Here is a 70,855-nt window from a genome sequence, read left to right as displayed (position 1 = left end):
CAGGGCTATGTCGTGTAGATGATGATCTAACAGGAGGCTTTAAAATTATCTTTCTAGTGTCCTTCGTTTGGGAGAAAAATGCAATGGTACAAGACAGCTTTTCCTTGCCAATATCTCTCTTTTGCAAAGAGCTGCGCATTGGAAAATTCAGGGCTAGGTCGTGTAGATGATGGCCTAACAGGAGGCTTTAACATTTTCTTTCTAGTGTCCTTCGTTTGGGAGAAAAATGCAAAGGTACAAGACAGCTTTTCCTTGCCAATATCTCTCTTTTGCAAAGAGCTGCGCATTGGAAAATTCATGGCTATGCCGTGTAGATGATGGTCTAACAGGAGGCTTTAAAATTTTAATTCTAGTGTCCTTCGTTTGGGAGAAAAATGCAATGGTACAAGAAAGCTTTTCCTTGCCAATATCTCTCTTTTGCAAAGAGCTGCGCATTGGAAAATTCAGGGCTATGTCGTGTAGATGATGGCCTAACAGGAGGCTTTAAAATTTTCTTTCTAGTGTCCTTCGTTTGGGAGAAAAATGCAAAGGTACAAGACAGCTTTTCCTTGCCAATAACTCTCTTTTGCAAAGAGCTACGCATTGGAAAATTCAGGGCTATGTCGTGTAGATGATGGCCTAACAGGAGGCTTTAACATTTTCTTTCTAGTGACCTTCGTTTGGGAGAAAAATGCAAAGGTACAAGACAGCTTTTCCTTGCCAATATCTCTCTTTTGCAAAGAGCTGCGCATTGGAAAATTCAGGGCTATGTCGTGTAGATGATGGCCTAACAGGAGGCTTTAAAATTTTAATTCTAGTGTCCTTCGTTTGGGAGAAAAATGCAATGGTACAAGACAGCTTTTCCTTGCCAATATCTCTCTTTTGCAAAGAGCTGCGCATTGGAAAATTCAGGGCTATGTCGTGTAGATGATGGTCAAACAGGAGGCTTTAAAATTTTCTTTCTAGTGTCCTTCGTTTGGGAGAAAAATGCAATGGTACAAGACAGCTTTTCCTTGCCAATATCTCTCTTTTGCAAAGAGCTGCGCATTGGAAAATTCAGGGCTAGGTCGTGTAGATGATGGCCTAACAGGAGGCTTTAACATTTTCTTTCTAGTGTCCTTCGTTTGGGAGAAAAATGCAATGGTACAAGACAGCTTTTCCTTGCCAATATCTCTCTTTTGCAAAGAGCTGCGCATTGGAAAATTCAGGGCTATGTCGTGTAGATGATGGTCTAACAGGAGGCTTTAAAATTTTCTTTCTAGTGTCCTTCGTTTGGGAGAAAAATGCAATGGTACAAGACAGCTTTTCCTTGCCAATATCTGTCTTTTGCAAAGAGCTGCGCATTGGAAAATTCAGGGCTATGTCGTGTAGATGATGGCCTAACAGGAGGCTTTAAAATTTTCTTTCTAGTGTCCTTCGTTTGGGAGAAAAATGCAAAGGTACAAGACAGCTTTTCCTTGCCAATATCTCTCGTTTGCAAAGAGCTGCGCATTGGAAAATTCAGGGCTATATCGTGTAGATGATGGTCTAACAGGAGGCTTTAAAATTTTAATTCTAGTGTCCTTCGTTTGGGAGAAAAATGCAAAGGTACAAGACAGCTTTTCCTTGCCAATATCTCTCTTTTGCAAAGAGCTGCGCATTGGAAAATTCATGGCTATGCCGTGTAGATGATGGTCTAACAGGAGGCTTTAAAATTTTAATTCTAGTGTCCTTCGTTTGGGAGAAAAATGCAATGGTACAAGACAGCTTTTCCTTGCCAATATCTCTCTTTTGCAAAGAGCTGCGCATTGGGAAATTCAGGGCTATGTCGTGTAGATGATGGCCTAACAGGAGGCTTTAAAATTTTCTTTCTAGTGTCCTTCGTTTGGGAGAAAAATGCAAAGGTACAAGACAGCTTTTCCTTGCCAATATCTCTCTTTTGCAAAGAGCTACGCATTGGAAAATTCAGGGCTATGTCGTGTAGATGATGGTCTAACAGGAGGCTTTAAAATTTTAATTCTAGTGTCCTTCGTTTGGGAGAAAAATGCAATGGTACAAGACAGCTTTTCCTTGCCAATATCTCTCTTTTGCAAAGAGCTGCGCATTGGAAAATTCAGGGCTATGTCGTGTAGATGATGGTCTAACAGGAGGCTTTAAAATTTTCTTTCTAGTGTCCTTCGTTTGGGAGAAAAATGCAATGGTACAAGACAGCTTTTCCTTGCCAATATCTCTCTTTTGCAAAGAGCTGCGCATTGGAAAATTCAGGGCTATGTCGTGTAGATGATGGTCTAACAGGAGGCTTTAAAATTTTCTTTCTAGTGTCCTTCGTTTGGGAGAAAAATGCAATGGTACAAGACAGCTTTTCCTTGCCAATATCTCTCTTTTGCAAAGAGCTGCGCATTGGGAAATTCAGGGCTATGTCGTGTAGATGATGGCCTAACAGGAGGCTTTAAAATTTTCTTTCTAGTGTCCTTCGTTTGGGAGAAAAATGCAAAGGTACAAGACAGCTTTTCCTTGCCAATATCTCTCGTTTGCAAAGAGCTGCGCATTGGAAAATTCAGGGCTATATCGTGTAGATGATGGCCTAACAGGAGGCTTTAAAATTTTAATTCTAGTGTCCTTCGTTTGGGAGAAAAATGCAATGGTACAAGACAGCTTTTCCTTGCCAATATCTCTCTTTTGCAAAGAGCTGCGCATTGGAAAATTCAGGGCTATGTCGTGTAGATGATGGTCTAACAGGAGGCTTTAAAATTTTCTTTCTAGTGTCCTTCGTTTGGGAGAAAAATGCAATGGTACAAGACAGCTTTTCCTTGCCAATATCTCTCTTTTGCAAAGAGCTGCGCATTGGAAAATTCAGGGCTAGGTCGTGTAGATGATGGCCTAACAGGAGGCTTTAACATTTTCTTTCTAGTGTCCTTCGTTTGGGAGAAAAATGCAAAGGTACAAGACAGCTTTTCCTTGCCAATATCTCTCTTTTGCAAAGAGCTGCGCATTGGAAAATTCATGGCTATGCCGTGTAGATGATGGTCTAACAGGAGGCTTTAAAATTTTAATTCTAGTGTCCTTCGTTTGGGAGAAAAATGCAATGGTACAAGAAAGCTTTTCCTTGCCAATATCTCTCTTTTGCAAAGAGCTGCGCATTGGAAAATTCAGGGCTATGTCGTGTAGATGATGGCCTAAAAGGAGGCTTTAAAATTTTCTTTCTAGTGTCCTTCGTTTGGGAGAAAAATGCAAAGGTACAAGACAGCTTTTCCTTGCCAATATCTCTCTTTTGCAAAGAGCTACGCATTGGAAAATTCAGGGCTATGTCGTGTAGATGATGGTCTAACAGGAGGCTTTAAAATTTTCTTTCTAGTGTCCTTCGTTTGGGAGAAAAAATGCAATGGTACAAGAAAGCTTTTCCTTGCCAATATCTCTCTTTTGCAAAGAGCTGCGCATTGGAAAATTCAGGGCTATGTCGTGTAGATGATGGCCTAACAGGAGGCTTTAAAATTTTCTTTCTAGTGTCCTTCGTTTGGGAGAAAAATGCAAAGGTACAAGACAGCTTTTCCTTGCCAATATCTCTCTTTTGCAAAGAGCTGCGCATTGGAAAATTCAGGGCTATATCGTGTAGATGATGGCCTAACAGGAGGCTTTAAAATTTTAATTCTAGTTTCCTTCGTTTGGGAGAAAAATGCAATGGTACAAGAAAGCTTTTCCTTGCCAATATCTCTCTTTTGCAAAGAGCTGCGCATTGGAAAATTCAGGGCTATGTCGTGTAGATGATGGCCTAACAGGAGGCTTTAAAATTTTCTTTCTAGTGTCCTTCGTTTGGGAGAAAAATGCAAAGGTACAAGACAGCTTTTCCTTGCCAATATCTCTCTTTTGCAAAGAGCTACGCATTGGAAAATTCAGGGCTATGTCGTGTAGATGATGGTCTAACAGGAGGCTTTAAAATTTTCTTTCTAGTGTCCTTCGTTTGGGAGAAAAATGCAATGGTACAAGACAGCTTTTCCTTGCCAATATCTCTCTTTTGCAAAGAGCTGCGCATTGGGAAATTCAGGGCTATGTCGTGTAGATGATGGCCTAACAGGAGGCTTTAAAATTTTCTTTCTAGTGTCCTTCGTTTGGGAGAAAAATGCAAAGGTACAAGACAGCTTTTCCTTGCCAATATCTCTCTTTTGCAAAGAGCTGCGCATTGGAAAATTCAGGGCTATGTCGTGTAGATGATGGCCTAACAGGAGGCTTTAACATTTTCTTTCTAGTGTCCTTCGTTTGGGAGAAAAATGCAAAGGTACAAGACAGCTTTTCCTTGCAAATATCTCTCGTTTGCAAAGAGCTGCGCATTGGAAAATTCAGGGCTATATCGTGTAGATGATGGCCTAACAGGAGGCTTTAAAATTTTAATTCTAGTGTCCTTCGTTTGGGAGAAAAATGCAATGGTACAAGACAGCTTTTCCTTGCCAATATCTCTCTTTTGCAAAGAGCTGCGCATTGGAAAATTCAGGGCTATGTCGTGTAGATGATGGTCTAACAGGAGGCTTTAAAATTTTCTTTCTAGTGTCCTTCGTTTGGGAGAAAAATGCAATGGTACAAGACAGCTTTTCCTTGCCAATATCTCTCTTTTGCAAAGAGCTGCGCATTGGAAAATTCAGGGCTATGTCGTGTAGATGATGGTCTAACAGGAGGCTTTAAAATTTTCTTTCTAGTGTCCTTCGTTTGGGAGAAAAATGCAATGGTACAAGACAGCTTTTCCTTGCCAATATCTCTCTTTTGCAAAGAGCTGCGCATTGGGAAATTCAGGGCTATGTCGTGTAGATGATGGCCTAACAGGAGGCTTTAAAATTTTCTTTCTAGTGTCCTTCGTTTGGGAGAAAAATGCAAAGGTACAAGACAGCTTTTCCTTGCCAATATCTCTCGTTTGCAAAGAGCTGCGCATTGGAAAATTCAGGGCTATATCGTGTAGATGATGGCCTAACAGGAGGCTTTAAAATTTTAATTCTAGTGTCCTTCGTTTGGGAGAAAAATGCAATGGTACAAGACAGCTTTTCCTTGCCAATATCTCTCTTTTGCAAAGAGTTGCGCATTGGAAAATTCAGGGCTATGTCGTGTAGATGATGGTCTAACAGGAGGCTTTAAAATTTTCTTTCTAGTGTCCTTCGTTTGGGAGAAAAATGCAATGGTACAAGACAGCTTTTCCTTGCCAATATCTCTCTTTTGCAAAGAGCTGCGCATTGGAAAATTCAGGGCTAGGTCGTGTAGATGATGGCCTAACAGGAGGCTTTAACATTTTCTTTCTAGTGTCCTTCGTTTGGGAGAAAAATGCAAAGGTACAAGACAGCTTTTCCTTGCCAATATCTCTCTTTTGCAAAGAGCTGCGCATTGGAAAATTCATGGCTATGCCGTGTAGATGATGGTCTAACAGGAGGCTTTAAAATTTTAATTCTAGTGTCCTTCGTTTGGGAGAAAAATGCAATGGTACAAGAAAGCTTTTCCTTGCCAATATCTCTCTTTTGCAAAGAGCTGCGCATTGGAAAATTCAGGGCTATGTCGTGTAGATGATGGCCTAACAGGAGGCTTTAAAATTTTCTTTCTAGTGTCCTTCGTTTGGGAGAAAAATGCAAAGGTACAAGACAGCTTTTCCTTGCCAATATCTCTCTTTTGCAAAGAGCTACGCATTGGAAAATTCAGGGCTATGTCGTGTAGATGATGGTCTAACAGGAGGCTTTAAAATTTTCTTTCTAGTGTCCTTCGTTTGGGAGAAAAAATGCAATGGTACAAGAAAGCTTTTCCTTGCCAATATCTCTCTTTTGCAAAGAGCTGCGCATTGGAAAATTCAGGGCTATGTCGTGTAGATGATGGCCTAACAGGAGGCTTTAAAATTTTCTTTCTAGTGTCCTTCGTTTGGGAGAAAAATGCAAAGGTACAAGACAGCTTTTCCTTGCCAATATCTCTCTTTTGCAAAGAGCTGCGCATTGGAAAATTCAGGGCTATGTCGTGTAGATGATGGCCTAACAGGAGGCTTTAACATTTTCTTTCTAGTGTCCTTCGTTTGGGAGAAAAATGCAAAGGTACAAGACAGCTTTTCCTTGCAAATATCTCTCGTTTGCAAAGAGCTGCGCATTGGAAAATTCAGGGCTATATCGTGTAGATGATGGCCTAACAGGAGGCTTTAAAATTTTAATTCTAGTGTCCTTCGTTTGGGAGAAAAATGCAATGGTACAAGACAGCTTTTCCTTGCCAATATCTCTCTTTTGCAAAGAGCTGCGCATTGGAAAATTCAGGGCTATGTCGTGTAGATGATGGTCTAACAGGAGGCTTTAAAATTTTCTTTCTAGTGTCCTTCGTTTGGGAGAAAAATGCAATGGTACAAGACAGCTTTTCCTTGCCAATATCTCTCTTTTGCAAAGAGCTGCGCATTGGAAAATTCAGGGCTATGTCGTGTAGATGATGGTCTAACAGGAGGCTTTAAAATTTTCTTTCTAGTGTCCTTCGTTTGGGAGAAAAATGCAATGGTACAAGACAGCTTTTCCTTGCCAATATCTCTCTTTTGCAAAGAGCTGCGCATTGGGAAATTCAGGGCTATGTCGTGTAGATGATGGCCTAACAGGAGGCTTTAAAATTTTCTTTCTAGTGTCCTTCGTTTGGGAGAAAAATGCAAAGGTACAAGACAGCTTTTCCTTGCCAATATCTCTCGTTTGCAAAGAGCTGCGCATTGGAAAATTCAGGGCTATATCGTGTAGATGATGGCCTAACAGGAGGCTTTACAATTTTAATTCTAGTGTCCTTCGTTATGGAGAAAAATGCAATGGTACAAGACAGCTTTTCCTTGCCAATATCTCTCTTTTGCAAAGAGCTGCGCATTGGAAAATTCAGGGCTATGTCGTGTAGATGATGGTCTAACAGGAGGCTTTAAAATTTTCTTTCTAGTGTCCTTCGTTTGGGAGAAAAATGCAAAGGTACAAGACAGCTTTTCCTTGCCAATATCTCTCTTTTGCAAAGAGCTGCGCATTGGAAAATTCAGGGCTATGTCGTGTAGATGATGGCCTAACAGGAGGCTTTAACATTTTCTTTCTAGTGTCCTTCGTTCGGGAGAAAAATGCAAAGGTACAAGACAGCTTTTCCTTGCAAATATCTCTCGTTTGCAAAGAGCTGCGCATTGGAAAATTCAGGGCTATATCGTGTAGATGATGGCCTAACAGGAGGCTTTAAAATTTTAATTCTAGTGTCCTTCGTTTGGGAGAAAAATGCAATGGTACAAGACAGCTTTTCCTTGCCAATATCTCTCTTTTGCAAAGAGCTGCGCATTGGAAAATTCAGGGCTATGTCGTGTAGATGATGGTCTAAAAGGAGGCTTTAAAATTTTCTTTCTAGTGTCCTTCGTTTGGGAGAAAAATGCAATGGTACAAGACAGCTTTTCCTTGCCAATATCTCTCTTTTGCAAAGAGCTGCGCATTGGAAAATTCAGGGCTATGTCGTGTAGATGATGGTCTAACAGGAGGCTTTAAAATTTTCTTTCTAGTGTCCTTCGTTTGGGAGAAAAATGCAATGGTACAAGACAGCTTTTCCTTGCCAATATCTCTCTTTTGCAAAGAGCTGCGCATTGGGAAATTCAGGGCTATGTCGTGTAGATGATGGCCTAACAGGAGGCTTTAAAATTTTCTTTCTAGTGTCCTTCGTTTGGGAGAAAAATGCAAAGGTACAAGACAGCTTTTCCTTGCCAATATCTCTCGTTTGCAAAGAGCTGCGCATTGGAAAATTCAGGGCTATATCGTGTAGATGATGGCCTAACAGGAGGCTTTAAAATTTTAATTCTAGTGTCCTTCGTTTGGGAGAAAAATGCAATGGTACAAGACAGCTTTTCCTTGCCAATATCTCTCTTTTGCAAAGAGTTGCGCATTGGAAAATTCAGGGCTATGTCGTGTAGATGATGGTCTAACAGGAGGCTTTAAAATTTTCTTTCTAGTGTCCTTCGTTTGGGAGAAAAATGCAATGGTACAAGACAGCTTTTCCTTGCCAATATCTCTCTTTTGCAAAGAGCTGCGCATTGGAAAATTCAGGGCTAGGTCGTGTAGATGATGGCCTAACAGGAGGCTTTAACATTTTCTTTCTAGTGTCCTTCGTTTGGGAGAAAAATGCAAAGGTACAAGACAGCTTTTCCTTGCCAATATCTCTCTTTTGCAAAGAGCTGCGCATTGGAAAATTCATGGCTATGCCGTGTAGATGATGGTCTAACAGGAGGCTTTAAAATTTTAATTCTAGTGTCCTTCGTTTGGGAGAAAAATGCAATGGTACAAGAAAGCTTTTCCTTGCCAATATCTCTCTTTTGCAAAGAGCTGCGCATTGGAAAATTCAGGGCTATGTCGTGTAGATGATGGCCTAACAGGAGGCTTTAAAATTTTCTTTCTAGTGTCCTTCGTTTGGGAGAAAAATGCAAAGGTACAAGACAGCTTTTCCTTGCCAATATCTCTCTTTTGCAAAGAGCTACGCATTGGAAAATTCAGGGCTATGTCGTGTAGATGATGGTCTAACAGGAGGCTTTAAAATTTTCTTTCTAGTGTCCTTCGTTTGGGAGAAAAAATGCAATGGTACAAGAAAGCTTTTCCTTGCCAATATCTCTCTTTTGCAAAGAGCTGCGCATTGGAAAATTCAGGGCTATGTCGTGTAGATGATGGCCTAACAGGAGGCTTTAAAATTTTCTTTCTAGTGTCCTTCGTTTGGGAGAAAAATGCAAAGGTACAAGACAGCTTTTCCTTGCCAATATCTCTCTTTTGCAAAGAGCTGCGCATTGGAAAATTCAGGGCTATGTCGTGTAGATGATGGCCTAACAGGAGGCTTTAACATTTTCTTTCTAGTGTCCTTCGTTTGGGAGAAAAATGCAAAGGTACAAGACAGCTTTTCCTTGCAAATATCTCTCGTTTGCAAAGAGCTGCGCATTGGAAAATTCAGGGCTATATCGTGTAGATGATGGCCTAACAGGAGGCTTTAAAATTTTAATTCTAGTGTCCTTCGTTTGGGAGAAAAATGCAATGGTACAAGACAGCTTTTCCTTGCCAATATCTCTCTTTTGCAAAGAGCTGCGCATTGGAAAATTCAGGGCTATGTCGTGTAGATGATGGTCTAACAGGAGGCTTTAAAATTTTCTTTCTAGTGTCCTTCGTTTGGGAGAAAAATGCAATGGTACAAGACAGCTTTTCCTTGCCAATATCTCTCTTTTGCAAAGAGCTGCGCATTGGAAAATTCAGGGCTATGTCGTGTAGATGATGGTCTAACAGGAGGCTTTAAAATTTTCTTTCTAGTGTCCTTCGTTTGGGAGAAAAATGCAATGGTACAAGACAGCTTTTCCTTGCCAATATCTCTCTTTTGCAAAGAGCTGCGCATTGGGAAATTCAGGGCTATGTCGTGTAGATGATGGCCTAACAGGAGGCTTTAAAATTTTCTTTCTAGTGTCCTTCGTTTGGGAGAAAAATGCAAAGGTACAAGACAGCTTTTCCTTGCCAATATCTCTCGTTTGCAAAGAGCTGCGCATTGGAAAATTCAGGGCTATATCGTGTAGATGATGGCCTAACAGGAGGCTTTAAAATTTTAATTCTAGTGTCCTTCGTTTGGGAGAAAAATGCAATGGTACAAGACAGCTTTTCCTTGCCAATATCTCTCTTTTGCAAAGAGCTGCGCATTGGAAAATTCAGGGCTATGTCGTGTAGATGATGGTCTAACAGGAGGCTTTAAAATTTTCTTTCTAGTGTCCTTCGTTTGGGAGAAAAATGCAAAGGTACAAGACAGCTTTTCCTTGCCAATATCTCTCTTTTGCAAAGAGCTGCGCATTGGAAAATTCAGGGCTATGTCGTGTAGATGATGGCCTAACAGGAGGCTTTAACATTTTCTTTCTAGTGTCCTTCGTTTGGGAGAAAAATGCAAAGGTACAAGACAGCTTTTCCTTGCAAATATCTCTCGTTTGCAAAGAGCTGCGCATTGGAAAATTCAGGGCTATATCGTGTAGATGATGGCCTAACAGGAGGCTTTAAAATTTTAATTCTAGTGTCCTTCGTTTGGGAGAAAAATGCAATGGTACAAGACAGCTTTTCCTTGCCAATATCTCTCTTTTGCAAAGAGCTGCGCATTGGAAAATTCAGGGCTATGTCGTGTAGATGATGGTCTAAAAGGAGGCTTTAAAATTTTCTTTCTAGTGTCCTTCGTTTGGGAGAAAAATGCAATGGTACAAGACAGCTTTTCCTTGCCAATATCTCTCTTTTGCAAAGAGCTGCGCATTGGAAAATTCAGGGCTATGTCGTGTAGATGATGGTCTAACAGGAGGCTTTAAAATTTTCTTTCTAGTGTCCTTCGTTTGGGAGAAAAATGCAATGGTACAAGACAGCTTTTCCTTGCCAATATCTCTCTTTTGCAAAGAGCTGCGCATTGGGAAATTCAGGGCTATGTCGTGTAGATGATGGCCTAACAGGAGGCTTTAAAATTTTCTTTCTAGTGTCCTTCGTTTGGGAGAAAAATGCAAAGGTACAAGACAGCTTTTCCTTGCCAATATCTCTCGTTTGCAAAGAGCTGCGCATTGGAAAATTCAGGGCTATATCGTGTAGATGATGGCCTAACAGGAGGCTTTAAAATTTTAATTCTAGTGTCCTTCGTTTGGGAGAAAAATGCAATGGTACAAGACAGCTTTTCCTTGCCAATATCTCTCTTTTGCAAAGAGCTGCGCATTGGAAAATTCAGGGCTATGTCGTGTAGATGATGGTCTAACAGGAGGCTTTAAAATTTTCTTTCTAGTGTCCTTCGTTTGGGAGAAAAATGCAATGGTACAAGACAGCTTTTCCTTGCCAATATCTCTCTTTTGCAAAGAGCTGCGCATTGGAAAATTCAGGGCTAGGTCGTGTAGATGATGGCCTAACAGGAGGCTTTAACATTTTCTTTCTAGTGTCCTTCGTTTGGGAGAAAAATGCAAAGGTACAAGACAGCTTTTCCTTGCAAATATCTCTCGTTTGCAAAGAGCTGCGCATTGGAAAATTCAGGGCTATATCGTGTAGATGATGGCCTAACAGGAGGCTTTAAAATTTTAATTCTAGTGTCCTTCGTTTGGGAGAAAAATGCAATGGTACAAGAAAGCTTTTCCTTGCCAATATCTCTCTTTTGCAAAGAGCTGCGCATTGGAAAATTCAGGGCTATGTCGTGTAGATGATGGCCTAACAGGAGGCTTTAAAATTTTCTTTCTAGTGTCCTTCGTTTGGGAGAAAAATGCAAAGGTACAAGACAGCTTTTCCTTGCCAATATCTCTCTTTTGCAAAGAGCTACGCATTGGAAAATTCAGGGCTATGTCGTGTAGATGATGGTCTAACAGGAGGCTTTAAAATTTTCTTTCTAGTGTCCTTCGTTTGGGAGAAAAAATGCAATGGTACAAGAAAGCTTTTCCTTGCCAATATCTCTCTTTTGCAAAGAGCTGCGCATTGGAAAATTCAGGGCTATGTCGTGTAGATGATGGCCTAACAGGAGGCTTTAAAATTTTCTTTCTAGTGTCCTTCGTTTGGGAGAAAAATGCAAAGGTACAAGACAGCTTTTCCTTGCCAATATCTCTCTTTTGCAAAGAGCTGCGCATTGGAAAATTCAGGGCTATATCGTGTAGATGATGGCCTAACAGGAGGCTTTAAAATTTTAATTCTAGTTTCCTTCGTTTGGGAGAAAAATGCAATGGTACAAGAAAGCTTTTCCTTGCCAATATCTCTCTTTTGCAAAGAGCTGCGCATTGGAAAATTCAGGGCTATGTCGTGTAGATGATGGCCTAACAGGAGGCTTTAAAATTTTCTTTCTAGTGTCCTTCGTTTGGGAGAAAAATGCAAAGGTACAAGACAGCTTTTCCTTGCCAATATCTCTCTTTTGCAAAGAGCTACGCATTGGAAAATTCAGGGCTATGTCGTGTAGATGATGGTCTAACAGGAGGCTTTAAAATTTTCTTTCTAGTGTCCTTCGTTTGGGAGAAAAATGCAATGGTACAAGACAGCTTTTCCTTGCCAATATCTCTCTTTTGCAAAGAGCTGCGCATTGGAAAATTCAGGGCTATGTCGTGTAGATGATGGCCTAACAGGAGGCTTTAAAATTTTCTTTCTAGTGTCCTTCGTTTGGGAGAAAAATGCAAAGGTACAAGACAGCTTTTCCTTGCCAATATCTCTCGTTTGCAAAGAGCTGCGCATTGGAAAATTCAGGGCTATATCGTGTAGATGATGGCCTAACAGGAGGCTTTAAAATTTTAATTCTAGTGTCCTTCGTTTGGGAGAAAAATGCAATGGTACAAGACAGCTTTTCCTTGCCAATATCTCTCTTTTGCAAAGAGCTGCGCATTGGAAAATTCAGGGCTATGTCGTGTAGATGATGGCCTAACAGGAGGCTTTAAAATTTTCTTTCTATTGTCCTTCGTTTGGGAGAAAAATGCAAAGGTACAAGACAGCTTTTCCTTGCCAATATCTCTCTTTTGCAAAGCGCTGCGCATTGGAAAATTCATGGCTATGCCGTGTAGATGATGGTCTAACAGGAGGCTTTAAAATGTTCTTTCTAGTGTCCTTCGTTTGGGAGAAAAATGCAAAGGTACAAGACAGCTTTTCCTTGCCAATATCTCTCGTTTGCAAAGAGCTGCGCATTGGAAAATTCAGGGCTATATCGTGTAGATGATGGCCAAACAGGAGGCTTTAAAATTTTAATTCTAGTGTCCTTCGTTTGGGAGAAAAATGCAATGGTACAATACAGCTTTTCCTTGCCAATATCTCTCTTTTGCAAAGAGCTGCGCATTGGAAAATTCAGGGCTATGTCGTGTAGATGATGGTCTAACAGGAGGCTTTAAAATTTTATTTCTAGTGTCCTTCGTTTGGGAGAAAAATGCAATGGTACAAGACAGCTTTTCCTTGCCAATATCTCTCTTTTGCAAAGAGCTGCGCATTGGAAAATTCAGGGCTATGTCGTGTAGATGATGGCCTAACAGGAGGCTTTAAAATTTTCTTTCTTGTGTCCTTCGTTTGGGAGAAAAATGCAAAGGTACAAGACAGCTTTTCCTTGCCAATATCTCGCGTTTGCAAAGAGCTGCGCATTGGAAAATTCAGGGCTATATCGTGTAGATGATGGCCTAACAGGAGGCTTTAAAATTTAAATTCTAGTGTCCTTCGTTTGGGAGAAAAATGCAATGGTAGAAGACAGCTTTTCCTTGCCAATATCTCTCTTTTGCAAAGAGCTGCGCATTGGAGAATTCAGGGCTATGTCGTGTAGATGATGGCCTAACAGGAGGCTTTAAAATTTTCTTTCTAGTTTCCTTCGTTTGGGAGAAAAATGCAATGGTACAAGAAAGCTTTTCCTTGCCAATATCTCTCTTTTGCAAAGAGCTGCGCATTGGAAAATTCAGGGCTATGTCGTGTAGATGATGGCCTAACAGGAGGCTTTAAAATTTTAATTCTAGTTTCCTTCGTTTGGGAGAAAAATGCAATGGTACAAGAAAGCTTTTCCTTGCCAATATCTCTCTTTTGCAAAGAGCTGCGCATTGGAAAATTCAGGGCTATGTCGTGTAGATGATGGCCTAACAGGAGGCTTTAAAATTTTCTTTCTAGTGTCCTTCGTTTGGGAGAAAAATGCAAAGGTACAAGACAGCTTTTCCTTGCCAATATCTCTCTTTTGCAAAGAGCTACGCATTTGAAAATTCAGGGCTATGTCGTGTAGATGATGGTCTAACAGGAGGCTTTAAAATTTTCTTTCTAGTGTCCTTCGTTTGGGAGAAAAATGCAATGGTACAAGACAGCTTTTCCTTGCCAATATCTCTCTTTTGCAAAGAGCTGCGCATTGGAAAATTCAGGGCTATGTCGTGTAGATGATGGCCTAACAGGAGGCTTTAAAATTTTCTTTCTAGTGTCCTTCGTTTGGGAGAAAAATGCAAAGGTACAAGACAGCTTTTCCTTGCCAATATCTCTCGTTTGCAAAGAGCTGCGCATTGGAAAATTCAGGGCTATATCGTGTAGATGATGGCCTAACAGGAGGCTTTAAAATTTTAATTCTAGTGTCCTTCGTTTGGGAGAAAAATGCAATGGTACAAGACAGCTTTTCCTTGCCAATATCTCTCTTTTGCAAAGAGCTGCGCATTGGAAAATTCAGGGCTATGTCGTGTAGATGATGGCCTAACAGGAGGCTTTAAAATTTTCTTTCTAGTGTCCTTCGTTTGGGAGAAAAATGCAAAGGTACAAGACAGCTTTTCCTTGCCAATATCTCTCTTTTGCAAAGAGCTGCGCATTGGAAAATTCATGGCTATGCCGTGTAGATGATGGTCTAACAGGAGGCTTTAAAATGTTCTTTCTAGTGTCCTTCGTTTGGGAGAAAAATGCAAAGGTACAAGACAGCTTTTCCTTGCCAATATCTCTCGTTTGCAAAGAGCTGCGCATTGGAAAATTCAGGGCTATATCGTGTAGATGATGGCCTAACAGGAGGCTTTAAAATTTTAATTCTAGTGTCCTTCGTTTGGGAGAAAAATGCAATGGTACAAGACAGCTTTTCCTTGCCAATATCTCTCGTTTGCAAAGAGCTGCGCATTGGAAAATTCAGGGCTATGTCGTGTAGATGATGGTCTAACAGGAGGCTTTAAAATTTTATTTCTAGTGTCCTTCGTTTGGGAGAAAAATGCAATGGTACAAGACAGCTTTTCCTTGCCAATATCTCTCTTTTGCAAAGAGCTGCGCATTGGAAAATTCAGGGCTATGTCGTGTAGATGATGGCCTAACAGGAGGCTTTAAAATTTTCTTTCTAGTGTCCTTTGTTTGGGAGAAAAATGCAAAGGTACAAGACAGCTTTTCCTTGCCAATATCTCTCGTTTGCAAAGAGCTGCGCATTGGAAAATTCAGGGCTATATCGTGTAGATGATGGCCTAACAGGAGGCTTTAAAATTTTAATTCTAGTGTCCTTCGTTTGGGAGAAAAATGCAATGGTACAAGACAGCTTTTCCTTGCCAATATCTCTCTTTTGCAAAGAGCTGCGCATTGGAAAATTCAGGGCTATGTCGTGTAGATGATGCCCTAACAGGAGGCTTTAAAATTTTCTTTCTAGTGTCCTTCGTTTGGGAGAAAAATGCAAAGGTACAAGACAGCTTTTCCTTGCCAATATCTCTCTTTTGCAAAGAGCTACGCATTGGAAAATTCAGGGCTATGTCGTGTAGATGATGGTCTAACAGGAGGCTTTAAAATTTTCTTTCTAGTGTCCTTCGTTTGGGAGAAAAATGCAATGGTACAAGACAGCTTTTCCTTGCCAATATCTCTCTTTTGCAAAGAGCTGCGCATTGGAAAATTCAGGGCTATGTCGTGTAGATGATGGCCTAACAGGAGGCTTTAAAATTTTCTTTCTAGTGTCCTTCGTTTGGGAGAAAAATGCAAAGGTACAAGACAGCTTTTCCTTGCCAATATCTCTCTTTTGCAAAGAGCTGCGCATTGGAAAATTCAGGGCTATGTCGTGTAGATGATGGTCTAACAGGAGGCTTTAAAATTTTCTTTCTAGTGTCCTTCGTTTGGGAGAAAAATGCAATGGTACAAGACAGCTTTTCCTTGCCAATATCTCTCTTTTGCAAAGAGCTGCGCATTGGAAAATTCAGGGCTATGTCGTGTAGATGATGGCCTAACAGGAGGCTTTAAAATTTTCTTTCTAGTGTCCTTCGTTTGGGAGAAAAATGCAAAGGTACAAGACAGCTTTTCCTTGCCAATATCTCTCTTTTGCAAAGAGCTGCGCATTGGAAAATTCAGGGCTATGTCGTGTAGATGATGGTCTAACAGGAGGCTTTAAAATTTTCTTTCTAGTGTCCTTCGTTTGGGAGAAAAATGCAATGGTACAAGACAGCTTTTCCTTGCCAATATCTCTCTTTTGCAAAGAGCTGCGCATTGGAAAATTCAGGGCTATGTCGTGTAGATGATGGCCTAACAGGAGGCTTTAAAATTTTCTTTCTAGTGTCCTTCGTTTGGGAGAAAAATGCAAAGGTACAAGACAGCTTTTCCTTGCCAATATCTCTCGTTTGCAAAGAGCTGCGCATTGGAAAATTCAGGGCTATATCGTGTAGATGATGGCCTAACAGGAGGCTTTAAAATTTTAATTCTAGTGTCCTTCGTTTGGGAGAAAAATGCAATGGTACAAGACAGCTTTTCCTTGCCAATATCTCTCTTTTGCAAAGAGCTGCGCATTGGAAAATTCAGGGCTATGTCGTGTAGATGATGGCCTAACAGGAGGCTTTAAAATTTTCTTTCTAGTGTCCTTCGTTTGGGAGAAAAATGCAAAGGTACAAGACAGCTTTTCCTTGCCAATATCTCTCTTTTGCAAAGCGCTGCGCATTGGAAAATTCATGGCTATGCCGTGTAGATGATGGTCTAACAGGAGGCTTTAAAATGTTCTTTCTAGTGTCCTTCGTTTGGGAGAAAAATGCAAAGGTACAAGACAGCTTTTCCTTGCCAATATCTCTCGTTTGCAAAGAGCTGCGCATTGGAAAATTCAGGGCTATATCGTGTAGATGATGGCCTAACAGGAGGCTTTAAAATTTTAATTCTAGTGTCCTTCGTTTGGGAGAAAAATGCAATGGTACAATACAGCTTTTCCTTGCCAATATCTCTCTTTTGCAAAGAGCTGCGCATTGGAAAATTCAGGGCTATGTCGTGTAGATGATGGCCTAACAGGAGGCTTTAAAATTTTAATTCTAGTTTCCTTCGTTTGGGAGAAAAATGCAATGGTACAAGAAAGCTTTTCCTTGCCAATATCTCTCTTTTGCAAAGAGCTGCGCATTGGAAAATTCAGGGCTATGTCGTGTAGATGATGGCCTAACAGGAGGCTTTAAAATTTTCTTTCTAGTGTCCTTCGTTTGGGAGAAAAATGCAAAGGTACAAGACAGCTTTTCCTTGCCAATATCTCTCGTTTGCAAAGAGCTGCGCATTGGAAAATTCAGGGCTATATCGTGTAGATGATGGCCTAACAGGAGGCTTTAAAATTTTAATTCTAGTGTCCTTCGTTTGGGAGAAAAATGCAATGGTACAAGACAGCTTTTCCTTGCCAATATCTCTCTTTTGCAAAGAGCTGCGCATTGGAAAATTCAGGGCTATGTCGTGTAGATGATGGCCTAACAGGAGGCTTTAAAATTTTCTTTCTAGTGTCCTTCGTTTGGGAGAAAAATGCAAAGGTACAAGACAGCTTTTCCTTGCCAATATCTCTCTTTTGCAAAGAGCTGCGCATTGGAAAATTCATGGCTATGCCGTGTAGATGATGGTCTAACAGGAGGCTTTAAAATGTTCTTTCTAGTGTCCTTCGTTTGGGAGAAAAATGCAAAGGTACAAGACAGCTTTTCCTTGCCAATATCTCTCGTTTGCAAAGAGCTGCGCATTGGAAAATTCAGGGCTATATCGTGTAGATGATGGCCTAACAGGAGGCTTTAAAATTTTAATTCTAGTGTCCTTCGTTTGGGAGAAAAATGCAATGGTACAAGACAGCTTTTCCTTGCCAATATCTCTCGTTTGCAAAGAGCTGCGCATTGGAAAATTCAGGGCTATGTCGTGTAGATGATGGTCTAACAGGAGGCTTTAAAATTTTATTTCTAGTGTCCTTCGTTTGGGAGAAAAATGCAATGGTACAAGACAGCTTTTCCTTGCCAATATCTCTCTTTTGCAAAGAGCTGCGCATTGGAAAATTCAGGGCTATGTCGTGTAGATGATGGCCTAACAGGAGGCTTTAAAATTTTCTTTCTTGTGTCCTTCGTTTGGGAGAAAAATGCAAAGGTACAAGACAGCTTTTCCTTGCCAATATCTCTCGTTTGCAAAGAGCTGCGCATTGGAAAATTCAGGGCTATATCGTGTAGATGATGGCCTAACAGGAGGCTTTAAAATTTTAATTCTAGTGTCCTTCGTTTGGGAGAAAAATGCAATGGTACAAGACAGCTTTTCCTTGCCAATATCTCTCTTTTGCAAAGAGCTGCGCATTGGAGAATTCAGGGCTATGTCGTGTAGATGATGGCCTAACAGGAGGCTTTAAAATTTTCTTTCTAGTGTCCTTCGTTTGGGAGAAAAATGCAAAGGTACAAGACAGCTTTTCCTTGCCAATATCTCTCTTTTGCAAAGAGCTACGCATTGGAAAATTCAGGGCTATGTCGTGTAGATGATGGCCTAACAGGAGGCTTTAACATTTTCTTTCTAGTGTCCTTCGTTTGGGAGAAAAATGCAATGGTACAAGACAGCTTTTCCTTGCCAATATCTCTCTTTTGCAAAGAGCTGCGCATTGGAAATTTCAGGGCTATGTCGTGTAGATGATGGTCTAACAGGAGGCTTTAAAATTTTATTTCTAGTGTCCTTCGTTTGGGAGAAAAATGCAATGGTACAAGACAGCTTTTCCTTGCCAATATCTCTCTTTTGCAAAGAGCTGCGCATTGGAAAATTCAGGGCTATGTCGTGTAGATAATGGCCTAACAGGAGGCTTAAAAATTTTCTTTCTAGTGTCCTTCGATTGGGAGAAAAATGCAAAGGTACAAGACAGCTTTTCCTTGCCAATATCTCTCGTTTGCAAAGAGCTGCGCATTGGAAAATTCAGGGCTATGTCGTGTAGATGATGGCCTAACAGGAGGCTTTAAAATTTTAATTCTAGTGTCCTTCGTTTGGGAGAAAAATGCAATGGTACAAGACAGCTTTTCCTTGCCAATATCTCTCTTTTGCAAAGAGCTGCGCATTGGAAAATTCAGGGCTATGTCGTGTAGATGATGGTCTAACAGGAGGCTTTAAAATTTTCTTTCTAGTGTCCTTCGTTTGGGAGAAAAATGCAATGGTACAAGACAGCTTTTCCTTGCCAATATCTCTCTTTTGCAAAGAGCTGCGCATTGGAAAATTCAGGGCTATGTCGTGTAGATGATGGCCTAACAGGAGGCTTTAACATTTTCTTTCTAGTGTCCTTCGTTTGGGAGAAAAATGCAATGGTACAAGACAGCTTTTCCTTGCCAATATCTCTCTTTTGCAAAGAGCTGCGCATTGGAAAATTTAGGGCTATGTCGTGTAGATGATGGTCTAACAGGAGGCTTTAAAATTTTCTTTCTAGTGTCCTTCGTTTGGGAGAAAAATGCAATGGTACAAGACAGCTTTTCCTTGCCAATATCTCTCTTTTGCAAAGAGCTGCGCATTGGAAAATTCAGGGCTATGTCGTGTAGATGATGGCCTAACAGGAGGCTTTAACATTTTCTTTCTAGTGTCCTTCGTTTGGGAGAAAAATGCAATGGTACAAGACAGCTTTTCCTTGCCAATATCTCTCTTTTGCAAAGAGCTGCGCATTGGAAAATTCAGGGCTATGTCGTGTAGATGATGGTCTAACAGGAGGCTTTAAAATTTTATTTCTAGTGTCCTTCGTTTGGGAGAAAAATGCAATGGTACAAGACAGCTTTTCCTTGCCAATATCTCTCTTTTGCAAAGAGCTGCGCATTGGAAAATTCAGGGCTATGTCGTGTAGATAATGGCCTAACAGGAGGCTTAAAAATTTTCTTTCTAGTGTCCTTCGATTGGGAGAAAAATGCAAAGGTACAAGACAGCTTTTCCTTGCCAATATCTCTCATTTGCAAAGAGCTGCGCATTGGAAAATTCAGGGCTATGTCGTGTAGATGATGGCCTAACAGGAGGCTTTAAAATTTTAATTCTAGTGTCCTTCGTTTGGGAGAAAAATGCAATGGTACAAGACAGCTTTTCCTTGCCAATATCTCTCTTTTGCAAAGAGCTGCGCATTGGAAAATTCAGGGCTATGTCGTGTAGATGATGGTCTAACAGGAGGCTTTAAAATTTTCTTTCTAGTGTCCTTCGTTTGGGAGAAAAATGCAATGGTACAAGACAGCTTTTCCTTGCCAATATCTCTCTTTTGCAAAGAGCTGCGCATTGGAAAATTCAGGGCTATGTCGTGTAGATGATGGCCTAACAGGAGGCTTTAACATTTTCTTTCTAGTGTCCTTCGTTTGGGAGAAAAATGCAATGGTACAAGACAGCTTTTCCTTGCCAATATCTCTCTTTTGCAAAGAGCTGCGCATTGGAAAATTTAGGGCTATGTCGTGTAGATGATGGTCTAACAGGAGGCTTTAAAATTTTCTTTCTAGTGTCCTTCGTTTGGGAGAAAAATGCAATGGTACAAGACAGATTTTCCTTGCCAATATCTCTCTTTTGCAAAGAGCTGCGCATTGGAAAATTCAGGGCTATGTCGTGTAGATGATGGCCTAACAGGAGGCTTTAAAATTTTCTTTCTAGTGTCCTTCGTTTGGGAGAAAAATGCAAAGGTACAAGACAGCTTTTCCTTGCCAATATCTCTCGTTTGCAAAGAGCTGCGCATTGGAAAATTCAGGGCTATATCGTGTAGATGATGGCCTAACAGGAGGCTTTAAAATTTTAATTCTAGTTTCCTTCGTTTGGGAGAAAAATGCAATGGTACAAGAAAGCTTTTCCTTGCCAATATCTCTCTTTTGCAAAGAGCTGCGCATTGGAAAATTCAGGGCTATGTCGTGTAGATGATGGCCTAACAGGAGGCTTTAAAATTTTCTTTCTAGTGTCCTTCGTTTGGGAGAAAAATGCAAAGGTACAAGACAGCTTTTCCTTGCCAATATCTCTATTTTGCAAAGAGCTACGCATTGGAAAATTAAGGGCTATGTCGTGTAGATGATGGTCTAACAGGAGGCTTTAAAATTTTCTTTCTAGTGTCCTTCGTTTGGGAGAAAAATGCAATGGTACAAGACAGCTTTTCCTTGCCAATATCTCTCTTTTGCAAAGAGCTGCGCATTGGAAAATTCAGGGCTATGTCGTGTAGATGATGGCCTAACAGGAGGCTTTAAAATTTTCTTTCTAGTGTCCTTCGTTTGGGAGAAAAATGCAATGGTACAAGACAGCTTTTCCTTGCCAATATCTCTCTTTTGCAAAGAGCTGCGCATTGGAAAATTCAGGGCTATGTCGTGTAGATGATGGCCTAACAGGAGGCTTTAAAATTTTCTTTCTAGTGTCCTTCGTTTGGGAGAAAAATGCAAAGGTACAAGACAGTTTTTCCTTGCCAATATCTCTCTTTTGCAAAGAGCTACGCATTGGAAAATTCAGGGCTATGTCGTGTAGATGATGGTCTAACAGGAGGCTTTAAAATTTTCTTTCTAGTGTCCTTCGTTTGGGAGAAAAATGCAAAGGTACAAGACAGCTTTTCCTTGCCAATATCTCTCGTTTGCAAAGAGCTGCGCATTGGAAAATTCAGGGCTATATCGTGTAGATGATGGCCTAACAGGAGGCTTTAAAATTTTAATTCTAGTGTCCTTCGTTTGGGAGAAAAATGCAATGGTACAAGACAGCTTTTCCTTGCCAATATCTCTCTTTTGCAAAGAGCTGCGCATTGGAAAATTCAGGGCTATGTGGTGTAGATGATGGCCTAACAGGAGGCTTTAAAATTTTAATTCTAGTTTCCTTCGTTTGGGAGAAAAATGCAATGGTACAAGAAAGCTTTTCCTTGCCAATATCTCTCTTTTGCAAAGAGCTGCGCATTGGAAAATTCAGGGCTATGTCGTGTAGATGATGGCCTAACAGGAGGCTTTAAAATTATCTTTCTAGTGTCCTTCGTTTGGGAGAAAAATGCAAAGGTACAAGACAGCTTTTCCTTGCCAATATCTCTCTTTTGCAAAGAGCTACGCATTGGAAAATTCAGGGCTATGTCGTGTAGATGATGGTCTAACAGGAGGCTTTAAAATTTTCTTTCTAGTGTCCTTCGTTTGGGAGAAAAATGCAATGGTACAAGACAGCTTTTCCTTGCCAATATCTCTCTTTTGCAAAGAGCTGCGCATTGGAAAATTCAGGGCTATGTCGTGTAGATGATGGCCTAACAGGAGGCTTTAACATTTTCTTTCTAGTGTCCTTCGTTTGGGAGAAAAATGCAAAGGTACAAGACAGCTTTTCCTTGCCAATATCTCTCGTTTGCAAAGAGCTGCGCATTGGAAAATTCAGGGCTATATCGTGTAGATGATGGCCTAACAGGAGGCTTTAAAATTTTAATTCTAGTGTCCTTCGTTTGGGAGAAAAATGCAATGGTACAAGACAGCTTTTCCTTGCCAATATCTCTCTTTTGCAAAGAGCTGCGCATTGGAAAATTCAGGGCTATGTCGTGTAGATGATGGCCTAACAGGAGGCTTTAAAATTTTCTTTCTAGTGTCCTTCGTTTGGGAGAAAAATGCAAAGGTACAAGACAGCTTTTCCTTGCCAATATCTCTCTTTTGCAAAGAGCTGCGCATTGGAAAATTCATGGCTATGCCGTGTAGATGATGGTCTAACAGGAGGCTTTAAAATGTTCTTTCTAGTGTCCTTCGTTTGGGAGAAAAATGCAAAGGTACAAGACAGCTTTTCCTTGCCAATATCTCTCGTTTGCAAAGAGCTGCGCATTGGAAAATTCAGGGCTATATCGTGTAGATGATGGCCTAACAGGAGGCTTTAAAATTTTTATTCTAGTGTCCTTCGTTTGGGAGAAAAATGCAATGGTACAAGACAGCTTTTCCTTGCCAATATCTCTCTTTTGCAAAGAGCTGCGCATTGGAGAATTCAGGGCTATGTCGTGTAGATGATGGCCTAACAGGAGGCTTTAAAATTTTCTTTCTAGTTTCCTTCGTTTGGGAGAAAAATGCAATGGTACAAGAAAGCTTTTCCTTGCCAATATCTCTCTTTTGCAAAGAGCTGCGCATTGGAAAATTCAGGGCTATGTCGTGTAGATGATGGCCTAACAGGAGGCTTTAAAATTTTCTTTCTAGTGTCCTTCGTTTGGGAGAAAAATGCAAAGGTACAAGACAGCTTTTCCTTGCCAATATCTCTCTTTTGCAAAGAGCTACGCATTGGAAAATTCAGGGCTATGTCGTGTAGATGATGGCCTAACAGGAGGCTTTAACATTTTCTTTCTAGTGTCCTTCGTTTGGGAGAAAAATGCAATGGTACAAGACAGCTTTTCCTTGCCAATATCTCTCTTTTGCAAAGAGCTGCGCATTGGAAATTTCAGGGCTATGTCGTGTAGATGATGGTCTAACAGGAGGCTTTAAAATTTTATTTCTAGTGTCCTTCGTTTGGGAGAAAAATGCAATGGTACAAGACAGCTTTTCCTTGCCAATATCTCTCTTTTGCAAAGAGCTGCGCATTGGAAAATTCAGGGCTATGTCGTGTAGATAATGGCCTAACAGGAGGCTTAAAAATTTTCTTTCTAGTGTCCTTCGATTGGGAGAAAAATGCAAAGGTACAAGACAGCTTTTCCTTGCCAATATCTCTCGTTTGCAAAGAGCTGCGCATTGGAAAATTCAGGGCTATGTCGTGTAGATGATGGCCTAACAGGAGGCTTTAAAATTTTAATTCTAGTGTCCTTCGTTTGGGAGAAAAATGCAATGGTACAAGACAGCTTTTCCTTGCCAATATCTCTCTTTTGCAAAGAGCTGCGCATTGGAAAATTCAGGGCTATGTCGTGTAGATGATGGTCTAACAGGAGGCTTTAAAATTTTCTTTCTAGTGTCCTTCGTTTGGGAGAAAAATGCAATGGTACAAGACAGCTTTTCCTTGCCAATATCTCTCTTTTGCAAAGAGCTGCGCATTGGAAAATTCAGGGCTATGTCGTGTAGATGATGGCCTAACAGGAGGCTTTAACATTTTCTTTCTAGTGTCCTTCGTTTGGGAGAAAAATGCAATGGTACAAGACAGCTTTTCCTTGCCAATATCTCTCTTTTGCAAAGAGCTGCGCATTGGAAAATTTAGGGCTATGTCGTGTAGATGATGGTCTAACAGGAGGCTTTAAAATTTTCTTTCTAGTGTCCTTCGTTTGGGAGAAAAATGCAATGGTACAAGACAGCTTTTCCTTGCCAATATCTCTCTTTTGCAAAGAGCTGCGCATTGGAAAATTCAGGGCTATGTCGTGTAGATGATGGCCTAACAGGAGGCTTTAACATTTTCTTTCTAGTGTCCTTCGTTTGGGAGAAAAATGCAATGGTACAAGACAGCTTTTCCTTGCCAATATCTCTCTTTTGCAAAGAGCTGCGCATTGGAAAATTCAGGGCTATGTCGTGTAGATGATGGTCTAACAGGAGGCTTTAAAATTTTATTTCTAGTGTCCTTCGTTTGGGAGAAAAATGCAATGGTACAAGACAGCTTTTCCTTGCCAATATCTCTCTTTTGCAAAGAGCTGCGCATTGGAAAATTCAGGGCTATGTCGTGTAGATAATGGCCTAACAGGAGGCTTAAAAATTTTCTTTCTAGTGTCCTTCGATTGGGAGAAAAATGCAAAGGTACAAGACAGCTTTTCCTTGCCAATATCTCTCGTTTGCAAAGAGCTGCGCATTGGAAAATTCAGGGCTATGTCGTGTAGATGATGGCCTAACAGGAGGCTTTAAAATTTTAATTCTAGTGTCCTTCGTTTGGGAGAAAAATGCAATGGTACAAGACAGCTTTTCCTTGCCAATATCTCTCTTTTGCAAAGAGCTGCGCATTGGAAAATTCAGGGCTATGTCGTGTAGATGATGGTCTAACAGGAGGCTTTAAAATTTTCTTTCTAGTGTCCTTCGTTTGGGAGAAAAATGCAATGGTACAAGACAGCTTTTCCTTGCCAATATCTCTCTTTTGCAAAGAGCTGCGCATTGGAAAATTCAGGGCTATGTCGTGTAGATGATGGCCTAACAGGAGGCTTTAACATTTTCTTTCTAGTGTCCTTCGTTTGGGAGAAAAATGCAATGGTACAAGACAGCTTTTCCTTGCCAATATCTCTCTTTTGCAAAGAGCTGCGCATTGGAAAATTTAGGGCTATGTCGTGTAGATGATGGTCTAACAGGAGGCTTTAAAATTTTCTTTCTAGTGTCCTTCGTTTGGGAGAAAAATGCAATGGTACAAGACAGATTTTCCTTGCCAATATCTCTCTTTTGCAAAGAGCTGCGCATTGGAAAATTCAGGGCTATGTCGTGTAGATGATGGCCTAACAGGAGGCTTTAAAATTTTCTTTCTAGTGTCCTTCGTTTGGGAGAAAAATGCAAAGGTACAAGACAGCTTTTCCTTGCCAATATCTCTCGTTTGCAAAGAGCTGCGCATTGGAAAATTCAGGGCTATATCGTGTAGATGATGGCCTAACAGGAGGCTTTAAAATTTTAATTCTAGTTTCCTTCGTTTGGGAGAAAAATGCAATGGTACAAGAAAGCTTTTCCTTGCCAATATCTCTCTTTTGCAAAGAGCTGCGCATTGGAAAATTCAGGGCTATGTCGTGTAGATGATGGCCTAACAGGAGGCTTTAAAATTTTCTTTCTAGTGTCCTTCGTTTGGGAGAAAAATGCAAAGGTACAAGACAGCTTTTCCTTGCCAATATCTCTATTTTGCAAAGAGCTACGCATTGGAAAATTAAGGGCTATGTCGTGTAGATGATGGTCTAACAGGAGGCTTTAAAATTTTCTTTCTAGTGTCCTTCGTTTGGGAGAAAAATGCAATGGTACAAGACAGCTTTTCCTTGCCAATATCTCTCTTTTGCAAAGAGCTGCGCATTGGAAAATTCAGGGCTATGTCGTGTAGATGATGGCCTAACAGGAGGCTTTAAAATTTTCTTTCTAGTGTCCTTCGTTTGGGAGAAAAATGCAAAGGTACAAGACAGCTTTTCCTTGCCAATATCTCTCTTTTGCAAAGAGCTGCGCATTGGAAAATTCATGGCTATGCCGTGTAGATGATGGTCTAACAGGAGGCTTTAAAATGTTCTTTCTAGTGTCCTTCGTTTGGGAGAAAAATGCAAAGGTACAAGACAGCTTTTCCTTGCCAATATCTCTCGTTTGCAAAGAGCTGCGCATTGGAAAATTCAGGGCTATATCGTGTAGATGATGGCCTAACAGGAGGCTTTAAAATTTTTATTCTAGTGTCCTTCGTTTGGGAGAAAAATGCAATGGTACAAGACAGCTTTTCCTTGCCAATATCTCTCTTTTGCAAAGAGCTGCGCATTGGAAAATTCAGGGCTATGTCGTGTAGATGATGGCCTAACAGGAGGCTTTAAAATTTTCTTTCTTGTGTCCTTCGTTTGGGAGAAAAATGCAAAGGTACAAGACAGCTTTTCCTTGCCAATATCTCTCGTTTGCAAAGAGCTGCGCATTGGAAAATTCAGGGCTATATCGTGTAGATGATGGCCTAACAGGAGGCTTTAAAATTTTAATTCTAGTGTCCTTCGTTTGGGAGAAAAATGCAATGGTACAAGACAGCTTTTCCTTGCCAATATCTCTCTTTTGCAAAGAGCTGCGCATTGGAGAATTCAGGGCTATGTCGTGTAGATGATGGCCTAACAGGAGGCTTTAAAATTTTCTTTCTAGTTTCCTTCGTTTGGGAGAAAAATGCAATGGTACAAGAAAGCTTTTCCTTGCCAATATCTCTCTTTTGCAAAGAGCTGCGCATTGGAAAATTCAGGGCTATGTCGTGTAGATGATGGCCTAACAGGAGGCTTTAAAATTTTCTTTCTAGTGTCCTTCGTTTGGGAGAAAAATGCAAAGGTACAAGACAGCTTTTCCTTGCCAATATCTCTCTTTTGCAAAGAGCTACGCATTGGAAAATTCAGGGCTATGTCGTGTAGATGATGGCCTAACAGGAGGCTTTAATATTTTCTTTCTAGTGTCCTTCGTTTGGGAGAAAAATGCAATGGTACAAGACAGCTTTTCCTTGCCAATATCTCTCTTTTGCAAAGAGCTGCGCATTGGAAAATTCAGGGCTATGTCGTGTAGATGATGGCCTAACAGGAGGCTTTAAAATTTTCTTTCTAGTGTCCTTCGTTTGGGAGAAAAATGCAAAGGTACAAGACAGCTTTTCCTTGCCAATATCTCTCTTTTGCAAAGAGCTGCGCATTGGAAAATTCATGGCTATGCCGTGTAGATGATGGTCTAACAGGAGGCTTTAAAATGTTCTTTCTAGTGTCCTTCGTTTGGGAGAAAAATGCAAAGGTACAAGACAGCTTTTCCTTGCCAATATCTCTCGTTTGCAAAGAGCTGCGCATTGGAAAATTCAGGGCTATATCGTGTAGATGATGGCCTAACAGGAGGCTTTAAAATTTTTATTCTAGTGTCCTTCGTTTGGGAGAAAAATGCAATGGTACAAGACAGCTTTTCCTTGCCAATATCTCTCTTTTGCAAAGAGCTGCGCATTGGAAAATTCAGGGCTATGTCGTGTAGATGATGGCCTAACAGGAGGCTTTAAAATTTTCTTTCTTGTGTCCTTCGTTTGGGAGAAAAATGCAAAGGTACAAGACAGCTTTTCCTTGCCAATATCTCTCGTTTGCAAAGAGCTGCGCATTGGAAAATTCAGGGCTATATCGTGTAGATGATGGCCTAACAGGAGGCTTTAAAATTTTAATTCTAGTGTCCTTCGTTTGGGAGAAAAATGCAATGGTACAAGACAGCTTTTCCTTGCCAATATCTCTCTTTTGCAAAGAGCTGCGCATTGGAGAATTCAGGGCTATGTCGTGTAGATGATGGCCTAACAGGAGGCTTTAAAATTTTCTTTCTAGTTTCCTTCGTTTGGGAGAAAAATGCAATGGTACAAGAAAGCTTTTCCTTGCCAATATCTCTCTTTTGCAAAGAGCTGCGCATTGGAAAATTCAGGGCTATGTCGTGTAGATGATGGCCTAACAGGAGGCTTTAAAATTTTCTTTCTAGTGTCCTTCGTTTGGGAGAAAAATGCAAAGGTACAAGACAGCTTTTCCTTGCCAATATCTCTCTTTTGCAAAGAGCTACGCATTGGAAAATTCAGGGCTATGTCGTGTAGATGATGGCCTAACAGGAGGCTTTAATATTTTCTTTCTAGTGTCCTTCGTTTGGGAGAAAAATGCAATGGTACAAGACAGCTTTTCCTTGCCAATATCTCTCTTTTGCAAAGAGCTGCGCATTGGAAATTTCAGGGCTATGTCGTGTAGATGATGGTCTAACAGGAGGCTTTAAAATTTTATTTCTAGTGTCCTTCGTTTGGGAGAAAAATGCAATGGTACAAGACAGCTTTTCCTTGCCAATATCTCTCTTTTGCAAAGAGCTGCGCATTGGAAAATTCAGGGCTATGTCGTGTAGATAATGGCCTAACAGGAGGCTTAAAAATTTTCTTTCTAGTGTCCTTCGATTGGGAGAAAAATGCAAAGGTACAAGACAGCTTTTCCTTGCCAATATCTCTCGTTTGCAAAGAGCTGCGCATTGGAAAATTCAGGGCTATGTCGTGTAGATGATGGCCTAACAGGAGGCTTTAAAATTTTAATTCTAGTGTCCTTCGTTTGGGAGAAAAATGCAATGGTACAAGACAGCTTTTCCTTGCCAATATCTCTCTTTTGCAAAGAGCTGCGCATTGGAAAATTCAGGGCTATGTCGTGTAGATGATGGTCTAACAGGAGGCTTTAAAATTTTCTTTCTAGTGTCCTTCGTTTGGGAGAAAAATGCAATGGTACAAGACAGCTTTTCCTTGCCAATATCTCTCTTTTGCAAAGAGCTGCGCATTGGAAAATTCAGGGCTATGTCGTGTAGATGATGGCCTAACAGGAGGCTTTAACATTTTCTTTCTAGTGTCCTTCGTTTGGGAGAAAAATGCAATGGTACAAGACAGCTTTTCCTTGCCAATATCTCTCTTTTGCAAAGAGCTGCGCATTGGAAAATTCAGGGCTATGTCGTGTAGATGATGGTCTAACAGGAGGCTTTAAAATTTTCTTTCTAGTGTCCTTCGTTTGGGAGAAAAATGCAATGGTACAAGACAGCTTTTCCTTGCCAATATCTCTCTTTTGCAAAGAGCTGCGCATTGGAAAATTCAGGGCTATGTCGTGTAGATGATGGCCTAACAGGAGGCTTTAACATTTTCTTTCTAGTGTCCTTCGTTTGGGAGAAAAATGCAATGGTACAAGACAGCTTTTCCTTGCCAATATCTCTCTTTTGCAAAGAGCTGCGCATTGGAAAATTTAGGGCTATGTCGTGTAGATGATGGTCTAACAGGAGGCTTTAAAATTTTCTTTCTAGTGTCCTTCGTTTGGGAGAAAAATGCAATGGTACAAGACAGCTTTTCCTTGCCAATATCTCTCTTTTGCAAAGAGCTGCGCATTGGAAAATTCAGGGCTATGTCGTGTAGATGATGGCCTAACAGGAGGCTTTAACATTTTCTTTCTAGTGTCCTTCGTTTGGGAGAAAAATGCAATGGTACAAGACAGCTTTTCCTTGCCAATATCTCTCTTTTGCAAAGAGCTGCGCATTGGAAAATTCAGGGCTATGTCGTGTAGATGATGGTCTAACAGGAGGCTTTAAAATTTTATTTCTAGTGTCCTTCGTTTGGGAGAAAAATGCAATGGTACAAGACAGCTTTTCCTTGCCAATATCTCTCTTTTGCAAAGAGCTGCGCATTGGAAAATTCAGGGCTATGTCGTGTAGATAATGGCCTAACAGGAGGCTTAAAAATTTTCTTTCTAGTGTCCTTCGATTGGGAGAAAAATGCAAAGGTACAAGACAGCTTTTCCTTGCCAATATCTCTCGTTTGCAAAGAGCTGCGCATTGGAAAATTCAGGGCTATGTCGTGTAGATGATGGCCTAACAGGAGGCTTTAAAATTTTAATTCTAGTGTCCTTCGTTTGGGAGAAAAATGCAATGGTACAAGACAGCTTTTCCTTGCCAATATCTCTCTTTTGCAAAGAGCTGCGCATTGGAAAATTCAGGGCTATGTCGTGTAGATGATGGTCTAACAGGAGGCTTTAAAATTTTCTTTCTAGTGTCCTTCGTTTGGGAGAAAAATGCAATGGTACAAGACAGCTTTTCCTTGCCAATATCTCTCTTTTGCAAAGAGCTGCGCATTGGAAAATTCAGGGCTATGTCGTGTAGATGATGGCCTAACAGGAGGCTTTAACATTTTCTTTCTAGTGTCCTTCGTTTGGGAGAAAAATGCAATGGTACAAGACAGCTTTTCCTTGCCAATATCTCTCTTTTGCAAAGAGCTACGCATTGGAAAATTCAGGGCTATGTCGTGTAGATGATGGTCTAACAGGAGGCTTTAAAATTTTCTTTCTAGTGTCCTTCGTTTGGGAGAAAAATGCAAAGGTACAAGACAGCTTTTCCTTGCCAATATCTCTCGTTTGCAAAGAGCTGCGCATTGGAAAATTCAGGGCTATATCGTGTAGATGATGGCCTAACAGGAGGCTTTAAAATTTTAATTCTAGTGTCCTTCGTTTGGGAGAAAAATGCAATGGTACAAGACAGCTTTTCCTTGCCAATATCTCTCTTTTGCAAAGAGCTGCGCATTGGAAAATTCAGGGCTATGTGGTGTAGATGATGGCCTAACAGGAGGCTTTAAAATTTTAATTCTAGTTTCCTTCGTTTGGGAGAAAAATGCAATGGTACAAGAAAGCTTTTCCTTGCCAATATCTCTCTTTTGCAAAGAGCTGCGCATTGGAAAATTCAGGGCTATGTCGTGTAGATGATGGCCTAACAGGAGGCTTTAAAATTATCTTTCTAGTGTCCTTCGTTTGGGAGAAAAATGCAAAGGTACAAGACAGCTTTTCCTTGCCAATATCTCTCTTTTGCAAAGAGCTACGCATTGGAAAATTCAGGGCTATGTCGTGTAGATGATGGTCTAACAGGAGGCTTTAAAATTTTCTTTCTAGTGTCCTTCGTTTGGGAGAAAAATGCAATGGTACAAGACAGCTTTTCCTTGCCAATATCTCTCTTTTGCAAAGAGCTGCGCATTGGAAAATTCAGGGCTATGTCGTGTAGATGATGGCCTAACAGGAGGCTTTAAAATTTTCTTTCTAGTGTCCTTCGTTTGGGAGAAAAATGCAAAGGTACAAGACAGCTTTTCCTTGCCAATATCTCTCGTTTGCAAAGAGCTGCGCATTGGAAAATTCAGGGCTATATCGTGTAGATGATGGCCTAACAGGAGGCTTTAAAATTTTAATTCTAGTGTCCTTCGTTTGGGAGAAAAATGCAATGGTACAAGACAGCTTTTCCTTGCCAATATCTCTCTTTTGCAAAGAGCTGCGCATTGGAAAATTCAGGGCTATGTCGTGTAGATGATGGCCTAACAGGAGGCTTTAAAATTTTCTTTCTAGTGTCCTTCGTTTGGGAGAAAAATGCAAAGGTACAAGACAGCTTTTCCTTGCCAATATCTCTCTTTTGCAAAGAGCTGCGCATTGGAAAATTCATGGCTATGCCGTGTAGATGATGGTCTAACAGGAGGCTTTAAAATGTTCTTTCTAGTGTCCTTCGTTTGGGAGAAAAATGCAAAGGTACAAGACAGCTTTTCCTTGCCAATATCTCTCGTTTGCAAAGAGCTGCGCATTGGAAAATTCAGGGCTATATCGTGTAGATGATGGCCTAACAGGAGGCTTTAAAATTTTTATTCTAGTGTCCTTCGTTTGGGAGAAAAATGCAATGGTACAAGACAGCTTTTCCTTGCCAATATCTCTCTTTTGCAAAGAGCTGCGCATTGGAAAATTCAGGGCTATGTCGTGTAGATGATGGTCTAACAAGAGGCTTTAAAATTTTATTTCTAGTGTCCTTCGTTTGGGAGAAAAATGCAATGGTACAAGACAGCTTTTCCTTGCCAATATCTCTCTTTTGCAAAGAGCTGCGCATTGGAAAATTCAGGGCTATGTCGTGTAGATGATGGCCTAACAGGAGGCTTTAAAATTTTCTTTCTTGTGTCCTTCGTTTGGGAGAAAAATGCAAAGGTACAAGACAGCTTTTCCTTGCCAATATCTCTCGTTTGCAAAGAGCTGCGCATTGGAAAATTCAGGGCTATATCGTGTAGATGATGGCCTAACAGGAGGCTTTAAAATTTTAATTCTAGTGTCCTTCGTTTGGGAGAAAAATGCAATGGTACAAGACAGCTTTTCCTTGCCAATATCTCTCTTTTGCAAAGAGCTGCGCATTGGAGAATTCAGGGCTATGTCGTGTAGATGATGGCCTAACAGGAGGCTTTAAAATTTTCTTTCTAGTTTCCTTCGTTTGGGAGAAAAATGCAATGGTACAAGAAAGCTTTTCCTTGCCAATATCTCTCTTTTGCAAAGAGCTGCGCATTGGAAAATTCAGGGCTATGTCGTGTAGATGATGGCCTAACAGGAGGCTTTAAAATTTTCTTTCTAGTGTCCTTCGTTTGGGAGAAAAAAGCAAAGGTACAAGACAGCTTTTCCTTGCCAATATCTCTCTTTTGCAAAGAGCTACGCATTGGAAAATTCAGGGCTATGTCGTGTAGATGATGGCCTAACAGGAGGCTTTAACATTTTCTTTCTAGTGTACTTCGTTTGGGAGAAAAATGCAATGGTACAAGACAGCTTTTCCTTGCCAATATCTCTCTTTTGCAAAGAGCTGCGCATTGGAAAATTCAGGGCTATGTCGTGTAGATGATGGCCTAACAGGAGGCTTTAAAATTTTATTTCTAGTGTCCTTCGTTTGGGAGAAAAATGCAATGGTACAAGACAGCTTTTCCTTGCCAATATCTCTCTTTTGCAAAGAGCTGCGCATTGGAAAATTCAGGGCTATGTCGTGTAGATGATGGCCTAACAGGAGGCTTTAAAATTTTCTTTCTTGATTCCTTCGTTTGGGAGAAAAATGCAAAGGTACAAGACAGCTTTTCCTTGCCAATATCTCTCGTTTGCAAAGAGCTGCGCATTGGAAAATTCAGGGCTATATCGTGTAGATGATGGCCTAACAGGAGGCTTTAAAATTTTAATTCTAGTGTCCTTCGTTTGGGAGAAAAATGCAATGGTACAAGACAGCTTTTCCTTGCCAATATCTCTCTTTTGCAAAGAGCTGCGCATTGGAAAATTCAGGGCTATGTCGTGTAGATGATGGTCTAACAGGAGGCTTTAAAATTTTATTTCTAGTGTCCTTCGTTTGGGAGAAAAATGCAATGGTACAAGACAGCTTTTCCTTGCCAATATCTCTCTTTTGCAAAGAGCTGCGCATTGGAAAATTCAGGGCTATGTCGTGTAGATGATGGCCTAACAGGAGGCTTTAAAATTTTCTTTCTTGTGTCCTTCGTTTGGGAGAAAAATGCAAAGGTACAAGACAGCTTTTCCTTGCCAATATCTCTCGTTTGCAAAGAGCTGCGCATTGGAAAATTCAGGGCTATATCGTGTAGATGATGGCCTAACAGGAGGCTTTAAAATTTTAATTCTAGTGTCCTTCGTTTGGGAGAAAAATGCAATGGTACAAGACAGCTTTTCCTTGCCAATATCTCTCTTTTGCAAAGAGCTGCGCATTGGAGAATTCAGGGCTATGTCGTGTAGATGATGGCCTAACAGGAGGCTTTAAAATTTTCTTTCTAGTTTCCTTCGTTTGGGAGAAAAATGCAATGGTACAAGAAAGCTTTTCCTTGCCAATATCTCTCTTTTGCAAAGAGCTGCGCATTGGAAAATTCAGGGCTATGTCGTGTAGATGATGGCCTAACAGGAGGCTTTAAAATTTTCTTTCTAGTGTCCTTCGTTTGGGAGAAAAAAGCAAAGGTACAAGACAGCTTTTCCTTGCCAATATCTCTCTTTTGCAAAGAGCTACGCATTGGAAAATTCAGGGCTATGTCGTGTAGATGATGGCCTAACAGGAGGCTTTAACATTTTCTTTCTAGTGTACTTCGTTTGGGAGAAAAATGCAATGGTACAAGACAGCTTTTCCTTGCCAATATCTCTCTTTTGCAAAGAGCTGCGCATTGGAAAATTCAGGGCTATGTCGTGTAGATGATGGCCTAACAGGAGGCTTTAAAATTTTATTTCTAGTGTCCTTCGTTTGGGAGAAAAATGCAATGGTACAAGACAGCTTTTCCTTGCCAATATCTCTCTTTTGCAAAGAGCTGCGCATTGGAAAATTCAGGGCTATGTCGTGTAGATGATGGCCTAACAGGAGGCTTTAAAATTTTCTTTCTTGATTCCTTCGTTTGGGAGAAAAATGCAAAGGTACAAGACAGCTTTTCCTTGCCAATATCTCTCGTTTGCAAAGAGCTGCGCATTGGAAAATTCAGGGCTATATCGTGTAGATGATGGCCTAACAGGAGGCTTTAAAATTTTAATTCTAGTGTCCTTCGTTTGGGAGAAAAATGCAATGGTACAAGACAGCTTTTCCTTGCCAATATCTCTCTTTTGCAAAGAGCTGCGCATTGGAAAATTCAGGGCTATGTCGTGTAGATGATGGCCTAACAGGAGGCTTTAAAATTTTCTTTCTAGTGTCCTTCGTTTGGGAGAAAAATGCAATGGTACAATACAGCTTTTCCTTGCCAATATCTCTCGTTTGCAAAGAGCTGCGCATTGGAAAATTCAGGGCTATGTCGTGTAGATGATGGCCTAACAGGAGGCTTTAAAATTTTCTTTCTAGTGTCCTTCGTTTGGGAGCAAAATGCAAAGGTACAAGACAGCTTTTCCTTGCCAATATCTCTCTTTTGCAAAGAGCTGCGCATTGGAAAATTCAGGGCTATGTCGTGTAGATGATGGCCTAACAGGAGGCTTTAAAATTTTCTTTCTAGTTTCCTTCGTTTGGGAGAAAAATGCAATGGTACAAGAAAGCTTTTCCTTGCCAATATCTCTCTTTTGCAAAGAGCTGCGCATTGGAAAATTCAGGGCTATGTCGTGTAGATGATGGCCTAACAGGAGGCTTTAAAATTTTCTTTCTAGTGACCTTCGTTTGGGAGAAAAATGCAAAGGTACAAGACAGCTTTTCCTTGCCAATATCTCTCTTTTACAAAGAGCTGCGCATTGGAAAATTCAGGGCTATGTCGTGTAGATGATGGCCTAACAGGAGGCTTTAAAATTTTAATTCTAGTGTCCTTCGTTTGGGAGAAAAATGCAAAGGTACAAGACAGCTTTTCCTTGCCAATATCTCTCTTTTGCAAAGAGCTGCGCATTGGAAAATTCAGGGCTATGTCGTGTAGATGATGGCCTAACAGGAGGCTTTAACATTTTCTTTCTAGTGTCCTTCGTTTGGGAGAAAAATGCAATGGTACAAGACAGCTTTTCCTTGCCAATATCTCTCTTTTGCAAAGAGCTGCGCATTGGAAAATTCAGGGCTATGTCGTGTAGATGATGGTCTAACAGGAGGCTTTAAAATTTTCTTTCTAGTGTCCTTCGTTTGGGAGAAAAATGCAATGGTACAAGACAGCTTTTCCTTGCCAATATCTCTCTTTTGCAAAGAGCTGCGCATTGGAAAATTCAGGGCTATGTCGTGTAGATGATGGCCTAACAGGAGGCTTTAAAATTTTCTTTCTAGTGTCCTTCGATTGGGAGAAAAATGCAAAGGTACAAGACAGCTTTTCCTTGCCAATATCTCTCGTTTGCAAAGAGCTGCGCATTGGAAAATTCAGGGCTATATCGTGTAGATGATGGCCTAACAGGAGGCTTTAAAATTTTAATTCTAGTGTCCTTCGTTTGGGAGAAAAATGCAATGGTACAAGACAGCTTTTCCTTGCCAATATCTCTCTTTTGCAAAGAGCTGCGCATTGGAAAATTTAGGGCTATGTCGTGTAGATGATGGTCTAACAGGAGGCTTTAAAATTTTCTTTCTAGTGTCCTTCGTTTGGGAGAAAAATGCAATGGTACAAGACAGCTTTTCCTTGCCAATATCTATCTTTTGCAAAGAGCTGCGCATTGGAAAATTCAGGGCTATGTCGTGTAGATGATGGCCTAACAGGAGGCTTTAACATTTTCTTTCTAGTGTCCTTCGTTTGGGAGAAAAATGCAAAGGTACAAGACAGCTTTTCCTTGCCAATATCTCTCTTTTGCAAAGAGCTGCGCATTGGAAAATTCAGGGCTATATCGTGTAGATGATGGCCTAACAGGAGGCTTTAAAATTTTAATTCTAGTGTCCTTCGTTTGGGAGAAAAATGCAAAGGTACAAGACAGCTTTTCCTTGCCAATATCTCTCTTTTGCAAAGAGCTGCGCATTGGAAAATTCATGGCTATGCCGTGTAGATGATGGTCTAACAGGAGGCTTGAAAATGTTCTTTCTAGTGTCCTTCGTTTGGGAGAAAAATGCAAAGGTACAAGACAGCTTTTCCTTGCCAATATCTCTCGTTTGCAAAGAGCTGCGCATTGGAAAATTCAGGGCTATATCGTGTAGATGATGGCCTAACAGGAGGCTTTAAAATTTTAATTCTAGTGTCCTTCGTTTGGGAGAAAAATACAATGGTACAAGACAGCTTTTCCTTGCCAATATCTCTCTTTTGCAAAGAGCTGCGCATTGGAAAATTCAGGGCTATGTCGTGTAGATGATGGTCTAACAGGAGGCTTTAAAATTTTATTTCTAGTGTCCTTCGTTTGGGAGAAAAATGCAATGGTACAAGACAGCTTTTCCTTGCCAATATCTCTCTTTTGCAAAGAGCTGCGCATTGGAAAATTCAGGGCTATGTCGTGTAGATGATGGCCTAACAGGAGGCTTTAAAATTTTCTTTCTTGTTTCCTTCGTTTGGGAGAAAAATGCAAAGGTACAAGACAGCTTTTCCTTGCCAATATCTCTCGTTTGCAAAGAGCTGCGCATTGGAAAATTCAGGGCTATATCGTGTAGATGATGGCCTAACAGGAGGCTTTAAAATTTTAATTCTAGTGTCCTTCGTTTGGGAGAAAAATGCAATGGTACAAGACAGCTTTTACTTGCCAATATCTCTCTTTTGCAAAGAGCTGCGCATTGGAAAATTCAGGGCTATGTCGTGTAGATGATGGCCTAACAGGAGGCTTTAAAATTTTCTTTCTAGTGTCCTTCGTTTGGGAGAAAAATGCAATGGTACAATACAGCTTTTCCTTGCCAATATCTCTCTTTTGCAAAGAGCTGCGCATTGGAAAATTCAGGGCTATGTCGTGTAGATGATGGCCTAACAGGAGGCTTTAAAATGTTCTTTCTAGTGTCCTTCGTTTGGGAGAAAAATGCAATGGTACAAGACAGCTTTTCCTTGCCAATATCTCTCTTTTGCAAAGAGCTGCGCATTGGAAAATTCAGGGCTATGTCGTGTAGATGATGGTCTAACAGGAGGCTTTAAAATTTTCTTTCTAGTGTCCTTCGTTTGGGAGAAAAATGCAATGGTACAAGACAGCTTTTCCTTGCCAATATCTCTCTTTTGCAAAGAGCTGCGCATTGGAAAATTCAGGGCTATGTCGTGTAGATGATGGCCTAACAGGAGGCTTTAAAATTTTCTTTCTAGTGTCCTTCGATTGGGAGAAAAATGCAAAGGTACAAGACAGCTTTTCCTTGCCAATATCTCTCTTTTGCAAAGAGCTGCGCATTGGAAAATTCAGGGCTATGTCGTGTAGATGATGGCCTAACAGGAGGCTTTAAAATGTTCTTTCTAGTGTCCTTCGTTTGGGAGAAAAATGCAATGGTACAAGACAGCTTTTCCTTGCCAATATCTCTCTTTTGCAAAGAGCTGCGCATTGGAAAATTCAGGGCTATGTCGTGTAGATGATGGCCTAACAGGAGGCTTTAAAATGTTCTTTCTAGTGTCCTTCGTTTGGGAGAAAAATGCAATGGTACAAGACAGCTTTTCCTTGCCAATATCTCTCGTTTGCAAAGAGCTGCGCATTGGAAAATTCAGGGCTATATCGTGTAGATGATGGCCTAACAGGAGGCTTTAAAATTTTAATTCTAGTGTCTTTCGTTTGGGAGAAAAATGCAATGGTACAAGACAGCTTTTCCTTGCCAATATCTCTCTTTTGCAAAGAGCTGCGCATTGGAAAATTCAGGGCTATGTCGTGTAGATGATGGTCTAACAGGAGGCTTTAAAATTTTCTTTCTAGTGTCCTTCGTTTGGGAGAAAAATGCAATGGTACAAGACAGCTTTTCCTTGCCAATATCTCTCTTTTGCAAAGAGCTGCGCATTGGAAAATTCAGGGCTATGTCGTGTAGATGATGGCCTAACAGGAGGCTTTAAAATGTTCTTTCTAGTGTCCTTCGTTTGGGAGAAAAATGCAATGGTACAAGACAGCTTTTCCTTGCCAATATCTCTCTTTTGCAAAGAGCTGCGCATTGGAAAATTCAGGGCTATGTCGTGTAGATGATGGTCTAACAGGAGGCTTTAAAATTTTCTTTCTAGTGTCCTTCGTTTGGGAGAAAAATGCAATGGTACAAGACAGCTTTTCCTTGCCAATATCTCTCTTTTGCAAAGAGCTGCGCATTGGAAAATTCAGGGCTATGTCGTGTAGATGATGGCCTAACAGGAGGCTTTAAAATGTTCTTTCTAGTGTCCTTCGTTTGGGAGAAAAATGCAATGGTACAAGACAGCTTTTCCTTGCCAATATCTCTCTTTTGCAAAGAGCTGCGCATTGGAAAATTCAGGGCTATGTCGTGTAGATGATGGTCTAACAGGAGGCTTTAAAATTTTCTTTCTAGTGTCCTTCGTTTGGGAGAAAAATGCAATGGTACAAGACAGCTTTTCCTTGCCAATATCTCTCTTTTGCAAAGAGCTGCGCATTGGAAAATTCAGGGCTATATCGTGTAGATGATGGCCTAACAGGAGGCTTTAAAATTTTAATTCTAGTGTCCTTCGTTTGGGAGAAAAATACAATGGTACAAGACAGCTTTTCCTTGCCAATATCTCTCTTTTGCAAAGAGCTGCGCATTGGAAAATTCAGGGCTATGTCGTGTAGATGATGGTCTAACAGGAGGCTTTAAAATTTTATTTCTAGTGTCCTTCGTTTGGGAGAAAAATGCAATGGTACAAGACAGCTTTTCCTTGCCAATATCTCTCTTTTGCAAAGAGCTGCGCATTGGAAAATTCAGGGCTATGTCGTGTAGATGATGGCCTAACAGGAGGCTTTAAAATTTTCTTTCTTGTTTCCTTCGTTTGGGAGAAAAATGCAAAGGTACAAGACAGCTTTTCCTTGCCAATATCTCTCGTTTGCAAAGAGCTGCGCATTGGAAAATTCAGGGCTATATCGTGTAGATGATGGCCTAACAGGAGGCTTTAAAATTTTAATTCTAGTGTCCTTCGCTTGGGAGAAAAATGCAATGGTACAAGACAGCTTTTACTTGCCAATATCTCTCTTTTGCAAAGAGCTGCGCATTGGAAAATTCAGGGCTATGTCGTGTAGATGATGGCCTAACAGGAGGCTTTAAAATTTTCTTTCTAGTGTCCTTCGTTTGGGAGAAAAATGCAATGGTACAATACAGCTTTTCCTTGCCAATATCTCTCTTTTGCAAAGAGCTGCGCATTGGAAAATTCAGGGCTATGTCGTGTAGATGATGGCCTAACAGGAGGCTTTAAAATGTTCTTTCTAGTGTCCTTCGTTTGGGAGAAAAATGCAATGGTACAAGACAGCTTTTCCTTGCCAATATCTCTCTTTTGCAAAGAGCTGCGCATTGGAAAATTCAGGGCTATGTCGTGTAGATGATGGTCTAACAGGAGGCTTTAAAATTTTCTTTCTAGTGTCCTTCGTTTGGGAGAAAAATGCAATGGTACAAGACAGCTTTTCCTTGCCAATATCTCTCTTTTGCAAAGAGCTGCGCATTGGAAAATTCAGGGCTATGTCGTGTAGATGATGGCCTAACAGGAGGCTTTAAAATTTTCTTTCTAGTGTCCTTCGATTGGGAGAAAAATGCAAAGGTACAAGACAGCTTTTCCTTGCCAATATCTCTCTTTTGCAAAGAGCTGCGCATTGGAAAATTCAGGGCTATGTCGTGTAGATGATGGCCTAACAGGAGGCTTTAAAATGTTCTTTCTAGTGTCCTTCGTTTGGGAGAAAAATGCAATGGTACAAGACAGCTTTTCCTTGCCAATATCTCTCTTTTGCAAAGAGCTGCGCATTGGAAAATTCAGGGCTATGTCGTGTAGATGATGGCCTAACAGGAGGCTTTAAAATGTTCTTTCTAGTGTCCTTCGTTTGGGAGAAAAATGCAATGGTACAAGACAGCTTTTCCTTGCCAATATCTCTCGTTTGCAAAGAGCTGCGCATTGGAAAATTCAGGGCTATATCGTGTAGATGATGGCCTAACAGGAGGCTTTAAAATTTTAATTCTAGTGTCTTTCGTTTGGGAGAAAAATGCAATGGTACAAGACAGCTTTTCCTTGCCAATATCTCTCTTTTGCAAAGAGCTGCGCATTGGAAAATTCAGGGCTATGTCGTGTAGATGATGGTCTAACAGGAGGCTTTAAAATTTTCTTTCTAGTGTCCTTCGTTTGGGAGAAAAATGCAATGGTACAAGACAGCTTTTCCTTGCCAATATCTCTCTTTTGCAAAGAGCTGCGCATTGGAAAATTCAGGGCTATGTCGTGTAGATGATGGCCTAACAGGAGGCTTTAAAATGTTCTTTCTAGTGTCCTTCGTTTGGGAGAAAAATGCAATGGTACAAGACAGCTTTTCCTTGCCAATATCTCTCTTTTGCAAAGAGCTGCGCATTGGAAAATTCAGGGCTATGTCGTGTAGATGATGGTCTAACAGGAGGCTTTAAAATTTTCTTTCTAGTGTCCTTCGTTTGGGAGAAAAATGCAATGGTACAAGACAGCTTTTCCTTGCCAATATCTCTCTTTTGCAAAGAGCTGCGCATTGGAAAATTCAGGGCTATGTCGTGTAGATGATGGTCTAACAGGAGGCTTTAAAATTTTCTTTCTAGTGTCCTTCGTTTGGGAGAAAAATGCAATGGTACAAGACAGCTTTTCCTTGCCAATATCTCTCTTTTGCAAAGAGCTGCGCATTGGAAAATTCAGGGCTATGTCGTGTAGATGATGGTCTAACAGGAGGCTTTAAAATTTTCTTTCTAGTGTCCTTCGTTTGGGAGAAAAATGCAATGGTACAAGACAGCTTTTCCTTGCCAATATCTCTCTTTTGCAAAGAGCTGCGCATTGGAAAATTCAGGGCTATGTCGTGTAGATGATGGCCTAACAGGAGGCTTTAACATTTTAATTCTAGTGTCCTTCGTTTGGGAGAAAAATGCAAAGGTACAAGACAGCTTTTCCTTGCCAATATCTCTCTTTTGCAAAGAGCTGCGCATTGGAAAATTCATGGCTATGCCGTGTAGATGATGGTCTAACAGGAGGCTTGAAAATGTTCTTTCTAGTGTCCTTCGTTTGGGAGAAAAATGCAAAGGTACAAGACAGCTTTTCCTTGCCAATATCTCTTGTTTGCAAAGAGCTGCGCATTGGAAAATTCAGGGCTATATCGTGTAGATGATGGCCTAACAGGAGGCTTTAAAATTTTAATTCTAGTGTCCTTCGTTTGGGAGAAAAATGCAATGGTACAAGACAGCTTTTCCTTGCCAATATCTCTCTTTTGCAAAGAGCTGCGCATTGGAAAATTCAGGGCTATGTCGTGTAGATGATGGTCTAACAGGAGGCTTTAAAATTTTATTTCTAGTGTCCTTCGTTTGGGAGAAAAATGCAATGGTACAAGACAGCTTTTCCTTGCCAATATCTCTCTTTTGCAAAGAGCTGCGCATTGGAAAATTCAGGGCTATGTCGTGTAGATGATGGCCTAACAGGAGGCTTTAAAATTTTCTTTCTTGTTTCCTTCGTTTGGGAGAAAAATGCAAAGGTACAAGACAGCTTTTCCTTGCCAATATCTCTCGTTTGCAAAGAGCTGCGCATTGGAAAATTCAGGGCTATATCGTGTAGATGATTGCCTAACAGGAGGCTTTAAAATTTTAATTCTAGTGTCCTTCGTTTGGGAGAAAAATGCAATGGTACAAGACAGCTTTTCCTTGCCAATATCTCTCTTTTGCAAAGAGCTGCGCATTGGAAAATTCAGGGCTATGTCGTGTAGATGATGGCCTAACAGGAGGCTTTAAAATTTTCTTTCTAGTGTCCTTCGTTTGGGAGAAAAATGCAATGGTACAAGACAGCTTTTCCTTGCCAATATCTCTCTTTTGCAAAGAGCTGCGCATTGGAAAATTCAGGGCTATGTCGTGTAGATGATGGCCTAACAGGAGGCTTTAAAATTTTCTTTCTAGTGTCCTTCGTTTGGGAGAAAAATGCAAAGGTACAAGACAGCTTTTCCTTGCCAATATCTCTCTTTTGCAAAGAGCTGCGCATTGGAAAATTCATGGCTATGCCGTGTAGATGATGGTCTAACAGGAGGCTTTAAAATTTTCTTTCTAGTGTCCTTCGTTTGGGAGAAAAATGCAATGGTACAAGACAGCTTTTCCTTGCCAATATCTCTCTTTTGCAAAGAGCTGCGCATTGGAAAATTCAGGGCTATATCGTGTAGATGATGGCCTAACAGGAGGCTTTAAAATTTTAATTCTAGTGTCCTTCGTTTGGGAGCAAAATGCAAAGGTACAAGACAGCTTTTCCTTGCCAATATCTCTCTTTTGCAAAGAGCTGCGCATTGGAAAATTAAGGGCTATGTCGTGTAGATGATTGCCTAACAGGAGGCTTTAAAATTTTCTTTCTAGTTTCCTTCGTTTGGGAGAAAAATGCAATGGTACAAGACAGCTTTTCCTTGCCAATATCTCTCTTTTGCAAAGAGCTGCGCATTGGAAAATTCAGGGCTATGTCGTGTAGATGATGGCCTAACAGGAGGCTTTAAAATTTTCTTTCTAGTGTCCTTCGTTTGGGAGAAAAATGCAAAGGTACAAGACAGCTTTTCCTTGCCATATCTCTCTTTTGCAAAGAGCTACGCATTGGAAAATTCAGGGCTATGTCGTGTAGATGATGGCCTAACAGGAGGCTTTAAAATTTTCTTTCTAGTGACCTTCGTTTGGGAGAAAAATGCAAAGGTACAAGACAGCTTTTCCTTGCCAATATCTCTCGTTTGCAAAGAGCTGCGCATTGGAAAATTCAGGGCTATGTCGTGTAGATGATGGCCTAACAGGAGGCTTTAAAATTTTCTTTCTAGTGACCTTCGTTTGGGAGAAAAATGCAAAGGTACAAGACAGCTTTTCCTTGCCAATATCTCTCGTTTGCAAAGAGCTGCGCATTGGAAAATTCAGGGCTATGTCGTGTAGATGATGGCCTAACAGGAGGCTTTAAAATTTTCTTTCTAGTGACCTTCGTTTTGGGAGAAAAATGCAAAGGTACAAGACAGCTTTTCCTTGCCAATATCTCTCTTTTGCAAAGAGCTGCGCATTGGAAAATTCAGGGCTATGTCGTGTAGATGATGGCCTAACAGGAGGCTTTAAAATTTTCTTTCTAGTGACCTTCGTTTGGGAGAAAAATGCAAAGGTACAAGACAGCTTTTCCTTGCCAATATCTCTCGTTTGCAAAGAGCTGCGCATTGGAAAATTCAGGGCTATATCGTGTAGATGATGGCCTAACAGGAGGCTTTAAAATTTTAATTCTAGTGTCCTTCGTTTGGGAGAAAAATGCAAAGGTACAAGACAGCTTTTCCTTGCCAATATCTCTCTTTTGCAAAGAGCTGCGCATTGGAAAATTCATGGCTATGCCGTGTAGATGATGGTCTAACAGGAGGCTTGAAAATGTTCTTTCTAGTGTCCTTCGTTTGGGAGAAAAATGCAAAGGTACAAGACAGCTTTTCCTTGCCAATATCTCTCGTTTGCAAAGAGCTGCGCATTGGAAAATTCAGGGCTATATCGTGTAGATGATGGCCTAACAGGAGGCTTTAAAATTTTAATTCTAGTGTCCTTCGTTTGGGAGAAAAATGCAATGGTACAAGACAGCTTTTCCTTGCCAATATCTCTCTTTTGCAAAGAGCTGCGCATTGGAAAATTCAGGGCTATGTCGTGTAGATGATGGTCTAACAGGAGGCTTTAAAATTTTATTTCTAGTGTCCTTCGTTTGGGAGAAAAATGCAATGGTACAAGACAGCTTTTCCTTGCCAATATCTCTCTTTTGCAAAGAGCTGCGCATTGGAAAATTCAGGGCTATGTCGTGTAGATGATGGCCTAACAGGAGGCTTTAAAATTTTCTTTCTTGTTTCCTTCGTTTGGGAGAAAAATGCAAAGGTACAAGACAGCTTTTCCTTGCCAATATCTCTCGTTTGCAAAGAGCTGCGCATTGGAAAATTCAGGGCTATATCGTGTAGATGATGGCCTAACAGGAGGCTTTAAAATTTTAATTCTAGTGTCCTTCGTTTGGGAGAAAAATGCAATGGTACAAGACAGCTTTTCCTTGCCAATATCTCTCTTTTGCAAAGAGCTGCGCATTGGAAAATTCAGGGCTATGTCGTGTAGATGATGGCCTAACAGGAGGCTTTAAAATTTTCTTTCTAGTGTCCTTCGTTTGGGAGAAAAATGCAATGGTACAATACAGCTTTTCCTTGCCAATATCTCTCTTTTGCAAAGAGCTGCGCATTGGAAAATTCAGGGCTATGTCGTGTAGATGATGGCCTAACAGGAGGCTTTAAAATTTTCTTTCTAGTGTCCTTCGTTTGGGAGAAAAATGCAAAGGTACAAGACAGCTTTTCCTTGCCAATATCTCTCTTTTGCAAAGAGCTGCGCATTGGAAAATTCATGTCTATGCCGTGTAGATGATGGTCTAACAGGAGGCTTTAAAATTTTCTTTCTAGTGTCCTTCGTTTGGGAGAAAAATGCAAAGGTACAAGACAGCTTTTCCTTGCCAATATCTCTCTTTTGCAAAGAGCTGCGCATTGGAAAATTCAGGGCTATGTCGTGTAGATGATGGCCTAACAGGAGACTTTAAAATTTTCTTTCTAGTGTCCTTCGTTTGGGAGAAAAATGCAAAGGTACAAGACAGCTTTTCCTTGCCAATATCTCTCTTTTGCAAAGAGCTGCGCATTGGAAAATTCATGGCTATGCCGTGTAGATGATGGTCTAACAGGAGACTTTAAAATTTTAATTCTAGTGTCCTTCGTTTGGGAGAAAAATGCAAAGGTACAAGACAGCTTTTCCTTGCCAATATCTCTCTTTTGCAAAGAGCTACGCATTGGAAAATTCAGGGCTATGTCGTGTAGATGATGGTCTAACAGGAGGCTTGAAAATGTTCTTTCTAGTGTCCTTCGTTTGGGAGAAAAATGCAAAGGTACAAGACAGCTTTTCCTTGCCAATATCTCTCGTTTGCAAAGAGCTGCGCATTGGAAAATTCAGGGCTATATCGTGTAGATGATGGCCTAACAGGAGGCTTTAAAATTTTAATTCTAGTGTCCTTCGTTTGGGAGAAAAATGCAATGGTACAAGACAGCTTTTCCTTGCCAATATCTCTCTTTTGCAAAGAGCTGCGCATTGGAAAATTCAGGGCTATGTCGTGTAGATGATGGTCTAACAGGAGGCTTTAAAATTTTATTTCTAGTGTCCTTCGTTTGGGAGAAAAATGCAATGGTACAAGACAGCTTTTCCTTGCCAATATCTCTCTTTTGCAAAGAGCTGCGCATTGGAAAATTCAGGGCTATGTCGTGTAGATGATGGCCTAACAGGAGGCTTTAAAATTTTCTTTCTTGTGTCCTTCGTTTGGGAGAAAAATGCAAAGGTACAAGACAGCTTTTCCTTGCCAATATCTCTCGTTTGCAAAGAGCTGCGCATTGGAAAATTCAGGGCTATATCGTGTAGATGATGGCCTAACAGGAGGCTTTAAAATTTTAATTCTAGTGTCCTTCGTTTGGGAGAAAAATGCAATGGTACAAGACAGCTTTTCCTTGCCAATATCTCTCTTTTGCAAAGAGCTGCGCATTGGAAAATTCAGGGCTATGTCGTGTAGATGATGGCCTAACAGGAGGCTTTAAAATTTTCTTTCTAGTGTCCTTCGTTTGGGAGAAAAATGCAATGGTACAATACAGCTTTTCCTTGCCAATATCTCTCTTTTGCAAAGAGCTGCGCATTGGAAAATTCAGGGCTATGTCGTGTAGATGATGGCCTAACAGGAGGCTTTAAAATTTTCTTTCTAGTGTCCTTCGTTTGGGAGAAAAATGCAAAGGTACAAGACAGCTTTTCCTTGCCAATATCTCTCTTTTGCAAAGAGCTGCGCATTGGAAAATTCATGGCTATGCCGTGTAGATGATGGTCTAACAGGAGGCTTTAAAATTTTCTTTCTAGTGTCCTTCGTTTGGGAGAAAAATGCAATGGTACAAGACAGCTTTTCCTTGCCAATATCTCTCTTTTGCAAAGAGCTGCGCATTGGAAAATTCAGGGCTATATCGTGTAGATGATGGCCTAACAGGAGGCTTTAAAATTTTAATTCTAGTGTCCTTCGTTTGGGAGCAAAATGCAAAGGTACAAGACAGCTTTTCCTTGCCAATATCTCTCTTTTGCAAAGAGCTGCGCATTGGAAAATTCAGGGCTATGTCGTGTAGATGATTGCCTAACAGGAGGCTTTAAAATTTTCTTTCTAGTTTCCTTCGTTTGGGAGAAAAATGCAATGGTACAAGAAAGCTTTTCCTTGCCAATATCTCTCTTTTGCAAAGAGCTGCGCATTGGAAAATTCAGGGCTATGTCGTGTAGATGATGGCCTAACAGGAGGCTTTAAAATTTTCTTTCTAGTGTCCTTCGTTTGGGAGAAAAATGCAAAGGTACAAGACAGCTTTTCCTTGCCAATATCTCTCTTTTGCAAAGAGCTACGCATTGGAAAATTCAGGGCTATGTCGTGTAGATGATGGCCTAACAGGAGGCTTTAAAATTTTCTTTCTAGTGACCTTCGTTTGGGAGAAAAATGCAAAGGTACAAGACAGCTTTTCCTTGCCAATATCTCTCGTTTGCAAAGAGCTGCGCATTGGAAAATTCAGGGCTATGTCGTGTAGATGATGGCCTAACAGGAGGCTTTAAAATTTTCTTTCTAGTGACCTTCGTTTGGGAGAAAAATGCAAAGGTACAAGACAGCTTTTCCTTGCCAATATCTCTCGTTTGCAAAGAGCTGCGCATTGGAAAATTCAGGGCTATGTCGTGTAGATGATGGCCTAACAGGAGGCTTTAAAATTTTCTTTCTAGTGACCTTCGTTTTGGGAGAAAAATGCAAAGGTACAAGACAGCTTTTCCTTGCCAATATCTCTCTTTTGCAAAGAGCTGCGCATTGGAAAATTCAGGGCTATGTCGTGTAGATGATGGCCTAACAGGAGGCTTTAACATTTTCTTTCTAGTGTCCTTCGTTTGGGAGAAAAATGCAATGGTACAAGACAGCTTTTCCTTGCCAATATCTCTCTTTTGCAAAGAGCTGCGCATTGGAAAATTCAGGGCTATGTCGTGTAGATGATGGTCTAATAGGAGGCTTTAAAATTTTCTTTCGTGTCCTTCGTTTGGGAGAAAAATGCAATGGTACAAGACAGCTTTTCCTTGCCAATATCTCTCTTTTGCAAAGAGCTGCGCATTGGAAAATTCAGGGCTATGTCGTGTAGATGATGGCCTAACAGGAGGCTTTAAAATTTTCTTTCTAGTGTCCTTCGATTGGGAGAAAAATGCAAAGGTACAAGACAGCTTTTCCTTGCCAATATCTCTCGTTTGCAAAGAGCTGCGCATTGGAAAATTCAGGGCTATGTCTTGTAGATGATGGCCTAACAGGAGGCTTTAAAATTTTAATTCTAGTGTCCTTCGTTTGGGAGAAAAATGCAATGGTACAAGACAGCTTTTCCTTGCCAATATCTCTCTTTTGCAAAGAGCTGCGCATTGGAAAATTCAGGGCTATGTCGTGTAGATGATGGTCTAACAGGAGGCTTTAAAATTTTCTTTCTAGTGTCCTTCGTTTGGGAGAAAAATGCAATGGTACAAGACAGCTTTTCCTTGCCAATATCTCTCTTTTGCAAAGAGCTGCGCATTGGAAAATTTAGGGCTATGTCGTGTAGATGATGGTCTAACAGGAGGCTTTAAAATTTTCTTTCTAGTGTCCTTCGTTTGGGAGAAAAATGCAATGGTACAAGACAGCTTTTCCTTGCCAATATCTCTCTTTTGCAAAGAGCTGCGCATTGGAAAATTCAGGGCTATGTCGTGTAGATGATGGCCTAACAGGAGGCTTTAAAATTTTCTTTCTAGTGTCCTTCGTTTGGGAGAAAAATGCAAAGGTACAAGACAGCTTTTCCTTGCCAATATCTCTCTTTTGCAAAGAGCTGCGCATTGGAAAATTTAGGGCTATGTCGTGTAGATGATGGTCTAACAGGAGGCTTTAAAATTTTCTTTCTAGTGTCCTTCGTTTGGGAGAAAAATGCAATGGTACAAGACAGCTTTTCCTTGCCAATAACTCTCTTTTGCAAAGAGCTGCGCATTGGAAAATTCAGGGCTATGTCGTGTAGATGATGGCCTAACAGGAGGCTTTAAAATTTTCTTTCTAGTGTCCTTCGTTTGGGAGAAAAATGCAAAGGTACAAGACAGCTTTTCCTTGCCAATATCTCTCGTTTGCAAAGAGCTGCGCATTGGAAAATTCAGGGCTATATCGTGTAGATGATGGCCTAACAGGAGGCTTTAAAATTTTAATTCTAGTGTCCTTCGTTTGGGAGAAAAATGCAAAGGTACAAGACAGCTTTTCCTTGCCAATATCTCTCTTTTGCAAAGAGCTGCGCATTGGAAAATTCATGGCTATGCCGTGTAGATGATGTTCTAACAGGAGGCTTTAAAATTTTAATTCTCGTGTCCTTCGTTTGGGAGAAAAATGCAATGGTACAAGAAAGCTTTTCCTTGCCAATATCTCTCTTTTGCAAAGAGCTGCGCATTGGAAAATTCAGGGCTATGTCGTGTAGATGATGGCCTAACAGGAGGCTTTAAAATTTTAATTCTAGTGTCCTTCGTTTGGGAGAAAAATGCAATGGTACAAGACAGCTTTTCCTTGCCAATATCTCTCTTTTGCAAAGAGCTGCGCATTGGAAAATTCAGGGCTATGTCGTGTAGATGATGGCCTAACAGGAGGCTTTAACATTTTCTTTCTAGTGTCCTTCGTTTGGGAGAAAAATGCAATGGTACAAGACAGCTTTTCCTTGCCAATATCTCTCTTTTGCAAAGAGCTGCGCATTGGAAAATTTAGGGCTATGTCGTGTAGATGATGGTCTAACAGGAGGCTTTAAAATTTTCTTTCTAGTGTCCTTCGTTTGGGAGAAAAATGCAATGGTACAAGACAGCTTTTCCTTGCCAATATCTCTCTTTTGCAAAGAGCTGCGCATTGGAAAATTCAGGGCTATGTCGTGTAGATGATGGCCTAACAGGAGGCTTTAAAATTTTCTTTCTAGTGTCCTTCGTTTGGGAGAAAAATGCAAAGGTACAAGACAGCTTTTCCTTGCCAATATCTCTCGTTTGCAAAGAGCTGCGCATTGGAAAATTCAGGGCTATATCGTGTAGATGATGGCCTAACAGGAGGCTTTAAAATTTTAATTCTAGTGTCCTTCGTTTGGGAGAAAAATGCAAAGGTACAAGACAGCTTTTCCTTGCCAATATCTCTCTTTTGCAAAGAGCTGCGCATTGGAAAATTCATGGCTATGCCGTGTAGATGATGTTCTAACAGGAGGCTTTAAAATTTTAATTCTAGTGTCCTTCGTTTGGGAGAAAAATGCAATGGTACAAGAAAGCTTTTCCTTGCCAATATCTCTCTTTTGCAAAGAGCTGCGCATTGGAAAATTCAGGGCTATGTCGTGTAGATGATGGCCTAACAGGAGGCTTTAAAATTTTCTTTCTAGTGTCCTTCGTTTGGGAGAAAAATGCAATGGTACAAGAAAGCTTTTCCTTGCCAATATCTCTCTTTTGCAAAGAGCTGCGCATTGGAAAATTCATGGCTATGCCGTGTAGATGATGTTCTAACAGGAGGCTTTAAAATTTTAATTCTAGTGTCCTTCGTTTGGGAGAAAAATGCAAAGGTACAAGACAGCTTTTCCTTGCCAATATCTCTCTTTTGCAAAGAGCTGCGCATTGGAAAATTTAGGGCTATGTCGTGTAGATGATGGTCTAACAGGAGGCTTTAAAATTTTCTTTCTAGTGTCCTTCGTTTGGGAGAAAAATGCAATGGTACAAGACAGCTTTTCCTTGCCAATATCTCTCTTTTGCAAAGAGCTGCGCATTGGAAAATTCAGGGCTATGTCGTGTAGATGATGGCCTAACAGGAGGCTTTAACATTTTCTTTCTAGTGTCCTTCGTTTGGGAGAAAAATGCAATGGTACAAGACAGCTTTTCCTTGCCAATATCTCTCTTTTGCAAAGAGCTGCGCATTGGAAAATTCAGGGCTATGTCGTGTAGATGATGGTCTAATAGGAGGCTTTAAAATTTTCTTTCTAGTGTCCTTCGTTTGGGAGAAAAATGCAATGGTACAAGACAGCTTTTCCTTGCCAATATCTCTCTTTTGCAAAGAGCTGCGCATTGGAAAATTCAGGGCTATGTCGTGTAGATGATGGCCTAACAGGAGGCTTTAAAATTTTCTTTCTAGTGTCCTTCGATTGGGAGAAAAATGCAAAGGTACAAGACAGCTTTTCCTTGCCAATATCTCTCGTTTGCAAAGAGCTGCGCATTGGAAAATTCAGGGCTATGTCTTGTAGATGATGGCCTAACAGGAGGCTTTAAAATTTTAATTCTAGTGTCCTTCGTTTGGGAGAAAAATGCAATGGTACAAGACAGCTTTTCCTTGCCAATATCTCTCTTTTGCAAAGAGCTGCGCATTGGAAAATTCAGGGCTATGTCGTGTAGATGATGGTCTAACAGGAGGCTTTAAAATTTTCTTTCTAGTGTCCTTCGTTTGGGAGAAAAATGCAATGGTACAAGACAGCTTTTCCTTGCCAATATCTCTCTTTTGCAAAGAGCTGCGCATTGGAAAATTTAGGGCTATGTCGTGTAGATGATGGTCTAACAGGAGGCTTTAAAATTTTCTTTCTAGTGTCCTTCGTTTGGGAGAAAAATGCAATGGTACAAGACAGCTTTTCCTTGCCAATATCTCTCTTTTGCAAAGAGCTGCGCATTGGAAAATTCAGGGCTATGTCGTGTAGATGATGGCCTAACAGGAGGCTTTAAAATTTTCTTTCTAGTGTCCTTCGTTTGGGAGAAAAATGCAAAGGTACAAGACAGCTTTTCCTTGCCAATATCTCTCTTTTGCAAAGAGCTGCGCATTGGAAAATTTAGGGCTATGTCGTGTAGATGATGGTCTAACAGGAGGCTTTAAAATTTTCTTTCTAGTGTCCTTCGTTTGGGAGAAAAATGCAATGGTACAAGACAGCTTTTCCTTGCCAATAACTCTCTTTTGCAAAGAGCTGCGCATTGGAAAATTCAGGGCTATGTCGTGTAGATGATGGCCTAACAGGAGGCTTTAAAATTTTCTTTCTAGTGTCCTTCGTTTGGGAGAAAAATGCAAAGGTACAAGACAGCTTTTCCTTGCCAATATCTCTCGTTTGCAAAGAGCTGCGCATTGGAAAATTCAGGGCTATATCGTGTAGATGATGGCCTAACAGGAGGCTTTAAAATTTTAATTCTAGTGTCCTTCGTTTGGGAGAAAAATGCAAAGGTACAAGACAGCTTTTCCTTGCCAATATCTCTCTTTTGCAAAGAGCTGCGCATTGGAAAATTCATGGCTATGCCGTGTAGATGATGTTCTAACAGGAGGCTTTAAAATTTTAATTCTCGTGTCCTTCGTTTGGGAGAAAAATGCAATGGTACAAGAAAGCTTTTCCTTGCCAATATCTCTCTTTTGCAAAGAGCTGCGCATTGGAAAATTCAGGGCTATGTCGTGTAGATGATGGCCTAACAGGAGGCTTTAAAATTTTAATTCTAGTGTCCTTCGTTTGGGAGAAAAATGCAATGGTACAAGACAGCTTTTCCTTGCCAATATCTCTCTTTTGCAAAGAGCTGCGCATTGGAAAATTCAGGGCTATGTCGTGTAGATGATGGCCTAACAGGAGGCTTTAACATTTTCTTTCTAGTGTCCTTCGTTTGGGAGAAAAATGCAATGGTACAAGACAGCTTTTCCTTGCCAATATCTCTCTTTTGCAAAGAGCTGCGCATTGGAAAATTTAGGGCTATGTCGTGTAGATGATGGTCTAACAGGAGGCTTTAAAATTTTCTTTCTAGTGTCCTTCGTTTGGGAGAAAAATGCAATGGTACAAGACAGCTTTTCCTTGCCAATATCTCTCTTTTGCAAAGAGCTGCGCATTGGAAAATTCAGGGCTATGTCGTGTAGATGATGGCCTAACAGGAGGCTTTAAAATTTTCTTTCTAGTGTCCTTCGTTTGGGAGAAAAATGCAAAGGTACAAGACAGCTTTTCCTTGCCAATATCTCTCGTTTGCAAAGAGCTGCGCATTGGAAAATTCAGGGCTATATCGTGTAGATGATGGCCTAACAGGAGGCTTTAAAATTTTAATTCTAGTGTCCTTCGTTTGGGAGAAAAATGCAAAGGTACAAGACAGCTTTTCCTTGCCAATATCTCTCTTTTGCAAAGAGCTGCGCATTGGAAAATTCATGGCTATGCCGTGTAGATGATGTTCTAACAGGAGGCTTTAAAATTTTAATTCTAGTGTCCTTCGTTTGGGAGAAAAATGCAATGGTACAAGAAAGCTTTTCCTTGCCAATATCTCTCTTTTGCAAAGAGCTGCGCATTGGAAAATTCAGGGCTATGTCGTGTAGATGATGGCCTAACAGGAGGCTTTAAAATTTTCTTTCTAGTGTCCTTCGTTTGGGAGAAAAATGCAATGGTACAAGAAAGCTTTTCCTTGCCAATATCTCTCTTTTGCAAAGAGCTGCGCATTGGAAAATTCATGGCTATGCCGTGTAGATGATGTTCTAACAGGAGGCTTTAAAATTTTAATTCTAGTGTCCTTCGTTTGGGAGAAAAATGCAAAGGTACAAGACAGCTTTTCCTTGCCAATATCTCTCTTTTGCAAAGAGCTACGCATTGGAAAATTCAGGGCTATGTCGTGTAGATGATGGCCTAACAGGAGGCTTTAAAATTTTAATTCTAGTGTCCTTCGTTTGGGAGAAAAATGCAAAGGTACAAGACAGCTTTTCCTTGCCAATATCTCTCTTTTGCAAAGAGCTGCGCATTGGAAAATTTAGGGCAATGTCGTGTAGATGATGGTCTAACAGGAGGCTTTAAAATTTTCTTTCTAGTGTCCTTCGTTTGGGAGAAAAATGCAATGGTACAAGACAGCTTTTCCTTGCCAATATCTCTCTTTTGCAAAGAGCTGCGCATTGGAAAATTCAGGGCTATGTCGTGTAGATGATGGCCTAACAGGAGGCTTTAACATTTTCTTTCTAGTGTCCTTCGTTTGGGAGAAAAATGCAATGGTACAAGACAGCTTTTCCTTGCCAATATCTCTCTTTTGCAAAGAGCTGCGCATTGGAAAATTCAGGGCTATGTCGTGTAGATGATGGTCTAATAGGAGGCTTTAAAATTTTCTTTCTAGTGTCCTTCGTTTGGGAGAAAAATGCAATGGTACAAGACAGCTTTTCCTTGCCAATATCTCTCTTTTGCAAAGAGCTGCGCATTGGAAAATTCAGGGCTATGTCGTGTAGATGATGGCCTAACAGGAGGCTTTAAAATTTTCTTTCTAGTGTCCTTCGATTGGGAGAAAAATGCAAAGGTACAAGACAGCTTTTCCTTGCCAATATCTCTCGTTTGCAAAGAGCTGCGCATTGGAAAATTCAGGGCTATGTCTTGTAGATGATGGCCTAACAGGAGGCTTTAAAATTTTAATTCTAGTGTCCTTCGTTTGGGAGAAAAATGCAATGGTACAAGACAGCTTTTCCTTGCCAATATCTCTCTTTTGCAAAGAGCTGCGCATTGGAAAATTCAGGGCTATGTCGTGTAGATGATGGTCTAACAGGAGGCTTTAAAATTTTCTTTCTAGTGTCCTTCGTTTGGGAGAAAAATGCAATGGTACAAGACAGCTTTTCCTTGCCAATATCTCTCTTTTGCAAAGAGCTGCGCATTGGAAAATTTAGGGCTATGTCGTGTAGATGATGGTCTAACAGGAGGCTTTAAAATTTTCTTTCTAGTGTCCTTCGTTTGGGAGAAAAATGCAATGGTACAAGACAGCTTTTCCTTGCCAATATCTCTCTTTTGCAAAGAGCTGCGCATTGGAAAATTCAGGGCTATGTCGTGTAGATGATGGCCTAACAGGAGGCTTTAAAATTTTCTTTCTAGTGTCCTTCGTTTGGGAGAAAAATGCAAAGGTACAAGACAGCTTTTCCTTGCCAATATCTCTCTTTTGCAAAGAGCTGCGCATTGGAAAATTTAGGGCTATGTCGTGTAGATGATGGTCTAACAGGAGGCTTTAAAATTTTCTTTCTAGTGTCCTTCGTTTGGGAGAAAAATGCAATGGTACAAGACAGCTTTTCCTTGCCAATAACTCTCTTTTGCAAAGAGCTGCGCATTGGAAAATTCAGGGCTATGTCGTGTAGATGATGGCCTAACAGGAGGCTTTAAAATTTTCTTTCTAGTGTCCTTCGTTTGGGAGAAAAATGCAAAGGTACAAGACAGCTTTTCCTTGCCAATATCTCTCGTTTGCAAAGAGCTGCGCATTGGAAAATTCAGGGCTATATCGTGTAGATGATGGCCTAACAGGAGGCTTTAAAATTTTAATTCTAGTGTCCTTCGTTTGGGAGAAAAATGCAAAGGTACAAGACAGCTTTTCCTTGCCAATATCTCTCTTTTGCAAAGAGCTGCGCATTGGAAAATTCATGGCTATGCCGTGTAGATGATGTTCTAACAGGAGGCTTTAAAATTTTAATTCTAGTGTCCTTCGTTTGGGAGAAAAATGCAATGGTACAAGAAAGCTTTTCCTTGCCAATATCTCTCTTTTGCAAAGAGCTGCGCATTGGAAAATTCAGGGCTATGTCGTGTAGATGATGGCCTAACAGGAGGCTTTAAAATTTTAATTCTAGTGTCCTTCGTTTGGGAGAAAAATGCAATGGTACAAGACAGCTTTTCCTTGCCAATATCTCTCTTTTGCAAAGAGCTGCGCATTGGAAAATTTAGGGCTATGTCGTGTAGATGATGGTCTAACAGGAGGCTTTAAAATTTTCTTTCTAGTGTCCTTCGTTTGGGAGAAAAATGCAATGGTACAAGACAGCTTTTCCTTGCCAATATCTCTCTTTTGCAAAGAGCTGCGCATTGGAAAATTCAGGGCTATGTCGTGTAGATGATGGCCTAACAGGAGGCTTTAAAATTTTCTTTCTAGTGTCCTTCGTTTGGGAGAAAAATGCAAAGGTACAAGACAGCTTTTCCTTGCCAATATCTCTCGTTTGCAAAGAGCTGCGCATTGGAAAATTCAGGGCTATATCGTGTAGATGATGGCCTAACAGGAGGCTTTAAAATTTTAATTCTAGTGTCCTTCGTTTGGGAGAAAAATGCAAAGGTACAAGACAGCTTTTCCTTGCCAATATCTCTCTTTTGCAAAGAGCTGCGCATTGGAAAATTCATGGCTATGCCGTGTAGATGATGTTCTAACAGGAGGCTTTAAAATTTTAATTCTAGTGTCCTTCGTTTGGGAGAAAAATGCAATGGTACAAGAAAGCTTTTCCTTGCCAATATCTCTCTTTTGCAAAGAGCTGCGCATTGGAAAATTCAGGGCTATGTCGTGTAGATGATGGCCTAACAGGAGGCTTTAAAATTTTCTTTCTAGTGTCCTTCGTTTGGGAGAAAAATGCAATGGTACAAGAAAGCTTTTCCTTGCCAATATCTCTCTTTTGCAAAGAGCTGCGCATTGGAAAATTCATGGCTATGCCGTGTAGATGATGTTCTAACAGGAGGCTTTAAAATTTTAATTCTAGTGTCCTTCGTTTGGGAGAAAAATGCAAAGGTACAAGACAGCTTTTCCTTGCCAATATCTCTCTTTTGCAAAGAGCTACGCATTGGAAAATTCAGGGCTATGTCGTGTAGATGATGGCCTAACAGGAGGCTTTAAAATTTTAATTCTAGTGTCCTTCGTTTGGGAGAAAAATGCAAAGGTACAAGACAGCTTTTCCTTGCCAATATCTCTCTTTTGCAAAGAGCTGCGCATTGGAAAATTTAGGGCTATGTCGTGTAGATGATGGTCTAACAGGAGGCTTTAAAATTTTCTTTCTAGTGTCCTTCGTTTGGGAGAAAAATGCAATGGTACAAGACAGCTTTTCCTTGCCAATATCTCTCTTTTGCAAAGAGCTGCGCATTGGAAAATTCAGGGCTATGTCGTGTAGATGATGGCCTAACAGGAGGCTTTAACATTTTCTTTCTAGTGTCCTTCGTTTGGGAGAAAAATGCAATGGTACAAGACAGCTTTTCCTTGCCAATATCTCTCTTTTGCAAAGAGCTGCGCATTGGAAAATTCAGGGCTATGTCGTGTAGATGATGGCCTAACAGGAGGCTTTAAAATTTTCTTTCTAGTGTCCTTCGTTTGGGAGAAAAATGCAAAGGTACAAGACAGCTTTTCCTTGCCAATATCTCTCTTTTGCAAAGAGCTGCGCATTGGAAAATTTAGGGCTATGTCGTGTAGATGATGGTCTAACAGGAGGCTTTAAAATTTTCTTTCTAGTGTCCTTCGTTTGGGAGAAAAATGCAATGGTACAAGACAGCTTTTCCTTGCCAATAACTCTCTTTTGCAAAGAGCTGCGCATTGGAAAATTCAGGGCTATGTCGTGTAGATGATGGCCTAACAGGAGGCTTTAAAATTTTCTTTCTAGTGTCCTTCGTTTGGGAGAAAAATGCAAAGGTACAAGACAGCTTTTCCTTGCCAATATCTCTCGTTTGCAAAGAGCTGCGCATTGGAAAATTCAGGGCTATATCGTGTAGATGATGGCCTAACAGGAGGCTTTAAAATTTTAATTCTAGTGTCCTTCGTTTGGGAGAAAAATGCAAAGGTACAAGACAGCTTTTCCTTGCCAATATCTCTCTTTTGCAAAGAGCTGCGCATTGGAAAATTCATGGCTATGCCGTGTAGATGATGTTCTAACAGGAGGCTTTAAAATTTTAATTCTAGTGTCCTTCGTTTGGGAGAAAAATGCAATGGTACAAGAAAGCTTTTCCTTGCCAATATCTCTCTTTTGCAAAGAGCTGCGCATTGGAAAATTCAGGGCTATGTCGTGTAGATGATGGCCTAACAGGAGGCTTTAAAATTTTAATTCTAGTGTCCTTCGTTTGGGAGAAAAATGCAATGGTACAAGACAGCTTTTCCTTGCCAATATCTCTCTTTTGCAAAGAGCTGCGCATTGGAAAATTTAGGGCTATGTCGTGTAGATGATGGTCTAACAGGAGGCTTTAAAATTTTCTTTCTAGTGTCCTTCGTTTGGGAGAAAAATGCAATGGTACAAGACAGCTTTTCCTTGCCAATATCTCTCTTTTGCAAAGAGCTGCGCATTGGAAAATTCAGGGCTATGTCGTGTAGATGATGGCCTAACAGGAGGCTTTAAAATTTTCTTTCTAGTGTCCTTCGTTTGGGAGAAAAATGCAAAGGTACAAGACAGCTTTTCCTTGCCAATATCTCTCGTTTGCAAAGAGCTGCGCATTGGAAAATTCAGGGCTATATCGTGTAGATGATGGCCTAACAGGAGGCTTTAAAATTTTAATTCTAGTGTCCTTCGTTTGGGAGAAAAATGCAAAGGTACAAGACAGCTTTTCCTTGCCAATATCTCTCTTTTGCAAAGAGCTGCGCATTGGAAAATTCATGGCTATGCCGTGTAGATGATGTTCTAACAGGAGGCTTTAAAATTTTAATTCTAGTGTCCTTCGTTTGGGAGAAAAATGCAATGGTACAAGAAAGCTTTTCCTTGCCAATATCTCTCTTTTGCAAAGAGCTGCGCATTGGAAAATTCAGGGCTATGTCGTGTAGATGATGGCCTAACAGGAGGCTTTAAAATTTTCTTTCTAGTGTCCTTCGTTTGGGAGAAAAATGCAATGGTACAAGAAAGCTTTTCCTTGCCAATATCTCTCTTTTGCAAAGAGCTGCGCATTGGAAAATTCATGGCTATGCCGTGTAGATGATGTTCTAACAGGAGGCTTTAAAATTTTAATTCTAGTGTCCTTCGTTTGGGAGAAAAATGCAAAGGTACAAGACAGCTTTTCCTTGCCAATATCTCTCTTTTGCAAAGAGCTACGCATTGGAAAATTCAGGGCTATGTCGTGTAGATGATGGCCTAACAGGAGGCTTTAAAATTTTAATTCTAGTGTCCTTCGTTTGGGAGAAAAATGCAAAGGTACAAGACAGCTTTTCCTTGCCAATATCTCTCTTTTGCAAAGAGCTGCGCATTGGAAAATTTAGGGCTATGTCGTGTAGATGATGGTCTAACAGGAGGCTTTAAAATTTTCTTTCTAGTGTCCTTCGTTTGGGAGAAAAATGCAATGGTACAAGACAGCTTTTCCTTGCCAATATCTCTCTTTTGCAAAGAGCTGCGCATTGGAAAATTCAGGGCTATGTCGTGTAGATGATGGCCTAACAGGAGGCTTTAACATTTTCTTTCTAGTGTCCTTCGTTTGGGAGAAAAATGCAATGGTACAAGACAGCTTTTCCTTGCCAATATCTCTCTTTTGCAAAGAGCTGCGCATTGGAAAATTCAGGGCTATGTCGTGTAGATGATGGTCTAATAGGAGGCTTTAAAATTTTCTTTCTAGTGTCCTTCTTTTGGGAGAAAAATGCAATGGTACAAGACAGCTTTTCCTTGCCAATATCTCTCTTTTGCAAAGAGCTGCGCATTGGAAAATTCAGGGCTATGTCGTGTAGATGATGGCCTAACAGGAGGCTTTAAAATTTTCTTTCTAGTGTCCTTCGATTGGGAGAAAAATGCAAAGGTACAAGACAGCTTTTCCTTGCCAATATCTCTCGTTTGCAAAGAGCTGCGCATTGGAAAATTCAGGGCTATGTCTTGTAGATGATGGCCTAACAGGAGGCTTTAAAATTTTAATTCTAGTGTCCTTCGTTTGGGAGAAAAATGCAATGGTACAAGACAGCTTTTCCTTGCCAATATCTCTCTTTTGCAAAGAGCTGCGCATTGGAAAATTCAGGGCTATGTCGTGTAGATGATGGTCTAACAGGAGGCTTTAAAATTTTCTTTCTAGTGTCCTTCGTTTGGGAGAAAAAGGCAATGGTACAAGACAGCTTTTCCTTGCCAATATCTCTCTTTTGCAAAGAGCTGCGCATTGGAAAATTTAGGGCTATGTCGTGTAGATGATGGTCTAACAGGAGGCTTTAAAATTTTCTTTCTAGTGTCCTTCGTTTGGGAGAAAAATGCAATGGTACAAGACAGCTTTTCCTTGCCAATATCTCTCTTTTGCAAAGAGCTGCGCATTGGAAAATTCAGGGCTATGTCGTGTAGATGATGGCCTAACAGGAGGCTTTAAAATTTTCTTTCTAGTGTCCTTCGTTTGGGAGAAAAATGCAAAGGTACAAGACAGCTTTTCCTTGCCAATATCTCTCTTTTGCAAAGAGCTGCGCATTGGAAAATTTAGGGCTATGTCGTGTAGATGATGGTCTAACAGGAGGCTTTAAAATTTTCTTTCTAGTGTCCTTCGTTTGGGAGAAAAATGCAATGGTACAAGACAGCTTTTCCTTGCCAATAACTCTCTTTTGCAAAGAGCTGCGCATTGGAAAATTCAGGGCTATGTCGTGTAGATGATGGCCTAACAGGAGGCTTTAAAATTTTATTTCTAGTGTCCTTCGTTTGGGAGAAAAATGCAAAGGTACAAGACAGCTTTTCCTTGCCAATATCTCTCGTTTGCAAAGAGCTGCGCATTGGAAAATTCAGGGCTATATCGTGTAGATGATGGCCTAACAGGAGGCTTTAAAATTTTAATTCTAGTGTCCTTCGTTTGGGAGAAAAATGCAAAGGTACAAGACAGCTTTTCCTTGCCAATATCTCTCTTTTGCAAAGAGCTGCGCATTGGAAAATTCATGGCTATGCCGTGTAGATGATGTTCTAACAGGAGGCTTTAAAATTTTAATTCTAGTGTCCTTCGTTTGGGAGAAAAATGCAATGGTACAAGAAAGCTTTTCCTTGCCAATATCTCTCTTTTGCAAAGAGCTGCGCATTGGAAAATTCAGGGCTATGTCGTGTAGATGATGGCCTAACAGGAGGCTTTAAAATTTTAATTCTAGTGTCCTTCGTTTGGGAGAAAAATGCAATGGTACAAGACAGCTTTTCCTTGCCAATATCTCTCTTTTGCAAAGAGCTGCGCATTGGAAAATTCAGGGCTATGTCGTGTAGATGATGGCCTAACAGGAGGCTTTAACATTTTCTTTCTAGTGTCCTTCGTTTGGGAGAAAAATGCAATGGTACAAGACAGCTTTTCCTTGCCAATATCTCTCTTTTGCAAAGAGCTGCGCATTGGAAAATTTAGGGCTATGTCGTGTAGATGATGGTCTAACAGGAGGCTTTAAAATTTTCTTTCTAGTGTCCTTCGTTTGGGAGAAAAATGCAATGGTACAAGACAGCTTTTCCTTGCCAATATCTCTCTTTTGCAAAGAGCTGCGCATTGGAAAATTCAGGGCTATGTCGTGTAGATGATGGCCTAACAGGAGGCTTTAAAATTTTCTTTCTAGTGTCCTTCGTTTGGGAGAAAAATGCAATGGTACAAGAAAGCTTTTCCTTGCCAATATCTCTCTTTTGCAAAGAGCTGCGCATTGGAAAATTCATGGCTATGCCGTGTAGATGATGTTCTAACAGGAGGCTTTAAAATTTTAATTCTAGTGTCCTTCGTTTGGGAGAAAAATGCAATGGTACAAGAAAGCTTTTCCTTGCCAATATCTCTCTTTTGCAAAGAGCTGCGCATTGGAAAATTCAGGGCTATGTCGTGTAGATGATGGCCTAACAGGAGGCTTTAAAATTTTCTTTCTAGTGTCCTTCGTTTGGGAGAAAAATGCAAAGGTACAAGACAGCTTTTCCTTGCCAATATCTCTCTTTTGCAAAGAGCTGCGCATTGGAAAATTCATGGCTATGCCGTGTAGATGATGTTCTAACAGGAGGCTTTAAAATTTTAATTCTAGTGTCCTTCGTTTGGGAGAAAAATGCAATGGTACAAGAAAGCTTTTCCTTGCCAATATCTCTCTTTTGCAAAGAGCTGCGCATTGGAAAATTCAGGGCTATGTCGTGTAGATGATGGCCTAACAGGAGGCTTTAAAATTTTCTTTCTAGTGTCCTTCGTTTGGGAGAAAAATGCAAAGGTACAAGACAGCTTTTCCTTGCCAATATCTCTCTTTTGCAAAGAGCTGCGCATTGGAAAATTCAGGGCTATATCGTGTAGATGATGGCCTAACAGGAGGCTTTCAAATTTTAATTCTAGTGTCCTTCGTTTGGGAGAAAAATGCAATGGTACAAGAAAGCTTTTCCTTGCCAATATCTCTCTTTTGCAAAGAGCTGCGCATTGGAAAATTCATGGCTATGCCGTGTAGATGATGTTCTAACAGGAGGCTTTAAAATTTTAATTCTAGTGTCCTTCGTTTGGGAGAAAAATGCAATGGTACAAGAAAGCTTTTCCTTGCCAATATCTCTCTTTTGCAAAGAGCTGCGCATTGGAAAATTCAGGGCTTTGTCGTGTAGATGATGGCCTAACAGGAGGCTTTAAAATTTTCTTTCTAGTGTCCTTCGTTTGGGAGAAAAATGCAAAGGTACAAGACAGCTTTTCCTTGCCAATATCTCTCTTTTGCAAAGAGCTGCGCATTGGAAAATTCAGGGCTATATCGTGTAGATGATTGCCTAACAGGAGGCTTTAAAATTTTAATTCTAGTGTCCTTCGTTTGGGAGAAAAATGCAATGGTACAAGAAAGCTTTTCCTTGCCAATATCTCTCTTTTGCAAAGAGCTGCGCATTGGAAAATTCAGGGCTATGTCGTGTAGATGATGGCCTAACAGGAGGCTTTAAAATTTTCTTTCTAGTGTCCTTCGTTTGGGAGAAAAATGCAAAGGTACAAGACAGCTTTTCCTTGCCAATATCTCTCTTTTGCAAAGAGCTACGCATTGGAAAATTCAGGGCTATGTCGTGTAGATGATGGTCTAACAGGAGGCTTTAAAATTTTCTTTCTAGTGTCCTTCGTTTGGGAGAAAAATGCAATGGTACAAGACAGCTTTTCCTTGCCAATATCTCTCTTTTGCAAAGAGCTGCGCATTGGAAAATTCAGGGCTATGTCGTGTAGATGATGGTCTAACAGGGGGCTTTAAAATTTTCTTTCTAGTGTCCTTCGTTTGGGAGAAAAATGCAATGGTAAAAGACAGCTTTTCCTTGCCAATATCTCTCTTTTGCAAAGAGCTGCGCATTGGAAAATTCAGGGCTATGTCGTGTAGATGTTGGCCTAACAGGAGGCTTTAAAATTTTCTTTCTAGTGTCCTTCGATTGGGAGAAAAATGCAAAGGTACAAGACAGCTTTTCCTTGCCAATATCTCTCGTTTGCAAAGAGCTGCGCATTGGAAAATTCAGGGCTATATCGTGTAGATGATGGCCTAACAGGAGGCTTTAAAATTTTAATTCTAGTGTCCTTCGTTTGGGAGAAAAATGCAAAGGTACAAGACAGCTTTTCCTTGCCAATATCTCTCTTTTGCAAAGAGCTGCGCATTGGAAAATTCATGGCTATGCCGTGTAGATGATGTTCTAACAGGAGGCTTTAAAATTTTAATTCTAGTGTCCTTCGTTTGGGAGAAAAATGCAATGGTACAAGAAAGCTTTTCCTTGCCAATATCTCTCTTTTGCAAAGAGATGCGCATTGGAAAATTCAGGGCTATGTCGTGTAGATGATGGCCTAACAGGAGGCTTTAAAATTTTCTTTCTAGTGTCCTTCGTTTGGGAGAAAAATGCAAAGGTACAAGACAGCTTTTCCTTGCCAATATCTCTCTTTTGCAAAGAGCTGCGCATTGGAAAATTCAGGGCTATATCGTGTAGATGATGGCCTAACAGGAGGCTTTAAAATTTTAATTCTAGTGTCCTTCGTTTGGGAGAAAATTGCAATGGTACAAGAAAGCTTTTCCTTGCCAATATCTCTCTTTTGCAAAGAGCTGCGCATTGGAAAATTCAGGGCTATGTCGTGTAGATGATGGCCTAACAGGAGGCTTTAAAATTTTCTTTCTAGTGTCCTTCGTTTGGGAGAAAAATGCAAAGGTACAAGACAGCTTTTCCTTGCCAATATCTCTCTTTTGCAAAGAGCTGCGCATTGGAAAATTCAGGGCTATGTCGTGTAGATGATGGCCTAACAGGAGGCTTTAAAATTTTCTTTCTTGTGTCCTTCGTTTGGGAGAAAAATGCAAAGGTACAAGACAGCTTTTCCTTGCCAATATCTCTCGTTTGCAAAGAGCTGCGCATTGGAAAATTCAGGGCTATATCGTGTAGATGATGGCCTAACAGGAGGCTTTAACATTTTCTTTCTAGTGTCCTTCGTTTGGGAGAAAAATGCAAAGGTACAAGACAGCTTTTCCTTGCCAATATCTCTCTTTTGCAAAGAGCTGCGCATTGGAAAATTCAGGGCTATATCGTGTAGATGATGGCCTAACAGGAGGCTTTAAAATTTTAATACTAGTGTCCTTCGTTTGGGAGAAAAATGCAATGGTACAAGACAGCTATTCCTTGCCAATATCTCTCTTTTGCAAAGAGCTGCGCATTGGAAAATTCAGGGCTATGTCGTGTAGATGATGGTCTAACAGGAGGCTTTAAAATTTTCTTTCTAGTGTCCTTCGTTTGGGAGAAAAATGCAATGGTACAATACAGCTTTTCCTTGCCAATATCTCTCTTTTGCAAGGAGCTGCGCATTGGAAAATTCAGGGCTATGTCGTGTAGATGATGGCCTAACAGGAGGCTTTAAAATTTTCTTTCTAGTGTCCTTCGTTTGGGAGAAAAATGCAAAGGTACAAGACAGCTTTTCCTTGCCAATATCTCTCTTTTGCAAAGAGCTGCGCATTGGAAAATTCATGGCTATGCCGTGTAGATGATGGTCTAACAGGAGGCTTTAAAATTTTCTTTCTAGTGTCCTTCGTTTGGGAGAAAAATGCAATGGTACAAGACAGCTTTTCCTTGCCAATATCTCTCTTTTGCAAAGAGCTGCGCATTGGAAAATTCAGGGCTATATCGTGTAGATGATGGCCTAACAGGAGGCTTTAAAATTTTAATTCTAGTGTCCTTCGTTTGGGAGCAAAATGCAAAGGTACAAGACAGCTTTTCCTTGCCAATATCTCTCTTTTGCAAAGAGCTGCGCATTGGAAAATTCAGGGCTATGTCGTGTAGATGATGGCCTAACAGGAGGCTTTAAAATTTTCTTTCTAGTTTCCTTCGTTTGGGAGAAAAATGCAATGGTACAAGAAAGCTTTTCCTTGCCAATATCTCTCTTTTGCAAAGAGCTGCGCATTGGAAAATTCAGGGCTATGTCGTGTAGATGATGGCCTAACAGGAGGCTTTAAAATTTTCTTTCTAGTGACCTTCGTTTGGGAGAAAAATGCAAAGGTACAAGACAGCTTTTCCTTGCCAATATCTCTCTTTTACAAAGAGCTGCGCATTGGAAAATTCAGGGCTATGTCGTGTAGATGATGGCCTAACAGGAGGCTTTAAAATTTTAATTCTAGTGTCCTTCGTTTGGGAGAAAAATGCAAAGGTACAAGACAGCTTCTCCTTGCCAATATCTCTCTTTTGCAAAGAGCTGCGCATTGGAAAATTCAGGGCTATGTCGTGTAGATGATGGCCTAACAGGAGGCTTTAACATTTTCTTTCTAGTGTCCTTCGTTTGGGAGAAAAATGCAATGGTACAAGACAGCTTTTCCTTGCCAATATCTCTCTTTTGCAAAGAGCTGCGCATTGGAAAATTCAGGGCTATGTCGTGTAGATGATGGTCTAACAGGAGGCTTTAAAATTTTCTTTCTAGTGTCCTTCGTTTGGGAGAAAAATGCTATGGTACAAGACAGCTTTTCCTTGCCAATATCTCTCTTTTGCAAAGAGCTGCGCATTGGAAAATTCAGGGCTATGTCGTGTAGATGATGGCCTAACAGGAGGCTTTAAAATTTTCTTTCTAGTGTCCTTCGATTGGGAGAAAAATGCAAAGGTACAAGACAGCTTTTCCTTGCCAATATCTCTCGTTTGCAAAGAGCTGCGCATTGGAAAATTCAGGGCTATATCGTGTAGATGATGGCCTAACAGGAGGCTTTAAAATTTTAATTCTAGTGTCCTTCGTTTGGGAGAAAAATGCAATGGTACAAGACAGCTTTTCCTTGCCAATATCTCTCTTTTGCAAAGAGCTGCGCATTGGAAAATTCAGGGCTATGTCGTGTAGATGATGGTCTAACAGGAGGCTTTAAAATTTTCTTTCTAGTGTCCTTCGTTTGGGAGAAAAATGCAATGGTACAAGACAGCTTTTCCTTGCCAATATCTCTCTTTTGCAAAGAGCTGCGCATTGGAAAATTCAGGGCTATGTCGTGTAGATGATGGCCTAACAGGAGGCTTTAACATTTTCTTTCTAGTGTCCTTCGTTTGGGAGAAAAATGCAATGGTACAAGACAGCTTTTCCTTGCCAATATCTCTCTTTTGCAAAGAGCTGCGCATTGGAAAATTCAGGGCTATGTCGTGTAGATGATGGCCTAACAGGAGGCTTTAAAATTTTAATTCTAGTGTCCTTCGTTTGGGAGAAAAATGCAAAGGTACAAGACAGCTTTTCCTTGCCAATATCTCTCTTTTGCAAAGAGCTGCGCATTGGAAAATTCATGGCTATGCCGTGTAGATGATGGTCTAACAGGAGGCTTGAAAATGTTCTTTCTAGTGTCCTTCGTTTGGGAGAAAAATGCAAAGGTACAAGACAGCTTTTCCTTGCCAATATCTCTCGTTTGCAAAGAGCTGCGCATTGGAAAATTCAGGGCTATATCGTGTAGATGATGGCCTAACAGAAGGCTTTAAAATTTTAATTCTAGTGTCCTTCGTTTGGGAGAAAAATGCAATGGTACAAGACAGCTTTTCCTTGCCAATATCTCTCTTTTGCAAAGAGCTGCGCATTGGAAAATTCAGGGCTATGTCGTGTAGATGATGGTCTAACAGGAGGCTTTAAAATTTTATTTCTAGTGTCCTTCGTTTGGGAGAAAAATGCAATGGTACAAGACAGCTTTTCCTTGCCAATATCTCTCTTTTGCAAAGAGCTGCGCATTGGAAAATTCAGGGCTATGTCGTGTAGATGATGGCCTAACAGGAGGCTTTAAAATTTTCTTTCTTGTGTCCTTCGTTTGGGAGAAAAATGCAAAGGTACAAGACAGCTTTTCCTTGCCAATATCTCTCGTTTGCAAAGAGCTGCGCATTGGAAAATTCAGGGCTATATCGTGTAGATGATGGCCTAACAGGAGGCTTTAAAATTTTAATTCTAGTGTCCTTCGTTTGGGAGAAAAATGCAATGGTACAAGACAGCTTTTCCTTGCCAATATCTCTCTTTTGCAAAGAGCTGCGCATTGGAAAATTCAGGGCTATGTCGTGTAGATGATGGCCTAACAGGAGGCTTTAAAATTTTCTTTCTAGTGTCCTTCGTTTGGGAGAAAAATGCAATGGTACAATACAGCTTTTCCTTGCCAATATCTCTCTTTTGCAAAGAGCTGCGCATTGGAAAATTCAGGGCTATGTCGTGTAGGTGATGGCCTAACAGGAGGCTTTAACATTTTCTTTCTAGTGTCCTTCGTTTGGGAGAAAAATGCAATGGTACAAGACAGCTTTTCCTTGCCAATATCTCTCTTTTGCAAAGAGCTGCGCATTGGAAAATTCAGGGCTATGTCGTGTAGATGATGGTCTAACAGGAGGCTTTAAAATTTTCTTTCTAGTGTCCTTCGTTTGGGAGAAAAATGCAATGGTACAAGACAGCTTTTCCTTGCCAATATCTCTCTTTTGCAAAGAGCTGCGCATTGGAAAATTCAGGGCTATGTCGTGTAGATGATGGCCTAACAGGAGGCTTTAAAATTTTCTTTCTAGTGTCCTTCGATTGGGAGAAAAATGCAAAGGTACAAGACAGCTTTTCCTTGCCAATATCTCTCGTTTGCAAAGAGCTGCGCATTGGAAAATTCAGGGCTATGTCGTGTAGATGATGGCCTAACAGGAGGCTTTAACATTTTCTTTCTAGTGTCCTTCGTTTGGGAGAAAAATGCAATGGTACAAGACAGCTTTTCCTTGCCAATATCTCTCTTTTGCAAAGAGCTGCGCATTGGAAAATTTAGGGCTATGTCGTGTAGATGATGGTCTAACAGGAGGCTTTAAAATTTTCTTTCTAGTGTCCTTCGTTTGGGAGAAAAATGCAATGGTACAAGACAGCTTTTCCTTGCCAATATCTCTCTTTTGCAAAGAGCTGCGCATTGGAAAATTCAGGGCTATGTCGTGTAGATGATGGCCTAACAGGAGGCTTTAAAATTTTCTTTCTAGTGTCCTTCGTTTGGGAGAAAAATGCAAAGGTACAAGACAGCTTTTCCTTGCCAATATCTCTCGTTTGCAAAGAGCTACGCATTGGAAAATTCAGGGCTATGTCGTGTAGATGATGGTCTAACAGGAGGCTTTAAAAATTTCTTTCTAGTGTCCTTCGTTTGGGAGAAAAATGCAATGGTACAAGACAGATTTTCCTTGCCAATATCTCTCTTTTGCAAAGAGCTGCGCATTGGAAAATTCATGGCTATGCCGTGTAGATGATGGTCTAACAGGAGGCTTTAAAATGTTCTTTCTAGTGTCCTTCGTTTGGGAGAAAAATGCAAAGGTACAAGACAGCTTTTCCTTGCCAATATCTCTCGTTTGCAAAGAGCTGCGCATTGGAAAATTCAGGGCTATATCGTGTAGATGATGGCCTAACAGGAGGCTTTAAAATTTTAATTCTAGTGTCCTTCGTTTGGGAGAAAAATGCAATGGTACAAGACAGCTTTTCCTTGCCAATATCTCTCTTTTGCAAAGAGCTGCGCATTGGAAAATTCAGGGCTATGTCGTGTAGATGATGGCCTAACAGGAGGCTTTAACATTTTCTTTCTAGTGTCCTTCGTTTGGGAGAAAAATGCAATGGTACAAGAAAGCTTTTCCTTGCCAATATCTCTCTTTTGCAAAGAGCTGCGCATTGGAAAATTCAGGGCTATGTCGTGTAGATGATGGCCTAACAGGAGGCTTTAACATTTTCTTTCTAGTGTCCTTCGTTTGGGAGAAAAATGCAAAGGTACAAGACAGCTTTTCCTTGCCAATATCTCTCTTTTGCAAAGAGCTGCGCATTGGAAAATTCAGGGCTATGTCGTGTAGATGATGGCCTAACAGGAGGCTTTAACATTTTCTTTCTAGTGTCCTTCGTTTGGGAGAAAAATGCAAAGGTACAAGACAGCTTTTCCTTGCCAATATCTCTCTTTTGCAAAGAGCTGCGCATTGGAAAATTCATGGCTATGCCTTGTAGATGATGGTCTAACAGGAGGCTTTAAAATGTTCTTTCTAGTGTCCTTCGTTTGGGAGAAAAATGCAAAGGTACAAGACAGCTTTTCCTTGCCAATATCTCTCGTTTGCAAAGAGCTGCGCATTGGAAAATTCAGGGCTATGTCGTGTAGATGATGGCCTAACAGGAGGCTTTAACATTTTCTTTCTAGTGTCCTTCGTTTGGGAGAAAAATGCAATGGTACAAGAAAGCTTTTCCTTGCCAATATCTCTCTTTTGCAAAGAGCTGCGCATTGGAAAATTCAGGGCTATGTCGTGTAGATGATGGCCTAACAGGAGGCTTTAACATTTTCTTTCTAGTGTCCTTCGTTTGGGAGAAAAATGCAAAGGTACAAGACAGCTTTTCCTTGCCAATATCTCTCTTTTGCAAAGAGCTGCGCATTGGAAAATTCAGGGCTATGTCGTGTAGATGATGGTCTAACAGGAGGCTTTAAAATTTTAATTCTAGTGTCCTTCGTTTGGGAGAAAAATGCAATGGTACAAGAAAGCTTTTCCTTGCCAATATCTCTCTTTTGCAAAGAGCTGCGCATTGGAAAATTCAGGGCTATGTCGTGTAGATGATGGCCTAACAGGAGGCTTTAAAATTTTCTTTCTAGTGTCCTTCGTTTGGGAGAAAAATGCAATGGTACAAGACAGCTTTTCCTTGCCAATATCTCTCTTTTGCAAAGAGCTACGCATTGGAAAATTCATGGCTATGCCGTGTAGATGATGGTCTAACAGGAGGCTTTAAAATGTTCTTTCTAGTGTCCTTCGTTTGGGAGAAAAATGCAATGGTACAAGACAGCTTTTCCTTGCCAATATCTCTCGTTTGCAAAGAGCTGCGCATTGGAAAATTCAGGGCTATATCGTGTAGATGATGGCCTAACAGGAGGCTTTAAAATTTTAATTCTAGTGTCCTTCGTTTGGGAGAAAAATGCAATGGTACAAGACAGCTTTTCCTTGCCAATATCTCTCTTTTGCAAAGAGCTGCGCATTGGAAAATTCAGGGCAATGTCGTGAAGATGATGGTCTAACAGGAGGCTTTAAAATTTTCTTTCTAGTGTCCTTCGTTTGGGAGAAAAATGCAATGGTACAAGACAGCTTTTCCTTGCCAATATCTCTCTTTTGCAAAGAGCTGCGCATTGGAAAATTCCGGGCTATGTCGTGTAGATGATGGTCTAACAGGAGGCTTTAAAATTTTCTTTCTAGTGTCCTTCGTTTGGGAGAAAAATGCAATGGTACAAGACAGCTTTTCCTTGCCAATATCTCTCTTTTGCAAAGAGCTGTGCATTGGAAAATTCAGGGCTATGTCGTGTAGATGATGGCCTAACAGGAGGCTTTAAAATTTTCTTTCTAGTGTCCTTCGTTTGGGAGAAAAATGCAAAGGTACAAGACAGCTTTTCCTTGCCAATATCTCTCTTTTGCAAAGAGCTGCGCATTGGAAAATTCAGGGCTATATCGTGTAGATGATGGCCTAACAGGAGGCTTTAAAATTTTAATTCTAGTGTCCTTCGTTTGGGAGAAAAATGCAAAGGTACAAGACAGCTTTTCCTTGCCAATATCTCTCTTTTGCAAAGAGCTGCGCATTGGAAAATTCATGGCTATGCCGTGTAGATGATGGTCTAACAGGAGGCTTTAAAATGTTCTTTCTAGTGTCCTTCGTTTGGGAGAAAAATGCAAAGGTACAAGACAGCTTTTCCTTGCCAATATCTCTCGTTTGCAAAGAGCTGCGCATTGGAAAATTCAGGGCTATATCGTGTAGATGATGGCCTAACAGGAGGCTTTAAAATTTTAATTCTAGTGTCCTTCGTTTGGGAGAAAAATACAATGGTACAAGACAGCTTTTCCTTGCCAATATCTCTCTTTTGCAAAGAGCTGCGCATTGGAAAATTCAGGGCTATGTCGTGTAGATGATGGTCTAACAGGAGGCTTTAAAATTTTATTTCTAGTGTCCTTCGTTTGGGAGAAAAATGCAATGGTACAAGACAGCTTTTCCTTGCCAATATCTCTCTTTTGCAAAGAGCTGCGCATTGGAAAATTCAGGGCTATGTCGTGTAGATGATGGCCTAACAGGAGGCTTTAAAATTTTCTTTCTAGTGTCCTTCGTTTGGGAGAAAAATGCAAAGGTACAAGACAGCTTTTCCTTGCCAATATCTCTCTTTTGCAAAGAGCTGCGCATTGGAAAATTCATGGCTATGCCGTGTAGATGATGGTCTAACAGGAGGCTTTAAAATTTTCTTTCTAGTGTCCTTCGTTTGGGAGAAAAATGCAATGGTACAAGACAGCTTTTCCTTGCCAATATCTCTCTTTTGCAAAGAGCTGCGCATTGGAAAATTCAGGGCTATATCGTGTAGATGATGGCCTAACAGGAGGCTTTAAAATTTTAATTCTAGTGTCCTTCGTTTGGGAGCAAAATGCAATGGTACAAGACAGCTTTTCCTTGCCAATATCTCTCTTTTGCAAAGAGCTGCGCATTGGAAAATTCAGGGCTATGTCGTGTAGATGATGGCCTAACAGGAGGCTTTAAAATTTTCTTTCTAGTGTCCTTCGTTTGGGAGAAAAATGCAAAGGTACAAGACAGCTTTTCCTTGCCAATATCTCTCTTTTGCAAAGAGCTGCGCATTGGAAAATTCATGGCTATGCCGTGTAGATGATGGTCTAACAGGAGGCTTTAAAATTTTAATTCTAGTGTCCTTCGTTTGGGAGAAAAATACAATGGTACAAGACAGCTTTTCCTTGCCAATATCTCTCTTTTGCAAAGAGCTGCGCATTGGAAAATTTAGGGCTATGTCGTGTAGATGATGGTCTAACAGGAGGCTTTAAAATTTTCTTTCTAGTGTCCTTCGTTTGGGAGAAAAATGCAATGGTACAAGACAGCTTTTCCTTGC

This window comes from Pseudophryne corroboree, unplaced genomic scaffold (assembly GCF_028390025.1).
Source record: "Pseudophryne corroboree isolate aPseCor3 unplaced genomic scaffold, aPseCor3.hap2 scaffold_326, whole genome shotgun sequence".
Taxonomy (NCBI): Eukaryota; Metazoa; Chordata; class Amphibia; order Anura; family Myobatrachidae; genus Pseudophryne; species Pseudophryne corroboree.
Note: the sequence above shows the minus strand (reverse complement) of the source record.